This window comes from Ruditapes philippinarum, unplaced genomic scaffold (assembly GCF_026571515.1).
Source record: "Ruditapes philippinarum isolate M1 unplaced genomic scaffold, ASM2657151v2 ctg9591_1_1_1_1, whole genome shotgun sequence".
In the NCBI taxonomy this organism is placed as follows: Eukaryota; Metazoa; Mollusca; class Bivalvia; order Venerida; family Veneridae; genus Ruditapes; species Ruditapes philippinarum.
This window is the reverse complement of record NW_026856159.1, coordinates 1-67,890: the sequence shown is the minus strand read 5'-3', so window position 1 is coordinate 67,890 and position 67,890 is coordinate 1. Positions and strand designations below refer to the sequence as shown.

The following is a 67,890-nucleotide window of genomic DNA, read 5'->3' as shown; positions in this document are numbered from 1 at the left end:
TTCAACATTTAACATGAACTGGTAAATTTAGAATTTTGAAACATCCGAAGTTGACAACCTAACAGCCTAAAGAAAACTAAGGATAGTACAAACAATTAACCGTCGGAAATACATCAGTAGCACTTCCTTAGATCATTTCACGCCTTTTTTTTTCAATATCGTGATCTATGTTTATTTTAAATATTGAACTTTTTTTTCATTTTAAACGCTTCGAAATTTGTGAAGTTAGCAGCCTAGCAGCCTGGCAGCCTGGTAGGACAGCAGCCTTCAGTTGGCAGCCTGGCAGCCTAGCAACCTAAAGAATACTAAGAATAGTACAAACATGAAAACGGTTTGAAAAACATCAGTAGTACTTCCTTAGATCATTCTATATTTTTCAATATCGTGATCTTTATTTTTTAAGAATTTTTTTTAACCTTATCTTAACATAATTTTTTTCATTCTGACGCTTCGAAATTTGTGAAGTAAGCAGCCTAGCAGCCTAGCAGCCTAAAGAAAAACTAAGGATAGTACAAACATGAAAATAGTCGAAAATGAATCGGTAGCACATACTTAGACCATTCCATGTCTTATTTCAATATCGCGATCTTTATTTTCTTAAATATATTGAACTCTATTTTTTTCATTTTTGACGCTTCGAAACTTGTGAAGTGAGCAGCCTGACAGCCTAGCAGCCTGGCAGCCTGAAGTTGGCAGCCTAGCAGCCTGGCAGCCCAGCAGCCTGGTAGCCTAGCAGCCTAAAGAAATCTAAGGATAACAAATACATGAAAACCGTCGGAAATGAATCGGTAACACATACTTAGACCATTCCACGTCTTATTTCAGGATTTTTTTATATCCTTATTTTTTAAATAAAGATTGCGATATTGGAATAAGACGTGAAATGGTCTAAGTATTGCTAGGCTGCCAACGTCAGGGTGCTAGGTTGCCAGACTGCTAAGTAATAGTTATAGTATATGAAACGAGTTGGTTACGAGGATATAACACTGGCTTGGGCGACATCAAGGGATGTTTCTACTAAAAACAACGGCCTCCTGCTAAAAAACAATGGCGAGGCCGATAAGCCGAGACAATTTTTGCAGAAATATCCCGAAATGCCAGTGTTATATTTCCGTAACTAACGTGAAACTGTTTTATTGCAATGGCATGAAGTTTTCTTTTTTTTGTATACAACATATATAAATAAATAATAATAAATGAATGAATAAACAAATAAATCGTTAGCTACATTACAGCTATTTATGATAAGGCAGTTTTTTTTACCCCCCGCCGCCTTTTCGAAAAGGTGGCGGGGGATATAGAAATAGTCTCCGTCCGTCCGTCCTTCCGTCCGACATTTTTGTCCGGAGCATATCTTAAAAGTATTTGAGGTATCAACTTGAAACTTCATAGGTGGATAGACCTCATTGAAGAGGAGTGCAATGCACAAGAATGATAACTCTATCCTGCATATTTTTTGAGTTATTGCCCTTTGTTATTTTTCATACTTAATTTTTCACCTGAGTGGAGTATAACTCAAAAAGTGTTTGAGATATCAACATGAAATGCCATAGGTGGATAGATCTTATTGGGGAGGAATGCTGTGCGCAAGAATGATAACTCTTCCCTATATAATTTTTGAGTAATTGCCCTTTGTTCTTTTTTCATACCATTTTGTCGGAGCTTATCTCAAAAAGTATTTGAGGTATCAACTTGAAACTTCATAGGTGTATGGATCTCATTGAGGAGGAGTACAGTGCATAAGAATGATAACTGTACCCTGCATAATTTTTGAGTTATTGCCCTTTGTTATTTTTCAAAATTAATTTTTGTACAGAGCATAACTCAAAAGGCCTTTGAGATATCAACATGAAACTTGATAGGTGCATAGATCTCACTCAGGAGGTGTGCAGTGCACAAGAATGATGACTCTACCTTTCATAATTTTTGAGTTATTGACCTTTGTTCTTTTTCATACTATTTTTGTCGGGAGCTTATCTCAAAAAGTATTTGAGGTATCAACTTTAAAACTTCATAGCTGGATGAAATCTCTTTGAGGATGAACGCAGTGCACAAGAATGATAAGTCTACCCTGCACAATTTTTGAGTTATTGCCCTTTTTATTTTTCAAAATTAATTTTTGTCTAGAGCATAACTCAAAAGGCCTTTGAGATATCAACATGAAACTTCATAGGTGCATAGATCTAACTCAAGAGGTGGGCAGTGCATAAGAATGATAACTCTACCTTTTTATAATTTTTTAGTTAATGCCCTTTGTTATTTTTCATACTTAATTTTTCGCCTGAGTGGAGCATAACTCAAAAGTGTTTGAGATGTCAACATGAAATGTCATAGGTGGATAGATCTTATTCAAAAGGAATGCTGTGCACAAGAATGATAACTCTTCCCTATATAATTTTTGAGTTATTGCCCTTTGTTCTTTTTCATACTATTTTGTCCGGAGCTTATCTCAAAAAGTATTTGAGGTATCAACTTGAAACTTCATAGGTTGATAGATTTTACTGAGGAAGGGTGCAGCACACAAGAATGATAACCTACCCTGCAATTATTTTTCAGTTATTTGCCCTTTGTTATTTTCAGCCATCAATATTCACATATGTTTTGTAATCACTTCAGCCATCAGTTTTCATTACCAAAAGACCTCTTAAAATGGAATTTTTCTGCACTACTACATATACATTCTTCCAATGAGCAAACACATTCGGCGGGGGATGACCATGTTGACATGGCTCTTGTTCAAGTTGTTTTCGCTGCCGAAAAAAAAAAAATACACAAATGACATTCAATGCTAGAGGCGGATTGTAAACTGTTACCAATGTTGATTCAAGATTAAATGGCTTTTCTCAGTGGAAATAATTCATTCAACGGATGTACCTTTTCATTAAATTAGTGTAAATTTCATTTCATTAATTATCTTTGTTTATACTTTTCATTTTATTTATTCTATTTTATTTTATTGATACATTTTTTGTTCTGCTACTGTGAATGTTCGTTAACTCTACCCCATTGGATCCTCTGTGGAAATAAAACTACTACTGCTATAAAGCAGTCGAGTTTTTTCCTATATTAATCAATGAAAAAACTGTACTGTTATATATCAATACAGTTTTTTCAAATGCTCATTGAAGTGTACTGAGTATAGTGGGTTAGTTAGAACAAAGAAAACGTTCGAAGCCATGTGATAACTTCACAAATTACGAAGCGTCAAAATAAAAAATCAAAGCACTGAAAGTACTGTTGGAAGGAAATTTTCATAGAAATTCCCAATCAATGCGTGTGAATTAAAAACAAAGGAATATGTGCAAACTTCAATCTACAGCTAGCTGATTTGATGACGTGAAATTTGACGTCATTGTTTCCGTTTTTGCACTACTCATGTTCAGTTCTTGGCCCAGGGCCCCAAACCCATAAGTTGTGACACTCAAAATCAGTTGAAATCATAGGCAATTCTGTTACTTATATAGTAATAAGTGAATTAATAGATAATACTACTGCATTATGAACACAAAGAACCACTCAGTTTGACCTAAATCGGCCATGACTTATATAACTACTTCATAGTTAATGAAGAGACTTTTTATTTTTAACTCAAGGACAAGAAAAGCTCATCATGTGCTTACATTTGTAAGTTCAAACATAACTAATTGTGTTTTAGTATGAAATTGATGTACATGCTGCTAAAGTCATAGCAAAACAAAGAACAATGATTTAAAATAAACTTTTATTGTCAAAACTTGCATAAAAGTAAAAATATATGTAATATAAAAAATAAATGATTAAATATATGGAGATAATGAAATTTAGTTTGTCAGAAAAAATGTGTAAAAGGAACTCCACTGAGGTTTTTTGACATGATGAGACTGAAATTTATTTTTCTAGATTAATGTACCACTTGATGTATGTTTTGACCACTAATCTTTGAGAAAAATTTCAGATCATTTGCGCACTTCGTTTTTAAAGAATAATTATTCAAATTGTAAAAAAATGACCCAAAATGAAAGCGTTTAAACACTTATCACGCAGATCAGGCTGAGAAAAGCATAAAAAAAATGATTTTCAATTTATTTCAAAGTATATTTCTTCACTATCTGTGCATATATTTCTGTATCAAGTGCCCCGGCTCATTTCTGTAGAAATTCAAATGTTATGTTTTAGGCTTTTAAACCTCAATGGAGTGAGTCCCTTTAAATTATTGGTACATATTGAGGTGACACAAGTTATAACAATCTGAATGAAAGAAGCTTTAATGCAAACGGCCAGTAATATAGGAGGTGCTGTTTTAAGGATTTTTTATACAAGACTGACATTATACAACAAAATATAGTCAAAAGTAGAATTGTACCCATAGGACTTGAATGCCTGCGTTAAGAACAATGCTTATATTGAGTGGGTAATCAAAATATGTACATAATTAGACAAGCCCACTGGCAGCATATATCAAGCCTGTTGCCATTATTTAGAACTGAACCTTAAAGCTTCAGATTGGGGAGAAAGATGTATACATAAGTGAACATTTGTGATAAATGTTATGAAAATCCAGCCATGTATATAGAAATATACTCTCATGTTTTAAGTTATTATTTGACTTTTGATCCAAAGTAGTGACCTTGATCTTTGCAACAGACACCTGATTTTTCATACTACACTCCAACTCACTAAAGACTGTTAAATTTTGTCCAGAGTGAAAATATCTATATATGAAAAATCTTTATAGATTTCAAAAGCATTCAAATATTATCAGTTATAATCAATTTTTTGCATATGATTTGGTAAGGAAGGCATAATGTTGTATAAATTTTGTGGAATGTAACTGAAATCATACTTGACCTGTGTTTTGATATATTGTTGAATATACCAGTTATAAATTGAATCCTTAAAAGGTGTACAAATCTTATTAGTTGGAAACTAAAATTTCAGTGGAAATTTCACATACTGACCGGACTGACAGACAGGGTAACACTTAATGCCCTGTCACCATTCTTTAAATGGCATGGGCATATAAACATAGAACAGGTTAGCTTACAAGAACATTTCTGTTTTCATATTTTACTAGGTAAAGTACAAAGAAATGATATTGTTATAATTTTATGAGCCATCACATCAAACCGTGATCAATGTAATATGAAGTATGGGAAAATAATTAACAAGAAGTGCATGTTTAACTAAAACAGAATGTATGATTCAGAGGAACACTGTAAAAAATGTTAAAAAAAAACAACAAAAAAAACATAAAAAAAGTTGAACATCATTTGGACTTTCATGAGTTGGCCATGCTAATCTTAGAATAAGAACATAAATAAAATACAACATTATACAAAAGGTAGTACAAAAAATACAATGATCAAAAGTTTGAAAGTGAACACTTGTTGGTAAAATAAACAAGAATTTGTAACAGAGATACCAACGTCCCCCGCCAAAGAAATAAAATGAAATACTGAATTTCAAAATATATCATGTTAAGCTTTGCAGGGATTTTTTGGCTTATTTTATAGCCATTATTGGGACATATTCCCAATTGAAAATAGTATATTATTTTCCCAATCCAAAGGAAAATATTCCCAATTGAAAGTTACAAAAATATAAATATTGAATAAAGAATTCTAAAATCTATGAAAATAAGGGCTTCTTTACTGTAATAGTGTTTAAATATTTGAAGAAGCCATCCTAGGCAGTGATTGCTTGCATACATTTAATCACTGCAAACTTTCAATCATGCATTTTTTCCCAATTTTAACAAAATATCGCTGAAATTTCCAGTTGCATGGGTATGGGTTATGTTCCCAAAATCCTGAAAAAAATCCCTGCTTTGACCTCTAAGTGTGACCTTGACCTTGGAGGTAGGGGTGCAGGTGTTGTGCATGACATATCATCTTATCATTGTGACTATTTGTGCCAAGTATTTTCAAAATCCCTTCATCTATGAAGAAGTTATGGACGGGGCATTAAATATACCATATAACAGACTTTGTTACCTTTATACCTCTAAGTGTGACCTTGACCTTGGAGGCAGGGGTGCAGGTGTTGTAATTGACATATCGTCTTATTATTGTGACTATTTGTGCCAAGTTATTTCAAAATCCCTTGAACTATGAAGAAGTTCTACATTGGACACATTATATACCCTTTAAAAGACTATGTTAATTTTTTACCTCGAAATGTGACCCTGACCTTGGAGGTAGGGATGCAGGTGTTGCCCATGACACATTGCTTATTATAGTGAATATTTGTGCCAAGTGTTTTCAAAATCCTTTGATGTACAAAAAAGTTATGGACCGGACAAAAAAATACCCTATAACAGGCTATATTAATCTTAGACCTCCAAGTGTGACCTTGACCTTGTAGGTTGGTGACCGATTGTTGCGCATGACACATCATCTCATTGTTGTGAACAATTGTGGCAAGTATTTACAAAATCCCTCTTAAAGATAAGAAAGGTATAGACTGGACACGAGATATACCCTCAAATGGACAATGTTGACCTTGAATGAGCAAGTGTGACCTTGACCCTGAAGGTAGGGGTCTGGTTGTTGCACATCATCGTCTTATTATAACAAACATTTGTGCCAAGTTATTTCAAATTCCTTCAATAAATGACAAAGTTATGGACCAGACACGAAATATACCCTGTAACACACTATGCTAATATTTGACCTCCAAGTGTGACCTTGACCTTGGAGGCAGGTGACCTGTTGTTGAGCATGACACATCTTCTCATTATTGTGAGCAATTGTGGCAACTATTTACAAAATCCCTTTAGAGATAGGAAAGTTATAGACCGGACACGAGATATACTCTCAAATAGACAAGTTGACCTTGAATGAGCAAATGCGACCTTGACCCTGGAGGTAGAGGTCTGGTTGTTGACACGACTCATTGTCTTATTATAACAATCATTTGTGCCAAGTTATTTCAAATTCCTTCAATAAAAGCTTGAAGTTGATAAAGATTTGTTCATACATATTTCAACAAGAGGGCCATGTGAATATAGGCCCCTGGAGCGGGGCCACTTTAAACCCCAGGGCTTTTATTTGACAAAACTTGTAAGACACCCGTTAGAAGATGTTTCATGATGTTAAGTTTTTACTACACACATATAATGTAAAACAAAGACCTCTGCACCACCCCCCACCCCGGCATGGCCAATTTTTATACAAGGGCTTAAATTTGAACAAACTTGGTCGACACCATGAGATGTTTCATGCTAAACATCTAGGCTCTAGCTCATTGGGTTTTTTAAAAGAAGATTTTTTAAGTTTTTACTATACACAAATAGTTGGTTTATACAAATTTATTTTAGTTCGGTTGTGTTGGAAGCTATAAGCTTATTAAAACACTCTCGAATCCGTTCCTGGAACCAACCAGTAATGAATGTAAAGTCTCTTGCTCAAGGAAACAACCGCTGCCCCTGACAGGGTTTGAACCCACGCGGTCAGCAATCCTTAGATTACTTGTCCGACGCGTTAACCACTCGGCCATGCCGCCATCACACAAATAGTTAAAAACAATGAAACCCCTGGGGCGGGGCCAGTTTTGACCCCAGGGCTTTTATTTGAACAAACCTTGTACACACTTACCAGAACATGTTTCATGCTTAATATCTAAACTCTAGCTATTTTGGTTCTTTAAAAGAAGATTTTTAAGTTTTTACTATATGCATATATGGAAATTCAATGACCCCCTGGGGCGGGGCCAATTTTGACCCCCAGGGCTTTTATTTGAACAAACTTGGTAGACACTCACTAGAAGATGTTTCATACCTTTAAAAGAAGATACTTTGTCTAAGCTCTAGCTCTTTGGGTTCTTTAAAAGAAGATACTTTAATTTTTTTTCTTTTGGTTGCCTTGGCAACCAGCATTCTATGAACAATATTTAGAGGTGACCACCAAAGAAACATTCCTGTGAAGTTTGGATGAAATTGGCTTAGTGGTTTATGAGGAGATGTCATTTAAAGTGGACGCCAGACGAAAAGCCATCAAAAAAGCTCACCCTGTCACTTTGTGACAGGTGAGCTAAAAATAGTTAAGTGATCTTATTTTCCTGGTGAAAAACTGGTGGCTCAATAAAGTTCTATACATATTATGATATTTCAAATATTGGAAAGTTATCTCTAGTTCTTGGTGAAAGACTGGTGACTAGTTTTCTCCTCAATGTCATTTCTTTTTCTAATTAGATTAAGTCATGGTACTATATTCATGAGGCTTTCGACATCACATCTAAGAACTCATTATCCAACATTGCAAAGGGCAGGCAGTCTCCTGGTATTCCAATTTCTTTTAAGTTTTATAAAACCACAATATTTCTATTTCTTTAGTGTTTCCGACATGAAGACACATCTACATGTATCTTTCCTTATCACTCCTGCTTTTACTGTTCTATCATATAAGCGCCTCTGTTTCCTGAAATATTTGTTTAGAAAAAGTTAATTGCAAAGTTAAAATTCCACTTGTAAACCCTTGCCGAGCTCGAACTTACAGCAGTGAAAGGCTTAAAGGTTTAAAGTCAAGAAACTAAACCAATCAGTCACAGACACCCCAAGTATTTTATTTGCTAAGCAGCAATTTTTTTCAAAATTATTTAAATTCATAATACCTCAATCTATTAAAATAACCAGTTTTTTCCTTCGGAAAACCTGGTTAAAAGCTATTAGAATATAATAATTAAGAAATATCATATACAAATACTTCTAAATAATCATGTACCTCTTCCTTAAAAGCCCATGCTATTGAAAGAAACATTTTTTCCATTTGTTCACTTCAAGGTTAGTCAGATTGACAGTCTCACATTTTAGCCTTTATCTCTCGTGATTTCATTGTCATTGACCCTAAAGCATCCTTAAAATCGATATCCTGCTGTTCACATTCATAAATCTGACATGTAGGCCGAACTTCTGAAACATAAAATATAATTATTATTAGATATACATATAGTATCCCAATAATTATGTTAGTTGATATCAAATCAATAATTTAAGCAGTGTTTGAAATTAGAAGTAGTCCGAGAGCCCGACTACTAAATTTCTCCTCGGGCTATCAACTTTTCACAGTAACAAGCCCGACCATGCTACTGTATTTTCAGAGGCAATATAAACAAGTGTTTTGAACAAATGAATCGTGCTAGTGAAAAGTCTTTTGGACAAGTGAATATTCCAATCTAGTTGTCCGACCAGCCTAGTCGGTTCAAATCCTAATTTCTTACACTGTTTAAGAAACAATTTGTTCAAAATTATCCAAGCATAAAGATTTTTATAGTATACTATAGTAATTATAGTGTATATACAGTATGTATTAAATGTCTTTACTATCTACTAGTACTATACTGTCCTGAAATTTCAAGAAAACAACTATCTTTAAAATCCATATTCTAAGAAGTTGCAAAACCAAGTGAATGAAATTGCTCTGGGTTTGTATTATTCTGTACAACTTCTGATCACAAAAGCTTCAAGGACATTTATGAGTGAGTCAGGTCCTATCCTGAAAGATAGTTGTTCAAGTTTGAAGACAATCCATTCAAAAATAACAAAGTTATAGCCACTAATAGCAAAAATCAAGAAAATTTAGACATTTACCTTGAATGTTAATATGGTGGTCAAGTTAATTTAGTTTAGTCTGGTCTATTTGATGGGTTGTTGTGGCCAAGTATGAAGACAATACACCAAGATCTGAAAAAGTTATGAACAAGGTTAAAGTTTGATGACAGCAATTGGAAAGCCATCATGACTAAAAATATATTTAATAATTTTGGCCCTAATACAAACTGAAAATTCTAGCCTATAAACACTGTTGAGACTAGCTGTTCAGCATTTTTTCAATAATAAATAAATGCAATGATGAAGTCGGTAACTTGCAAGTCTTCTAACATTTTTACAAAGAATGAACATATATATATTTTTTCCTAATAATTCTACAATGATGTTCATTCATTTATATTATAACAAGATATAGGAAAGATTATAGATATATCCGAAATGAATTGGCCGGTGGACTTTAATGTCAATCATAGAGCTCTTATGCAAAATGTAATGGTAAGCAAACATCCAGCATGAAATTTTCAAGTAGCCACAAGTTAAATAAAATTATTAAAAATACTTTATCATGATTCAATTTCTGCTGGAAATTGACCCACATGTTTTATTACAAATTTATTACATCAATATTGTACATAGAAATAATAAATTAATTTTCCGTCTCTTTCTCTTTGCGCTTTCACACAGATTTGAATTATTCAAGTCCATGATTTTCAGAAGGAAAAAATCTTCTGATCATCAAACACTAAAAATTACTATACAAACTGCAAATTGTAGTCTGTGCGAAAGGCTGTCTGTCCTCGGACCTCGCCAAATAAAAAATCAAGAGGGCCAAGATAAATTTTGATACAGTTATCGAATATCAATTGTTCACAACAGTTAAATATATTATATTATAAACTTATTTCTATGTTAATAGATAGTCTATATACAATAGAAATGAAAAAGCAAAATCCTACAACACTGTCAACACTGTAAATTCGAATCAGGGTCAGCTCGGCCCATAAACGTACTTGGCCCTCGAGTCAGCTCGGCCCTATTCAAACTCAGCACGGGTCAACCCGGCCCATAATTATATATTACTGGAAATGATTACTTTTCTTACTTTTGATATGTTTTCATCATAACTTTCATGGTTTAACATTTTCACACTAACAGACATCTACTCAAGGATATTGAAAAGTATGTGAATTTGTAGAGAAAGAAAGAATTTACAATTTAAACGCATTTTATGCTACTCCAGATTTTTTGTAAAAAATATCGTTAAAAAGGCATTTGTCATATTAAAAAACAAACAGTATTAAATACAATAAAATTCATTGTCACAAAAATTCAATCTAAAAACTCTATTTATTGATTAATATTTAACATATATTGTCTTGATATCTCTTCTTAAGATAATTATTTATCTTAAAGATAATTTCAAACAATATGTTATTAACTAAACAATCTAAACAATCTATATCCTAATATATGGTTTTAATAGAGGACCGAGTTGACCTGTCCCGAGTTGGTATAGGGCCGAGTTTACCTGTAAAATCGCAAACTAGTCAAATCGGCCCCAAGTCAGATCGGCCCCAAGTCAGATTGGCCTCAAAATCAGTCAAATCGGCCACACAACAATTTTAAAAAGTCAAAACGGCCCCAAAACTAGTCAAATCGGCCTCACAACTAGTCAAATCGGCCCTAAAGATATTTTAATGAAAAATTCTATTTTGGTTAAAATAATGTTATTCGCCAAAAAATTACAAGGTTATTTACTGAGAATTGTACTAATTTTCTAAATTCATTTTTTAATAAAGTAGTTTTTAATTTAAATTAAAGTTTAATTTTTATTGATAATAATAAATAGAGATGCAATGCTACTGGATTAACGAATGATTGATGCAATTAACGATAAGAAAATGAATAATGAATTAAGAAAAGAAAAATGGGGCCGATCTGACTTGAGGCCGATTTCACTTGGGGCCGATTTGACTATTTTGTGGCCGATCTGACTTGGGGCCGATTTGACTGTAATTCGTAAATTCAATAATGTAAACAATCCTTGACCTAATTTCGTTTGTCTAACAAATTAACATCTGCAAACACAAAACGATTTTGAACAAAGAAATAAAAGCATTTCCACAAACCTTTACGATATTATTCATCAGCAAATCTATGTCTTGGATGGAGAAATCTGAAAAACACGAACGTTAACGGTTATTCCCCATTCCGTCGATGGTCCGAACAATGGCGGGTGTGCCCTACTTATTCGTCAAAACCAAGTTTTACCAAATTGCATCCGTTAATTCCAGAAAACTTTTGAAAGACTTGTATTGGAATCTTGTTTTTTATTATTTATATAATAATATTTTTGTTTCAAACGCTTTGATTCTGTGATAGTTTGCGCACAGTGTCTGTGAGTTTGCGAACCATTTTTTGCGAAAATAGTACGCCTTTTTATCGGTATGCCTAAAATACGAAAGTGAGATTTTTGACGAAAATGAGCGAAAGTGAGCGAAAGTGACTTTTAAAATAGTAATTATAACATTTTAATAGACTTTTTTAACAAACTTGCAGTTTGTAAACATATATTATTAGAAAATAATTATATTTATTAACAGAAATAATCATAATGATGATTTAATCGCCACTTAACGGTTCAACGAGCGGAATATTTTTATTACCAGCAAGCTTCTAAAACAGGGCTACCGCTATCATAAATTACGGAAATATTTTACTAAATTTTACAATCGTAACTTTGATTTAATTTCTAAATTCAATAGTGATTTAAAAACTCTTCTGCGACAAGGGATTAGCCAGCCTGGTTTTTATGGCGATGTGGTTTACAAACTTCGTAAGATTTTGGGTCATGGTAATTTTTCTGCTGTTTTTACTAAAATTATTAAACGTTTTATTAAAAGAGGTTATGACCCTACTATTTTAAGACATACTGCATGTTTAGTGTTCAACCCTTTTACAGTTGGACACTACGCTTTCCTCTTTTGATTGCATCTGACGGACCAAGTGGGAGACTCTATGATGGATAGTTCGTAAAGCCCTTTGGGACTGAATTGTCTTAATGTTCGTCTTCTGCCTTGCTTCGTCGGGCCCTTGTAGGTGATTTTCTTGTTGCTCTGTCTTCCTTTAGGACATTGAGTACTTTTGTTATGGTCATTGGGTTTACTTTTATATGTTTCTACATGATCATTTTAGTGTTTTACTTATTTAACCTTTTGTAACCATGACAACTGTTAGAATTTCACTTGGCGGGGATTCATTTTATTTACACTGTCTCGTTTATAGGAACATGGTGGGGTTAAGAGCGAGGTTTGGTGCACCATTAACCGGTTTAAACTCCCCAGCAGTCATTATTATGCTGCTGACCGTTCCAAGGCGGCGCCCCACTGTGTTCCTCAGATGTATGTCTATGTTGTTTCATACTGTTTTGGTGACACTTTTGCTTGTGTCCCTTGTTGTTTTCTCGTCTACGGTAAGTATCTTCCCCATTGCCTCTAGTTTTTATTTCTTTGATTAACCCCCCCCCCCCTTCCCCCGGTCTCCTGTCCCCTTCCCCTTTGTAGGCCTATTATTATTTTCTTTGAATTCCTAATCAGTTACAAATTATTTATCATTTAATGATTAACGTGTCGTTGCCCTGTCCTTTTTATGTTTGGGGTCCGCCTGGGCTCCTTGCCATTGGTTCTTGTTGCTGGGTCATATGGGGGTTGCGTTCATTGAACGCCGCCTTTCCTTGTTGATCTTGTTTTTCATATTGTAGACGTATAGTTTTGGAATTTGATAATATCTATTTTTAAAAATAATCATTATGATGATTTAATCGCTATTTATTTGAATAATTTCCATACACAACTCCATAGATCTTCCTTTCGCTCACATTGAAAAATACGAAAGTGACTTATGAAACATTAAATATGCCGTTTAATTTGAATGTATTTTAATATAACAGTTTGTAGACGCATAGTTTTAGAAATGAATAAAAATACTAAAAAATAATTTCAATTTAAACAGTATATTTTATAAGTCACTTTCGTATTTTTTCAATGTAAGCGAAAGGAATATATAAGAACTTGTGTAAAGAAATTATGCGAATAAAAAGCAATTAAATCATCGTTATGATTATTTCTGTTAATAAATATAGGCAATTTCTAGTAATATACGTCTACAAACTGCAATTTTACTGTAAAAGTCTGTTAAAACGTTATAATTAATATTTTAAAAGTCACTTTCGCTCACTTTCGCTCACTTTCGTCAAATAATCTCACTTTCGTATTTTAGGCAAACCCCCTTTTTAAGGCCACATATTGTATCCATTGTTTCCTCTAGAGTTATCGACGTAAAAAAAATCAGCGGTGGCATAAAATGCTATTCAATAAATTGCTAAATATATACAATAAATACTGTCATTTCTCTTCGGTTGACTTATATGTGAACTTTTCAGCATCTCTGCTACAAAATTACACCTTATTTATATTCAATTTATTGTACATAGGTACATGGACACAAACTTTTCTTTGGCCTAATGCGTAATAATACTGATGTTTTTTTCCGTACACGTTTAAGATTATGTTCCATTGATGTAAGCTAACATTGAATATCATCATTTCAAGTTTTTTTGAACATCAGCTTTTTCTTCAAGTCATCCACGTTTGAAAGTATACATATAGTTCTGCTGCACTACTTTCTTGGTCGCATTAACTACTTATTTTCTATTGAGCTTAAACAGAATTCAGTTAGATGTTGTTCGTTCTTTATAATATAGGCAGACCGATACTATAGAAAGGAAATTTTTTTTTGAAAAAATTTCCTTCCAAAAACTAAGTTCAATATGTAAAAAAAATAAAAATCGCGATACTGAAATAAGACGTGGAATGGTCTAAGTATGTGCTACCAATTCATTTCCGACGGTTTTCATGTTTGTATTATACTTGGTTTTCTTTAGGCTGTTAGACTGCCAGGCTACTAGGCTGCTAACTTCACAAATTTCAAAACGTCATAATAAAAAAAACAAAGTTCAATATTTAAACAAATAAAGATCGCGATATTGAAATAAGACGTGGAATGGTCAAAGTATGTGTTACCGATCATTTTCGGCGGTTTTCATGTTTTATTATCCTTGGTTTTCTTGAGGCAGGCTGTTAGGCTGCCAGGCTACTAGGCTGATAACTTCACAAATTTCGAAACGTCAAAAAAAAGCAAAGTTTAATATTTAAAAAACAAAAATCGCCATACTTAAATAAGACGAGGAATGTCTAAGTATGTGCTACCGATTCATTTCCAACGGTTTTCATGTTTGTATTATCCTTAGTTTTCTTGAGGCTGCTAGGCTGCCAACTTCAGGCTGCTAGGCTGCCAGGCTGCTAACTTCACAAATTTCGAAGCATCAAAATATAAAAAAAACAAAGTTCAATATTTAAAATACAGGTAATTAAGATCACGATACTGAAATAAGACGTGGAATGGTCTAAGTATGTGCTACCGATTCATTTCCGACAGTTTTCATGTTTGTATTATCCTTAGTTTTCTTTAGGCTGCTAGGCTGTTAGGCTGTTAACTTCACAATTCTCGAAACGTCAAAATGAAAAAAAAAGAAATATAATAAAAGAAAGTTCAATATTAAAAAAAAATAAAGTTCACGATATTGAAAAAAGGCGTGGAATGATCTAAGGAAGTGCTACTGATGTATTTCCGACGGTTTTCATGTTTGTACTATCCTTATTTTCTTTAGGCTGCCAGGCTGTTTGGCTGCCAACTTCAGGTTTCTAGGCTGCTAGGTTTTCACTTTCACGAACATTTTTTCAGACAGGCGGTTCTACTTTAGGCGTTTATTATCTTTACAGTTATTTGTACAAACACAATTTTATTTAAATTTAAAGAAAAAAGATAAGACAATTACATTTTTCGAAGTGAAGAAAATAAACTTCATTCAATAGCTAGTGGACTTTCTATACTGTACAATACAAACACAGCATTTCAAGTTCAGAAATATCAAATTACTGAAACAAAGCGCTTCTATAAGAATTAAAAAGTGTATTTAAAGACATAAATACACAACAAAGACGGCCCTTAATGTGCTTATCGTTCCGGAAATGAGCACTAACTGCAAAATCATTATTATTCACGGGGCACTTTATTTGGTGGCTTTCGTGGATATGTTAAACAATGCATTTAAGATCCAAATAAATTTCATTCGTCTACCATAAGATTATTTTCATCACATGATTAACATACTACTACTTTTTGGAAGAATAAGTAGTTCACGAATTTAAGATCCTAGGAAAGTTATGTTATGACAAAACCACGAAATGTCATGCCCAAGAAATTAGGTGAATTCACAGTAGTAAATAGACCGCAAGAAACACACATGATTGGCCAAACTAATTTATACATGTACTGTTTATCAAGTTACAATTATTGAAAAAAGTGCATGTTCTTCTATTTTCATTAATCTCAAATATAAACTGTGTTGAAATCTGGTTCTTTGTGATGAAAACGTGTGGCATAGATATATCTGGGAATTAGAACAGAACAGAGTTTATTTCATCACTTGTACACACATAGGTATATCGTTTCAATAGACATGTTAATATATCATTTTAGGTCACATAGAGGGGAAAAACATTAAAACTAGAACTCCGCGAGTCGAATGTGTCGCCCTGTGAACAATGTAGTTTAGGAGAAATGGCCAGGACAAAAATGAAATAGGAAAAATAACAAAGGGCAATAACTAAAAAAATTATAAGTGCAGAGCAGCAGTTTCTGTGCACTGCACTTCTTATCAATAAGATCTATCATTCTATGATGTTTCAAGTCCATAGCTTTCATACTTGAGGAGAAATGACCAGGACAAAAATAAAGTGAGAAAATCAACAAAGGGCAATAACTCAAAAAATAAGAATTGCAGAGTACCAGTTCTTATGCACTGCACTTTTTCTTAATCAGATCTATCATCCTATGAAGTTTCAAGTCCATAACTTTTATACTTAAGGAGAAATGGCCTGGACAAAAATTAAGTATGAAAATTAACAAAGGACCATAACTCAAAAATTAAGAAATGCAGAGTACCGGTCCTTGTGCACTGCACTTCTTCTAAATGAGATCTATCATCCTATGAAGTTTCAAGTCCATAGCTTTTATACTTAAGGGGAAATGGCCCGGACAAAAATAAAGTATGAAAATTAACAAAAGGCATTAACTCAAAAATTAGGAAGTGCAGAGTACCGGTTCTTGTGCACTGCACTTCTTCTTAATGAGATCTATCATCCTTTGAAGTTTCAAGTCCATAGCTTTTTTAGTTGAAGAGAAATGGCCCGGACAAAATTAAAGTATGAAAATTAACAAAGGGCAATAACTCAAAAAATAAGAACTGCAGAGTACCGGTCCTTGTGCACTGCACTTCGGGTTATTGAAAGAAGCATGCATACCAAGTTTGAAGTCAATCAGACTTATAGTGACTGAGTTATGCTCCGGACAAGCTTTAGGGGACGCCGACGACGACGCCGACAACGACACCGCCGACACAGACGCCGCCGACGCCGCCGACAAAAGTAACCCCTATATGTCACCTTTTCAAGGCGACTCAAAAAACCACACAAACAAATCAATACAATGCAGAGCAATTGGATATTTAAAGCTGCGGTCTCACTTACTCCAGGCAGAGCCCATGACCATCCCTATAAGTTACCGGGATAATACGGGACGATCCGGGTTAAAATTATTGTTGCAGTCACACTAACCCTGGCAGCACTACGGTAATTCCCAACTAACCACCCAGGATGCGCTCCGGATCATCAAGGCAGAGCCTAAGTGAAGCTACGGTTCATGCCGGTGCTTCGCCGGTCGTTCCCGGATGACGCCGGAAGAGCCGACAGAGCCCCGGTCGATCCAGACAGAGCCCCGGCAGAGCCCAGGACGATCCAGGGAGAGCCCCGGTAGAACCCCGGTGGATTGAAAACGCGCGAAAATGATAACATTGATACATAATTTTTAATTCAATATAATAGTAGTTCATTATGATTTTCTGAAAAATTCTTATGCAAGACTGGATAGGAGGGAAATGGGAAGGGTTTAGAGCAATCATTGCAAATTGTCGTGATTCTTTTGAAATGGACCGGGCTCTACCGGGATCAACCGTAGCAACATGGTCATCCTCCGGGGCTCTGCAGGCATTCACCGGGGCTCTGCCAGCACTCTGCCGTAGCTCTACCGGCTATATCATACCCCGGATCATCCCCGGTTTGTGCCGGCAGAGCTACGGTGCTTCCCGGTGTAACCCCGGTCGTTCCCGGCAGAGTTAAGGTTGAAGCCGGCAAAGCTATACTTCCCGGATCATCCCGGAACACCCCGGTAATATTAAATATTTTATTCCATCGGGGATCGAATGCCGGATGTTACCGGATAATCCTGGACGTTGCCGGCACAGTTACGGATGTACCACGGTTGTACCCCGATCGTTCCCGGATCACGCCGGACGTCTACCGGGGCTCAGTCGGGGCTCTGCCGGGATGTAATTGATACTGTAGCCTAATTCAATCAGAAAATGCAATACATCATAATAATAACAAAACTCCGTTAATCAATTATATATCTATATCAATAAATTCCGTCTGTAAATGAATAATGAAGAGTCTAAATCAGATCAAACCAACAATTCAAATGTTACCACTATTGAAACATTTCTGTCTGAGCAAGGTTAATTAGTCGTTTGTAAATACAGGATGAAACACAATAACATTGAGGTTTCGAACGGAATAGAGTTGGTCAACATGATATTTTTTGACATGGGTGGTGAATGAAAATAAATTTATTTCAATTATGCATACTTTATTGGTTTTAGTGAGTAAAATAATTTTGGAAATGTTCAAATAAACTAAGTATAATTGGCATAATGTTGTATTTATTTACTACCTTCCTATTTTTATTATCATAATTAAGATTTATAGAAACATATTATAAACATTTGCTTTTCATTATCTAATGGCGTGTAAGAATAAAAGAAAAAAATACAATTGCAAAAATTGAAGTGATACATATAAAATTGATCAGGCATACTGACAAATAATCATAATTTAGTTATTATATTTTTCCCAAATTTAATGGGATTTTCAGCAAATGTTATGAACAAATACTCTTTTTACGAATTAGTTTACCACTCAAATTATATATACATTGTACATATGTTTAAAGAGCCTCTTCTAACATTTTATTTATTACTTATCACATTTATTCATGTTAACATAAATTGTGTGTAATAAAGGAAGTTTGACTTGTATGTTGAAGTATCCTGTCAACACAAAATAGATTTGAATTGTAAAGAAATTATTGCCTTTTAAACCCATATATTTTGTCTCATATTCTAGGAGTTTACATAAGATGTACAAAACATGGACTTTTCAGTTGTATACGACATTGTATATAGTCAGATAACACTTAATAAATAAAGATTTGAGTAAACGCCAAAATAAATAGATAAAATATTTGTTTACACACGTTATCTCTTATCATCTAGAACAACTTCACAATCAGACAGTAATCAAACTTTATCGCATGGCTGTAAGCTTTTCCTTTGTTCTTTCTAACCCATTATACTCAGTACACTTCAATGAGCATTTCAAAACTGTATTGATATAATTATAATAGTACAGTTTTTTCATTGATTCATATAGGGGAAAAAACTCGACTGTTATATATCGGTCGAGTTTTTTTCGCACCTTGTATATATCAATACAGTTTTTTTCATAGAGGCTCCAATGGGGCAGTGGTAACGACCATTCCCAGTAGCAGAAAAAACAAACATAAAATAATAAAAAAATGAAATCAATGAAATAAAATAAAAATTTTATATAAATACAATGAAAAATATAAACAAAGATAATTAATGAAATGAAACTAGAAATGTGTCCATAGGACACGGGTGCCCCCACCGCGCCACTGTTCTGTCAATCTTTTTACTAAGTCAAGGGAAATAACTCTACAAATACTGGATAAATCCAAAAGCGAAACCCCAGGTGCAAATCTAAATATGTTGAGCAACCTGCCCATAAGGTTTAATGACTATGTCAAATCCTTCTTGAGTAACTTGCGACACAAGTTGAAAATTGCAAAAAAAATTCTAAGTGAAGGGCAATAACTCTAAAAATAAAAAAAAAATCCAGACGAAAATACCTGGTGCACAACTGCACATGCTTATCAATATTCCTGTAAAGTTACATGACTCTAGGTCAAAATACTTTTTGAGTTACGTGCGACGCATGTTGAAAATTGCAAAATTTTACTAAGTCAATGGCAATAACCCTGAAAATACTAAAAACATCCAGACGAAACTACCCAGGTGCACAACTACACATGCTGATCAACATTCCTGTACAGTTTCATGACTCTAGGTCAAATACTTTTTTGAGTTACGTGCGACACAAGTTGAAAATTGCAAAATTTTACTAAGTCAAGGGCAATAACTCTAAAAATACTCAAAATATCCAGACGAAAATACCCAGGTGCACAACAACACATGCTGATCAACATTCCTGTAAAGTTTCATGACTCTAGGTCAAATACTTTTTGAGTTACATGCGACACAATTTGAAAATTGCAAAATTTTACTAAGTCAAGGGCAATAACTCTGAAAATACTAAAATATCCAGACGAAAATACCCAGGTGCACACATACACATGCTGATCAATATTCCTGTTAAGTTTCATGACTCTAGGTCAATTCCTTTTTGAGTTACGTGCGACACAAAAGTGAACGGACGGACGGACGGAAGGACGGACGGACAAGGGTAAATCTAAATGCCTGCCACTAAAGTGGGGGCACAAAAAGCCCTTAAATCAATCTTGGTAACAGTTTACAATCCGCCTCTTATATTCGATATCTTTTGTATATTTTTTTTGGCGGCAGCGAAAACAATTGAAAAACTGCCTTATGATAAATAACTGTAATGTAGCTAACGATTAATTTATTTATTTGTTTCTATACAAAAAAGAAAACATTATGCCATTGCGATAAAACAGTTATAGTATATGAAACTCGTTAGTTACGGGGGTATAACACTGGCTGGGGCGACATCTCGGGATGTTTCTGCAAAAAAAATTGTCTCGGCCTAACGGCCTCCCCATTTTTTAGCAGAAACTCCCCTTGATGTCGCCCCAGCCAGTGTTATACCCTCGTAACTAACTCGTTTCATATACTATAACTATTACAAAACAAACAGTGACTGTGTTATCACATTAATACATGCTAGCTGGATACGATTATTTTTTAACTGATGCCCTAATGCGTGGTTTTCATAATCGTTGGGAGTGTTTTACAGTAACGCGCTTTCCGGATATAGTATTATAGATAGAAGACAGACGTAAAGTTTTTATTTGTTTGGGTCGTCAGACCAAACAAATAATGGTAGCGAAACAGACCCTGATGTGCTTATTTGCTAAAACCGGAAGTAGTCCAAACTCCTCGAAGCGGTTACTTCCCTTATGTGTTCACTAACATCGAAAAATTAAAGGGAGATCACTGCGTAAAGATTGTCATATGACAGGCGCATTAATTGTCAAGCTATCTCGGGGAAAAAATAGTTTTCAATTGGTCGAAGATTTCTTATATTGTGTTATTCTTTATAGATATACATGCTTATAATAAGTTCCATGATTATATACATCAGTGTTAAACAACAGGGTTACCGTGAACAAAATATATCGAAATTAATAAGGGTTACAAACCCTAATTTAGAATAATGTGGTTTTCTTCAAGCCTTATAACATTAATATTACTTCTTCATGCTCGAGGGGTTTACACGCTCGTTTAGGAAGCAAGAGGTCTGGAGTTCAAATCCAAGGCAACATATGTTTAGTTGTTTTTTTAAAATTGTTTAAGCCAAATAAACATTGAATTGAATATCAGTGTTGCAATTAGTCTTATAGCCAATTTACTACAGTTATAACTGGTGGCACTATACAAAAACAAATTGGTTTATAATCTCACAACCTTTACCTTTCTGACATTCTGAGACCCAAACAAATTCAGCGCCTTCTGTGCTTTGATTTAATTCGGTCCATAGTACACATAATTTTGTTTCTTAAAAACGTTTTGTGCTTCGCTTGAAAGGAACTGGATCCGACCACTTGTCATATATTTCCTCATGCTCAATTTCTGTAAACATGCTTAAGAGTGTCATAATGGGAGAAAAATGTGTTTGTCTCTCTATGAAAATTATCAAAATGTCAAATCTGCATATTAATGAGCCAATATAAAGATGTTATTCTGGTACCGGGTATGAGGTAATATATGACTTGATACCGGTTCCAGTGTCTTACAAGCGAAACACAAAAATATCTTTTAGAAACTAAACTACTCGTAAGTATGGACCGAAATTAAATTCAGCTACGTGTCTTCCGGCAAATGATCCTCCATCTTGAAAAATCTACAGTCACCTGAAAGCGTAAAGATCGTCACACGTAGAAAATAATGTTTGTATCAAGTCAATCAAAAGTTTTGTAAGCTTTCTCAATTGTAAATTTGTATCTACAAGATGTATTTCTGAGGGACAAAAACGAATGTCGAGCTGAATATTGCGATAAATGTCCAGCTAGCTTTACATCCCGGCTCGACAGTCGCAAAGGAGACAAACATAAATGAGACAAACACGAATGTTGTGCTGAATGTCTAGCCAGCTTCACAATCCAGACCGACATTTGAAAAGGAGACAAAAGAAAACGAATGCCATGATGATTGTTGTGCTGAGTGTCTAGCCATTTTCATATTCCAGTTTGACATCCGAAAAGGAAACGAAAACACGAATGTTGACCTTGTTGTGCTGAATGTCTAGCCAGCTTCACACCTCAGCTCGACATTCGACAAGGAGACAGAAAACGAATATCGAGCTGAATGTTGTGCTGAATGTCTAGCCAGCTTCAAAATCCGGATCGTTATTCGAAAAGAACACAAAAATCGAATAACATGCATAAAGTTGTGCTTAATGTCTAGCCAGTTTCACATTCCAGCTCGACATTCGGAAAGGAAAGGAAAAATAATTGTCAATATGATTGATGTGCTGAAAGTCTAGCAAGCTTAACATCCCATCTCGACATTCGAAAAGGACACAAAACACAAATGTCGTGCTGAATGTTGTGCTGAATGTCTAGCAATATTCACATCCCAGCTCGATATTCGGAAAGGAGACAAAAACGAATGTCGTGTTGAATGTTTCGTGAATGTTTAGCCTGATTCACATTAAAAATGTGACAAACATGTATGACGAGCTGAATATTGCGATGAATGTGCAGCTTGCTTTACATCCCAGCTCGACATTCAAAAAGGAGCCAAACATGAATTTTGACATGACTATTGTGCTGAATGTCTTGCCAACTTCACAATCCAGCTCGACATTCGAAAAGGAATAAAAGAAAAAATGTCGACATGGATGTTGTGCCACTTGTCTAGCCAGCATTGCTGAATGATGTCCTGAATGGCTAGGCATCTTCATATTCCAGCCCGACATTTGATAAGGAAATAAAAAAACAAATGTCGACTTGAATATTTTGCAGAATATCTAGCCAACTCAGTATTCAAAAATAAAGTAAAACGAATACAACCCTGAATGTTGTGCTGAATGTCTAGCCAGCTTCACATCCGAGCTTAACAGTGATAATTCGAATGTCGAGTTATATGTTTAATATCGATCTCTGTGCCAACTTCTTGGACTTCGCCATTCAACGTTTAATTTGCTGTAAGATGATTACCTTTATTCTCTCTTGTTTTTTATTAGAACTATCGTTTTTACAGTACCTATGACTAAAGTAAAATTTCTTCGAAAGGGAATATTAAATTTTGCAACTTATCTATTTATAGGAACAGTCCGGACAGCGTGCCTGACTACTCTCAGTGCTTGATAGTAAAACAAGAGCCTGGATAATGTAGATTTTCAAAAAGAGCCATAGCTCTGTCAAAATCGATTAAGTGTTATGGGTTTCTGAAATCGACTCCCTATTATGCTTTTAAACAAGAACCCATTATCTAAAGTATTGTTGGAGATATAAGCTTGCATGCAAATACGTATACAAAATATGTGACCGACGCCGATGCCGACGACTGGTTTTTTCCTTTTCTTCGGGAAGTCGAGATTACCTAAAAAAACAAAACAAAAAAAAAAACAAAGAAAAAAACAACAACAAAACGCCAAACAAACAACAGCAACACAAACATTATCATGACTCATTTTCCACCCCATAATACCAAAATAAATTGATATTTTATTATTCACCCAGCTTAAAGTATAATAATTATTTATGTTATAAAATAGAATACAAATAATCTGTGTGTTCAAACAATTCCAGAAAGAATTATGACATTATTATCTGGAAATATGTATTCTTAAGTAATACAAATCTTATGTTCAAATTCAAATCATTTTTTTAAGTAATAGTTTGTTTGAAACAAAACAGCTGACAGCTGTCATACTTTTTAATGACTGGTTTTGCTGCAAAGCAAATGTTGAGGTTTTGGAGGATGTATTACAAGGCGGCATTCCGGTAGCACGTGGCGAGCGCGGCGTTCCGATTGCACGTGTAGAAAGATGCTTCTCATAAACCGAGCGTTTTTGCGGAATGATGTTAAGCACTTGATTTCTTGCCATCACCAGTGTTCTAGATCCAGTTTCATTAAGATGAATCCCATCACGGTGGAAGAACAGCTTAACGACCCCTCCATCTCCGTACACGAACGATTTGTACACATCAATAAGAGTCGCGTTGGTTGACGTACATATTGCACGGATTTCATCATTTAGTTGTGTGACGTCATCGTCAGATCTTGGACAAATTGTACACAAATGTACACGGATTTCTTGTTTCTGTAGACTTGTAACAGTTTCTATAATATCATCACATGTTGTGGAAAGTGAAGCTTTGGAAGAGACGTCATTTCCGCCTACATGAATCACAACGTTTTTACATTCATTAATATTCCAGTGACGGACCCGTGAAAGCGCATCACTGACTCTAGCTCCGCGAATGCACGCAGTTCTTATATCTGAACGGAGGCCTTTCTCTTTTATTCCTTTCAGTATTGAATCTCCGAGAATGACAGTATCAGATTTTTGATTGTACGGAGTCCTAGCATTTATGGAAGTTTGTTCATTACCGTCATGGAGTTCTGGATTCCGAGATGTGTGAACAGGGGGGGGGGGATAATATTAGGTGTTTCAGTTTCTGTGCGTGAAAAATTGTGTCCCTTGTCGTGGAAGTGTTTAAGAATGTCATGAACAGACTGTACTTTCTTCAGCAGTGTTTCTGAATATTTGGCAATGTCGTTATCTAATTTCAAAGTGCTATCGCACAACGATTCAACTCGATCATTAGCATTAGAATTTATTTGCGATACTTGCCGTTTTATGCTGATTATTTCATCTCGTAATTGGCCTACTTGATTTTGGTAGCTCAACGCTTGATCAGTAAGAGAAGCCTTCACTATTTTCAATTCAATTTTTATTTCGCGTAACAAATCAACGATGTAAATACTGTTTATATCACACTGTGTTTCAGTCTGTACCGAAATATCAGATCTACTGTTGGTGTTATCAGTATTAGGATTGTCACTGTCTGATTTAGAAATAACATCGACATCAGTTGAATTATTACACTCTATAGACAAAGGTGAGCATTGGCTTGGTTCTGACTCACACTTTTTATTATTAAGGTGCTTTAAAATCAACTGTCTAATGTTGTTATTTAGATTCCCTACGGTACATGTTCCTTTTTGAACTTCGTACTCTATGCAGTGTAGAAGAATATCGTAAAGATCATTGCTCATAAAATGTCCTGTATCCCGGCCATTGATAAGAGCAGACGATGTTGTGTGGTACATATTTAAAGTAAACATACTTGCACGCCCGTTTGACATTTTATATATAGTTTCAACGAGGTTCCCTTTGTTGTCACAAACTGGTATGATTTTCTTTGTATAGTTCACTTTATCAGAGGAATAATAGCATTCAGTTGCGTATTTGAAAAATTCATACATACCAGTGCTCATTTTTATTCTCACTCCTCCTCCGGTTTCTGTCACCAAAAAATCTTCCTGGTCAGTCGCAGCAAGCTTTTTCCTCAAATTGTTATCTCTATTTAGTGAATAATCCTTAATCTCAGTGGAAATGTCATGAGTTTTCACATCATTTGTATCCGGTGAGTCCACTTCCGGTTCAGAATTTTCCAGCGCAAGTTCATTTTTGGCTGACATTGTCCAAATTACTTTCAAAATTAGAATAATTTTGATATATTCTAGAAGATCGTGAAAATCTGCATCGAATCACATCATTCCCGGTGAATATTGACGTTTTATGGCGTTTAGATAATTTATTTTCAAAAATTTAAACGTCCGCTTTCTGAAAAGTTGTTTTGACGTCACGTGCGTTTCCCGACTTATATAGCAATATTGGTACAGTGCTAAAACTAGGACTGTTTCTACTCAACATTCTTCCCCTGAATTTGTAGTAGAAAGCATCACGACAGACAGTGATGCACGATTTTATACGGGATTAAGCCTTTCTGTGTTCATGACCCTAATGCCGGCTCGCCACGGCGAGCCGGTATTACGTTAGGATTTTACTTAGAAACAACCTAAAACTCCGAATCCATCCAAAAATTTAATCTAAGCTTGGCTTCCAGCTTTCTACAAAATTTATCTGTCTGGGCTGGAATCCAAAATAATTAAGCCAATCAAATTTGATCTTACATAGCGCCAAAAAACCTTCAATTTTCACGCCATTTTTAAAAAGGAACAAGTATTGCTTTGAGTGCAAAGATGATAAAATATTTGTTTTCATGAATTCTTTTCAATAAATCATATTTACACTGACTTTTGATTTAGCGATTTCACCTGTTTTCTCTGTAGTAAGTTAAATAATTAATAATTAATTGGTTAATTAACATAAGTGTACATCTGGTTTTGTGCATATTTTCTTTTTCTTTTTTTTTCCGGTAATTTTATCCTGTCCGGTATTTTGTGTATGTATTTACTGGGATATACTATTCTCCGGTCCGGTCGCTTCCGGTCTCTCCCGGTCTATTTTGACCGGGATTTACGAGACTTGAGAACTTGTACAAATCAAATAATCATGCCACATGAATCTAAATTCGCCCACACCCAAGAGAGTTCTTCAGTAATATATTCCTGTTTAGGACTTGTGTCTGTCACTCATTCCAATACTAAATAACATATTACAACTTAACTTTGTATAAAGAGACATCTTTATGAATTCTACCTATCAAACATTTTTGGTCAAGGTCAACAGGCCATATAGTAAATGTGCATAGACATAGGGACTTCATTCTATCTGTTTACATGCATCTTCATATATGCTCATATTCCCCTTTGTTAAACTGAGAGAACTGGCTTCCGTAACTTTATATGTCGCTTTTATTTTGATGTTCGCTGAAGTCTCTTCAGGTACAGAACTGTCATTTTTACATTTAGACACACCCCTGGAATAAAATAACGAAGCGAGTCGCTACTAGCTTTTTTAAAAGCTAACCTTGTTGTGACATTAAAGCAATTTATCGGCTAATTCACACAGTCTGATCCATTAGTGGTTAAATTTTAACTACAGGTACATTCATAAAACATATTCTAATAATTTTACTTACGAAACTGCTTGTTGGTAGCCATGTGTGTCGGATATTTTTAAGTTAATAATGGTAGATTTTCTTTACTCTCAGACTATCAGGAATTTTTCACTCCCGTAATGGCGGACAGTCACGTGATAACAAAATGGCGGCGGTCAAATTATCTTAATTAGCATTGTCTATAGGGGTTTAATATATGATTAAGGAAACCAACTATGGGGTGTTCAGTATTGCAATGACACAAAATATTCAGTGTCAGTTTCAATGTTGAACAAATTTAATCTATCATAATCGACCTAGGTAAGATGACTCTCTGTAAATTGCAGCCAATTTTACATTGTTTGTAATGAATGAAAGTATATTATGCCCGATTGGAATAAGAGTTCTATAATTCCGTGCGAATAGTGTTTGCCTAGTACACTTTTTACTGCCTAAAAGCCATTCAAATGTTTTTATATAGTTTTCTATTTTCAAACAGAAAGCATATATATTTTCAATTAAGTATTTTAATTGCAAATGTGTTTATCTTTTTATCTGTTTAATTGTTGTATAAGTCAGATACAATAACTCGTATTTTCTTCAAAGGGCCTGATTACATACATAAAGAAGACAATAATTGTGCGCTAGGATAAACAACAATTTATCATCGACTCCGCCTTGGATAATTTGCTGCTTATGCTAGCAATCTTATTTAAGAAGAAAACTTTCGAAGACTAATTCGTACTGTATCCATTACTTAATTCACAGGCAATGAACATTATTGTTAAGGTTAAATTAGCGTAATGATCAGTAATGACTATTAATTTAATCATTATTATTTGGTAAACCGTATTTATTTTGTGGATTTTGTATTTCCGGCAATTTTCAGAAGAAAAAGGTAATATAGTGGATATGTAACTGTAGCAAAGAAAGCCGTTCGTTGAAATGATTTGCCCCATCAGGTGAACAAAGCACTTGATTTTAGTGTAATGTACCTCAGATTTTTATCATGTTACAATGCATACAAAAAATAGCAGTGTCAGGGACACCATTTTAATATGCAATGTCATTTGATATCATTTTGTTTTATATGTCCTTTGTCAATCATTTAAAATATGTCCACATATATAGTGGTTAACCAAAAAGTCTTCTATACGTCAATTTATGCGTTCTCTTGCTTCTATACTGTCCATTAATGCGTTATCCTACTTCTTCACCGATTTCATTACAAAATAGAGCAAACGAGAATCCGTAAAAAAAAACCCAAGCGATAAAATTAATAAGAAGTATCTCACTCGGCCGAAGTAAAACTATATTACTTGGATATGTTAGTTTTTAGTTTTCCATGCGGTAATATAAAAATGTAAGCATAGCTGGCATAACGATGAAATAATAATTTCGTGTAGGGTTATTAATCTTGTAACATTTAACACCAAAAGATGTAAACGTGTTTCTGAACGAACTTGTCATGCTTCGGTAAGAAATCTCAATTTATAACACCAACATCTATGCAGTCGGTAGGGAATGATTTTTAAAAATACTTGGTTGATATGCGAAAAAATATATGAAAATTAAAACATTACAGCAACTGAACACATCAATAAATTTAATCATATAATATATTAGACACTTATTGAACATAATAAACTAAGGGTATCTGATAAGTTCTGATATTATTCCCGTTATTTTGGAAACAAATTAAAACTCAGATAATTTGTAAAATTCTTACGTAAAATAAACTGTTCACTAAGTTTCAAGTTTATTACATATTTGAATCTGAACTGAAAACTGTTTGCTAGTAAATGTTATGAAAACTGAATGCACAAAGTATTGTAAACAGAACTTAAATATTAATAAATTAACTTGAAAGTTAAGAACTATCGTGTAATTTTATTTTAAAACTAACCTTTACATTTTATTTCATGATGGCAAGAATTATCCTTAGGTATCTTAGAATATTAACAAGAACTTTCCTTTTAATTGTACTTTAGAATGACCAATGAGATTCCCAGATTTTATTTTTGTAATTATTTTAAAATGACCAATCAAATCTATTCGTATATTCAATACTTCCCTGCACATTTTAAAGGAAGTCAAACTTAAACCTACGGTGGCACAAAGGTGGCATGTGTGTGTTTTTATTTATTTCGTGCGCTAGAGTTACTAAGTCATGGGAACGCGATACTATGTCGTGGCCACGAGATAATTAGGTCGTGGCCTCGAGTTACTATGTCGTGACCACGAGTTACTAAGTTTACAGGCAGGTGAAGTAGGGACATGCTTGTACTAAAGCACATGTCTCGTTATTATCTATAAAAGTATACAGAAAATGCACATCTTTTTTATAGCTATATGCATGTTGTTTGTTTGTTTATTAGTTTATCTACTTATATTTTATTATGAAACTATTGAATACGTAAAATGTGATATCCAGATTTTGTTTGTAAATTTTCATGCAGCTAAAATATATGTGAATATAATGTATTGTAGATGATGTACTTTGTACAAGTCTTAATAAAATTTCTGTTCTGTTCTGTTCTGTTCTGTTATTAAGGAAAATTCATGTAAATAATGTAATCTTATTCATCTCGTGCGCACGACGTAACTACAGTAAACTCCGCTTATAACGAACTCACTGGGACATTCAAAACCTGTTCCTTATATCCGGATAGCGAATTAGTTTCTTGTATCAGGAGTTTTTATAGCGATAAGATTTACATATAACGAACTGATTGTTTACCATTGTCCGCCATTTTTGAAGAGCATTTGATTAAGAAATAGAAATATTAGTCATTAATTTATAGTTTAGAAACAATACCCGAGAGCGTACTTTTTGGAATTTGAAAAACATTGCTATTTCAGTTTTAGTTTTACTCCCTATCTCAATTTCACATAAAATATAATATTTTGTTTCTAAACTCTTTTCGTTTTCTTTCCATGATTGAGAATAAACAAGATTTTCGATTTTTCCTTCCTTTAATATTGAATATCTTCTATTATAATATAAGGGTGACTTTTTAATGTAAGATATAGATTTCTTTTCAGTTAAATCAAGCATATTTTGCAGTTTGCAATGGATCATGCTTGCAAGCATGCTTGATTATGTTGAAAACCGATTATAAATTATTATAATTATTTTACTCGAGCAAAACTATTGAAGAAAATAAATAAATAACCGTTTTATCTTGGTGAAAAGAGCTCATGCTACAAATATCCTAAATAGAAAACTATACAAATTCATTTGAATAGATGTATTGAAGTACATACAACGATAAACGGTAAATTCGCCCGAGTTTTCATCCGTGCGAATGAAAACGAAAGTTGAAAATGCGGGATCTATATACGAATAGCCAATATTTTGGAGTTCGTTATAAAAGTGTAATTTTCTGTTGTATTAACTAAATTGGGACTTAGAAATGAGTTCCTTATAAGCGATAATTCCTTATAACCGTGTTCGCTATAACCATATATTTTTATATTAAATAAAAAGGGCAAAATTCGGGTCAAAATAAATTGTTCCCTAAAACCGGAAGGTCGCTGTAACCGTGTTCGCTATAAGTGAAGTTTACTGTATCTCGTTGTCACGACTTAGTAATTCGTGGCCACAACATAGTTTCTCGTTCCAACGACTTAACTATCTCGTGGCCACGACTTAGTAACTCGTGGCAACGACTAAGTAACTCGTGGCAACGACATAGTATTTCGTTCCCACGACTTAACTATCTCGTGCCCACGACTTAGTCACTCGTGGCCACGACATAATATTTCGTAGCCACGACTTAATTATCTCGTTGTCACGACTTAGTGACTCGTGGCCACGGCACAGTATCTCGTGCGAAAGAGATGAATAAAAACACACACACATGTCGCCTTTGTGTCACCGTAGAAGTCAAACTGGAAACAGACCTTCCTTCTTTTAGCCTCGGTTTACACTTACCTTACACAGTGAGACATTGATTATAATCAAGCCATTACCAAACCCTTGCTTCGGAGTGTTGCTAGAGATATCAGCCTTTTTTCTTTTTTTAAAGGCAAATAATTTGTGTGATAGTTTTAGATTTGATTTTTTTGGCACAATTTGTATGTTACTGGGTGAATAAAATGTGCAGCCTGACCGGGACTCGAATCCGGGACCTTAAGAAAACTGTACCGCTGCTCTACCAACTGAACTATCCGGCCGCTTACTCATATTAGCAATATGGAATAAACTGTTAGCTATATCCAGTCACGCTCATTACACCCATGCTTATTTTCTCGATTAGTGCACGCATATCTTTCTATACTTGGGGACCATATGCCGCTTTTCATTGAATGGCAGTAACGTGTCACATTGAAGGGTTCATGATAACCGCCATATGAAGACTTTACCGGTTTATGTTAAATGTTGAATTCTGCTTAAGCGATGCTAGTGGGCGTGGACCGTAGTTTTTTAATTACCACTACCGTCCATGAACATGCTAAATCAAACCGAGCATGTAACATTTCAATTTTACCATGTTGGGCTCTCTTTAGAGATTCTGTTATTTTCCTTTTTAAATACATATCGAAGACAAAAACTGAATACATAAATTGACAAAGTCTAATAACTAGTATATAAAATATAAAAGAAAATATTGATCTCTTTTCATAAAATTATATGCTAGAACGAGCACCTCTCGATTCATGCAATCAATACCTGAAGACAATTTGTAAAACTTGATTTAAATCTTCGTAAAGGTAGTTTGGTCGATATTAGATTACAGATGTGTCTAAAAATAGAAACAAATAAGCATGGTTTCCAAGTTTACATGTCACTGTTCTATTAAAGCTACATGCCTCCCGATAAGTCAAAACATTTCAATAAAATCAAACTTAAGAAATGTAAAGAAAAGTAAAAACTTTCAAGATTCAAGTAATATTTTACATATAATGTGCGATTAATGACTAATTTTTCAGTATTTACAACTATATTTCTACTGCGTTACGAACGCAGTAAAGGCTATTTATGTATATTTTAACCACTTTGTGGTAATTTACGTCAATAAGTGCCTTGTATGTGTGTAAATTGCTTCCCTTTAGCTCATTCAAATATTACACACTCAAATACATTTTCAAAATTTTCATGAAAATTAGCATGAATCTGGAGGCGTGCTGCTTTAAACTGAGGTGAAGGTTATGAAAAACGGCACGTAATGTTTATTTACGGTTAAAAAAATTTATCGACAGTTTTTAAGAAAGGAGAAGTTTAAATTGCTAGTGTGTTTATATAATGCTGTTTAATTGGAAAATATAGGAAATAAGGATTGTAACCGCCGAAACAAAAACGGTCATGTTTGATTATATTGTGCAGTGTTACAGCCGAATCTAAGGCGATCCGAATCACATTATTTAATTTCTTTTTATTCATCAATAAAAACCAAATGTTACATTCCTAATGTTTCCATGGACAAAAGAATCAGTTGATATACGTAAGTTTTAAAAAATCAGCCTTTTTGTGTAAGGAAATATATGTTTTGAATGATCCAGAAGTACTAAAATGACAAGTTGTTTTTTAAACAAAGCCTTTAATATTTTCAAATGACGTTTTCTGTAGTTTCTCTAATGTTTTGAATCAATTTAATATATTTTTTATGTTGATTTCTATTTTTTCTTCATGTCAAGATTTCAAGAAAACTTTAGTAAGCAGTGCGACAATTCTGCGATGTTTAGAAAAGGAATGACACACCTGTTATTATTAGATTATGCATGTTACAACCTAAATCACTAAAGATAACGATTTTCATAATGTGATCCCGATTACCTACTGACTGTATTGTTGGTAAATGTTTCCTTAATTATATGCCCACCTTCGAAAAAGAGGGGGTATATTGTTTTGCTAATATCGATCCGTCTGTCTGTCTGGTCGCCCGTAGACCAGATGGTTTCCGCTTATTATCTTGAAAAGCCTTCATATTTCACATAGTGATTGGTCATAACTAGGAGATGACCCTTTTGATTTTGGGGTCACTAGGTCAAAGGTCAAGGTCATAGGGATCTTAAATGTCAAAATAGTTTCCGCTGATTATCTTGAAAATTATTCATCACAAAGTCGTCATATTTCACAAAGTGATTGGTCAAAACTAGTAAATGACTCCTTTTAATTTTGGAATTACTAGGTCAAATGTCACAAGGGCCTAAAATGTCAGAATGGTTTCCGCTGATTATGTTGTAATGTATTCATCTCAAAGTCTTCATATTTCAAATGTTATTTGGTCATAACCAGTAAATGACCCCTATTGATTTGGGAGTCACTAGATAAAAGGTCAAGTTCACAGGGACAGTAACATGAATTCCGCTTATTATCTTGGTTAATTTTTGTCACAATTCAACGTCTTCATATTTCACCTATTGATTGGTCATAACTAGTAAATGACCCCTATTGATTTGAGGTTCACTAGGTTGAAGGTCAAGATCGCAGGGGCCTTAAATGTGTGAATGGTTTCCGCTGATTATCTTGAAAATTATTCATCACAAAGTCTACGTATTTCACACATTGATTGGTCATAGAAAGTAGATGAACCCTAATGATTTTTGGGTTACTAGGTCAAAGGTCAAGGTCATAGAGGCCTTGAATGGTAATATGATTTCTGCTTATTTTCTTGGTTACTATTTATCACAATGTCTTCATATTTAACATTTTGATTGGTCATAACTAGTAGATGACCCTTATTGATTTTCGTGTCACCAGGTCAAAGGTCAAGGTCACAGGGTCTATGAATGGTAGTATGATTTCAGCTCATTATCGTGAAAGATAATTATCACAGTCTTCATATTTTATAGTGATTGGTCATAACTATTAGCTGACCCCTATTGATTTTGGGTCACTAGTTCAAAGGTCTAGGTCACAGGGGCATGAAAAAAAGTTATGTTTATAAAAGTTCAATGTTTTTATCAAAATAATAAAACTGATCATTAATGTGTGTTTTTGAAAAGTATTAAATAAACGGATATAAATATAAACGCATTGTTTTATTTATTGCTATTGAAAGTACGTTAAAAATATATTAATATTGATATTGAAAGAAAAACACGTTTCCTGAAATTTAAATCTGTTCACTTGAAGTGTAGTGTAGACTGATCAATATATACATGTCATCACAGGTTAAAAAAGGTTACTTTTAGAACACAATACTCTTTTTATATTGTTAACCTAAATAAGGGTTTAAGTGTTCCCTATCCATCTATTAAAGGCCCATAAACTTCCCAATACAGGCCCATAAGTTTCTGGAAGTACATAGTATTCACTATCTTGAAAAGTGGGCCATAAGTTTCCGAAAGTAACAGCCATCTCATAGTGTCCGGCTCATAAGTTTCCGAAAGTAAAATCCATCCCATAGTGCCCCCTTTCACTACTGACCTTAGCACTGACATAATGCATTTTATATTTCATTCTTGATACAAGTAACGATTAATATTAAAATTACATCTAATTGATTTTTCCTAGTATAAGTGATGTGCAAAATACATTTTCAGTTGAATTCAGCTTAAAATCTAATTGTTGAAGTATGCAGTAAGTAATAAGTATTTAGTAATTATAAAGATTACAGTAAATTCAGAAACTATTTAAACAAGGCGAATTGTTCTTTTTTTTCCTGGGGGGGGGGGGGGTGGGGGTGGGGGTGGTGTGTGGTAAAAAATGCACAAGATAAGAATATAAGTTGTAGATACATATACTACATACTACTTGAATCAATAGAGTACTCCACTCAGCCATATGGCCATGTATTTCTCTTATTATAACATCTTTCGAGGGTGATCATTGTTGACAGGCCAATGTCAACGGTCAATATTCACAGTGACATAGAAATCCATTAATTAACCATTTAAGGTCATATACTGAGAGCACCGTACTTTCTCAATTTAGCTACGGCTTTGGGCATTATCGTATCACTGTATAGTTTGTATATTGTTTCTCATATTATAATTAATATGTTTTTGTTGTTAATTTTAGATATTTTAACCGAGCTTTGCTGACATGGAACGTTCATTACAATGGAATGGAAATGTACTTAAATATAAACGCCAAATATTTATTATATAACTTATTGCACTTATGAAAAGAACACTTGACGGAGGAGATATGTATTTTTTCCCAGATTTTTCTGAGTTAGCAACCTGTAGTACGGGGCTAATAAAACAAGTGCAACATTCTTTTTTTAACAAATAAAAACAATATTTGTAAGCATAACTTAAATTGACTCGCTATCGCCATGGCTTTTCATCGTTCGGGAAACGAATTTCCACATCAGGTTTCCTCTGACCAAGCGAGTAAAGGCAGGAGTAAAATTGCCTTTTCAAACGGTGCCTCGTTTCCGACTCCTAGAACCGAATATTCCATGAACTCTGATACTGATTTTGTCAGAGATAGATTTTTAAACACGTCTGAAAGAGACCCAGCTAGGTTACCATCTCCACATTATGGTGTGACTGGAGCTACCGTAAGACTTACGCACCAAGCCAGACATCCTATGTTTGCTGAGTACGGTGAAATACTAAGATCATTTGCTAGATGGACTCGTTCAAATCCTGACCCAGTTTCTCTTTGCGACGCAGGATTCTTCTTTACAAGTATGTTTAACACATAAACGAAACACAGAATTTGTTTTAATAAAACAATAACTGGTAGTGGACATACCATTTCTTATCTGAATCATAACACATATTCCTGTTTAATATTTCTGTTAAATATTCCTTTTCGTGATTGTGTTTATATTTCTTTATGATATCTATATAGATATTGCTACTGTTATAAGTATTGCTGATACTTATACATTATCAATATATATTTGAAACATACTGCTCCAAAAGCACTGTACTGAATGTCTCATTTTTCTAGTGAGCTTGCCATATGTGCAATAATTTTCATTATGTAATGATATAACTGCCACTGTATGTATTATTTCAATACAATTTAGGTCTAAACTATCTTTACTGTAATAGCTTGTCAAGACCCATCAGTTCACATAAAGCTTTTTATTTTGTCTTATTATATGTCATCTGAAGACGAAGAGGTTCCAATATTAATAGTTGATGATTCTTAGATTTATGACAGTCTATGTAGGATAAATGCAGGATTTAATTCATTATTCATTTTTATTTCAGACAATTGGGATCTTGTGCGATGTTTCAGTTGTGGCATAGGCTTAAAAGACTTTACATATGGCGACGATCCTTTGCGGGAACATGTCAGACATTCAGGAAATTGCCTGTACCTCCTTGACCATCTTGGAACAGCAACATTAGCTTTCATAGAGGTACAATGTGAACATATTAATAAGAAATAATGACAAAATTTCAACAACCTGTACGCTAAGGAAGATATGTTAACATACTAGTTATTTATTCTACCGCTGGAAACTAAATAAAAATGATATTTTATCTGTTTGATGGTAATATATGATGTCTCAATTTTAGTTCTTTAACAAATATGTAATGTTCAAAGGTCTAAGATGTCCGATATTAGACATGATTTACGAAATGAGTAATCATTTTTTTTTGGAATATCAATAATATATTTATGGTCATATTGTTTTTATTGAATATTCATTGTACGTCTAAAGTCACATGCCATAATCCTGACAATGAAATAAACAAAGAACATGTAATTGAATCCTTAATTGTCAATAACTATGTTATTTGTACATTTTAATTTTTAAGGCTAGCTGCCAGGAAGAACAAAGAACCCACAGGAGTAAGTAATATCTGTTTAAGTTGTTTTGTTTTGTTGTTATTTAAGTCAGACCGACATTGTAGTCATTTGGCGACTTTCTAGCTGTACTGGTGAAGGAATACCTCGGATGCCCACTTCTTGCATTATTTCAGGCGCGAGCAGGCACCTCGGTAGAACTACCAACGTTCCGTAAGCTAGCTGGATAGCTTGCTAAGATGAAAGAATCTAAAGCTCCTGGTGCTCCTGATGGAACAGAAACTCAATGCGGTGAGGAGCAAGTGATGTTTAGTCGGCGACCGTAACGACTCCAAAATATTGAACTTGTGTCCAAAAGGACAAACTTGTATTGCATGTTTTAGGAGCTTATACAGTATAACAATATTCCAAAGAGTCTAAGTCCATTATGTGATTCGACAAAACAGCGGTGGGGGAACTTTAACCACTCGGCCGTGGATGCCCACTTTCTTATATTATTAAAGCAGTTTTTTAAGTGCATGCAACATTAAAGCGAGTTTGTGTAAAATAATAGAATAAAACAAACGAAATACATAAACGAGCATGTGTAAAAATATCAAAACAATTGTTATAATCTTCCTTCTCCGACATTAAAAGAAATTAACACAATATAAGTATAAACTAGTTGAGTATTACACGTTTGAAACAAAACATTAGGATGTTTTATGCATAAATTCAAAGTTTAGAAAAATAAGTTTAAAAGCTACTTTCCACTAAATATCGAAAAGTAGAAAGTAGAACATTTATTCAGATGAGATCGAAAAAAACATTACATACACTTAATTGTGATATTTTGATATTCCTCTAGATTCCGCTACTCAGGAGGCATTACACAGTTTCGGTCATTTAGTTTCGAATTGGCCAGGGTGGAATTTACAAATAAGAGACAGTTTTGAAAACGAAGTGGATATTTGAGGTTCTAAATATTTATAGTTACTATATTTCAAGTTTCAGTGACTAGTATTGTGTTTCAGTTATTTAGTAAAATTGAATTTAGTGGCGTTGACCCTTGCATTTTGAGAGAGTACCTGTCGGATGCGAATGTGTGGTTTTTGGAGCTCTGCAATGAATCAGCTCTTCAATATAAAGGGTATGCAAAAAACTTGGAATAGTGAAAAAAGTAGGTGCATGACTCCCCGTTTGGATGTTATTTTCAGATTGTACATTGTTTTAGAAGGAAGAAACACTATAGCTAGTGAATAAATCTTTTGACGTAAATTTTTTATGTTATTTTGCAAATAGGGGTAATCGAGTCTTTTTGTCGTTAATTTTCGCGACCAAAACAATATAAAAAATAGGACTGTCTACTAGAAATGTAGAAGCTGGACATGTATTATTAATTGTTTGTAGTGAGATACATATACATATGTTAAATATAAAATGCATTTGTTTCAGGTTTGTGATTAGCTACTTGTGGGTTTGGTTTTAGTGTTGGTGGCGTGGGAGGTTAGCCGAGAAGCCTTGAAAACTGTGTATTGCCTCCTTAAGGGTAAGTTGATGAATTTCAAACTTTATAAAACAGGGTTGAAATAGGATTTGCCATACTTTGACATCAATTTACATTCCTAAACTGGATGTTTGGCATTGAAATGATGCTAATATTTTTTTTTACAGCTGTTTTACCAAGGGAGGTAATCGAAAAATGAAAATAAGCAAAAATGTCATGTTTTCAAGTATAGATTTTATTTTTACATATATACACATGCCAATGATTTTTTTTTATCCTGCTATCTAGTAGTAGTCCTTTTACATGTAATTACATGAAAATAAGTGTATAAATTCACATTTATTGCACGAAAACTGTGTCTTTTCAGATATTTATTATGGCTACTAAGTTCTATTTAGGTACGCATGACTCAAAATTGATTAATAGCTTAAAATCACAAGTTTTACAGAATACTTGTTTTGATTTTTAATTTGCTAGACCATAATTGTGTTCAGATGAAACTTCTGAGGCTGACCGGTTGTCGCTATAAAGGGAATTTTGATATTGAAGCCTGCTTGCCACACGTTTTCGCAAGAAATATCTAGAGGTTTTGTACTTAGTGGATGCTTTTCGGAGAGTGTGGTATTTTCTTAATTTGTCTTGTTGTTTCAACTGAACATACATTTGGCTGCTACTTTTCATTTTAATTCCAGCAGCCTTTGCAAGGAGAAGAGTTGCAACTCCTTGTCCTACAGTCCTAGAATGTGTGGCAGAGTGGCAAAGGCCGGCAAAGTTGCGACTCCAGCATGTAGACTTTGGAGCTAAGTTGTACACAGAGGCATGCAAACTTTCACACATGTTTGTGTTGAACAGTTCAGACAGGTTCTGCAGGCCTTCCACACTAAAAATTTTGTTGATCTCTGCCTGTACAGTGTTCAAATCACAGTTATTTAATTTGGAGATGAACACCATAAGGCAATGATTTAGTGCTATAGTGCTTCAGGTGATGGATGCATACTGTTGAATGCTCTCTGCAGAACCTGTGGTAACCGCTTAGACACCGAGTGATGTATTTAAGTGCTAAGCAGCCTCTGTGTACAAAATTGTGGCCTTTTTGTTTTGTAGCCTTTAAATTCTGCAATTCTAGCCTGACTCTTGCCCTGATACTAGCACCCAGTTTCTGCATGTAAATTGATTTTAAATATTTTCTTGGTATACTGGTGAGTTTCAGAACCCTGATATTTTTTTCCAGGGTCCTGAGTCGGTGAACAAAGCATTTGAAATGACTAAACTCCACATTCTTTTCACTGCGATAATCCCGTAGAGCTTTCGCTAACTGCGAACTTGCATCAGTTGTCACTGATCGAATTTTCAATATTCCCGGACCTCTGATGTTGTCCAGACTTTGGTGGAGCAGGGTTCTTTCACTGGACGCAATTGATAAATCGGAGTTGTACGTCTTCTTGCAGTTTGACACTGTATGACTGCACTTAGGTTTATGACAGTGCTTGTTTGCTATGGCTGTTGCAATAGGCAGTGGTCTGGTGGTTGAATGGTCTATTGCAACACCAAAGCTTTGTTGTGCTGCCTCGAAACCACCTCTCGGTCGCCGAGAAAACGATACATCAAATTGTATGTCTGCCACACTTTCTTTTCCTGCCAGGGTAGTTACGTGTTTGATATGTTGTTGGTTTTCAATCATAGATTTCTGGTTGAGTGTAGTTGCTCTGTCACTTAAACTGTTAAGATGTTTTTGAATACATGTGTGACTTGGTGGTTTGATGTTTAAGCAAGATAAGACAAGACCTACATCATCTATGCCCACTTTAGACTTCATAATTGGTAACACCAACATTTTATTGAGTGCTCCTGTCGGTGGTCCTCTTGTATTTGTCATGGTGTCGGACAGGCTGATGTTTGGCGTGACCATTTTGCAACCTTTGCACTTTGCTGACATTGTGATGTGTAGGCCTTGTCTCTTTTTGATATTCATTTTCAGCGTTGGTGATTTGCAATGGTGAACACTTTGTAGAAGCAGCTGTAGTTGCGTGACATTTACAATAATATTTTCATCCACTTCATTGTTTATGGTTTCATTTTTCTTTTCAGGTCTAGGCCTCAGTTTGTACGGCATTGTATTGTTATCGTTATCGTGGCACAAGTGATAAACATCTGTAGCATCTTCCTTAGTTAGACGTTGAAAAGTTCTGTTTCCGGAGGGTTGATTCTGTAAGTTTTCACTTCTTTCACTAATATAAGGTACATGTCCCTTTTTAAATCTGTTTGAACGCATCACCTGAGACCGCTTGTAGCTATGCCCTCTCAGTGATGAGCGATGTTTCCTCATTTCTACAAATTCTTAGAAAATCTCTTAAAAAATATCCAGCTATTTTATTCACACATAAAATCACAAGTTTTCTCTTTGTATATAATTTCCTTAATGATACTCTAGGTAAATACAAATTTTGCATCTGGCTAACATCTCTGGTTATCTATTGGCATGAATTTTTATCTTGGACATGTCATTCTAAGGCCAGAGTATCATATTACATCCTAATTAGATACATGCTGGGGGTATTTTTTTGGTAATTGGCTCAGAACTTTTACAGGACTATTTGGATTGTCTCCCTTGCATCAGATGGCTTAATACTGGCATTTCACATTACCTCTTTGGATCATGTTGGTGAATTCTAATGCAAAAGTTTTTGCCCTCTTCTCATTCAGAACATTAGTATGTATTATTTAGTGCAAGTTTTAAAGGGAAATAAGGCTGTTCTGGCTCTGAGTAATTGTTTTAAGTGTGAAAATGACAAAAAAATAAGGGACGCCAGCTACAAATCAAAGTCTGATAAGAGATTTGAAGGTATATTTCAGGTTAATGCATCATTATTAGATTCTTTGTATGCCTGAAAGAAATTATTTAGGGGTTTTCTACCAATACAGCTATCTAAACTTGGTTGTAACTATGTTAAATGTGTGTACTGTCAGTAGCCGTCAGATAAGAAAAAATGCCAAAAAATGACCGAAATCAGCATGTTGGTAAAATGGCTTCTAAGCAAAGAAGACTGAACAAATGTTTGGTTTTAATGCTGAGTTTTATTACATATTTACCACTTTACTAGGAAATAATGCATATATCGAAATCAGAAAGCGGTTAAGGTCTCTTTAAGGAGGCAGTACACAGTTTCGGTCATTTAGTTTCGAATTGGCCAGGGTGGAATTTACAAATAAGAGACAGTTTTGAAAATGAAGTGGATATTTGAGGTTCTAAATATTTATAGTTACTATATTTCAAGTTTCAGTGACTAGTATTGTGTTTCAGTTATTTAGTAAAATTGAATTTAGTGGCGTTGACCCTTGCATTTTGAGAGAGTACCTGTCGGATGCGAATGTGTGGTTTTTGGAGCTCTGCAATGAATCAGCTCTTCAATATAAAGGGTATGCAAAAAACTTGGAATAGTGAAAAAAGTAGGTGCATGACTCCCCGTTTGGATGTTATTTTCAGATTGTGCATTGTTTAAGAAGGAAGAAACACTATAGCTAGTGAATAAATCTTTTGACGTTAATTTTTTATGTTATTTTGCAAATAGGGGTAATCGGCTCTTTTTGTCGTTAATTTTCGCGACCAAAACAATATAAAAAATAGGACTGTCTACTAGAAATGTAGAAGCTGGACATGTATTATTAATTGTTTGTAGTGAGATACATATACATATGTTAAATATAAAATGCATTTGTTTCAGGTTTGTGATTAGCTACTTGTGGGTTTGGTTTTAGTGTTGGTGGCGTGGGAGGTTAGCCGAGAAGCCTTGGAAACTGTGTATTGCCTCCTCAGTGTCGACATCCAGAGTATCAGTCTTATGAATCCCGTCTCTCTTCATTTACTGGCTGGCCGAGTTATCTATCTCAAACACCAGAAAGTTTAGCAGATGCTGGATTTTATTGTACAGGTAAAATATTTCAATATTTTTTTTTATTTGTTTAATGTCCGTGTTTGCTGTGTTGATGATGATAACATTAAATTTCTTAAAATGCTAAAATATGTTTTAACATTGACGTCATTGTTCTTAGTACAAATTTAACGTCACAAACTTGAACGATTAATGATGATATATATATGTCACATTTAGAGAAACTTGTTTAATAGAAACCAGTGCCTGTATTTAAAAGAAATGTTATTAACCTTTATCCTATCATCTGATCAAAACATAATAATTAGTAAAGGTATGGAACGTATCACGATCGGATACCATTGCTCTAAAGTGTGATCAAATCTTGAACCAACCTGTAATAAAGTTCTATCCCTGTGGCTTCAAGCATCCAGTATTCAAGGGAGTAGATATGTCGAACAAGCCAGTTATAACATCCATCTAAATAACAGTACTTAAATAAGTAGATATCAACTTTGCTTTGGTTTGCTGTATTTAACTATTTTTGTAAGTACGTAATTGCATTTGAATGCACATCACACATTTCCTTTTGTATTCTCTATGTTTTGGTACCAACAGGTGTTGAAGATCATGTACGTTGCTTCAGTTGTGATGGAGGGTTAAGGCGCTGGGATCCTGAAGATATCCCGTGGACTGAGCATTGCCGTTGGTTCCCAACATGCCCTTACGCAAGGGAAAGAAAAGGCGAGGACTTTATAGCTCTTGTCTTAGCTTCTTCGGCGTATAATCAGGAGGTCCGTTTTTGATTTTATTACTTTTTCAAAGTGCTTTAGAGGGTTTATCATTTTATGTACAGTAAACTTCACTTATAGCGAACACGGTTACAGCGAACTTCCGGTTATAGGGAACAATTTATTTTGACCCGAATTTTGCCCTTTTTATTTAATATAAAAATATATGGTTATAGCGAACATGGTTATAAGGAATTATCGCTTATAAGGAACTCATTTCTAAGTCCCAATTTAGTTAATACAACAGAAAATTACACTTTTATAACGAACTCCAAAATATTGGCTATTCGTATATAGATCCCGCATTTTCAACTTTCGTTTTCATTCGCACGGATGAAAACTCGGGCGAATTTACCGTTTATCGTTGTATGTACTTCAATACATCTATTCAAATGAATTTGTATAGTTTTCTATTTAGGATATTTGTAGCATGATCTCTTTTCACCAAGATAAAACGGTCATTTATTTATTTTCTTCAATAGTTTTGCTCGAGTAAAATAATTAAAATAATTTATAATCGGTTTTCAACATAAGCATGCATGCTTGCAAGCATGATCCATTGCAAACTGCAAAGTACGCTTGATTTAACTGAAAAGAAATCTATTTCTTACATTAAAAAGTCACCCTTATATTATAATAGAAGATATTCAATATTAAAGGAAGGAAAAATCGAAAATCTTGTTTATTCTCAATCATGGAAAGAAAACGAAAAGAGTTTAGAAACAAAACATTATATTTTATGTGAAATTGAGATAGGGAGTAAAACTAAAACTGAAATAGCAATGTTTTTCAAATTCCAAAAAGTACGCTCTCGGGTATTGTTTCTAAACTATAAATTAATGACTAATATTTCTATTTCTTAATCAAATGCTCTTCAAAAATGGCGGACAATGGTAAACAATCAGTTCGTTATATGTAAATCTGTTCGCTATAAAAACTCCTGATACAAGAAACTAATTCGCTATATTGGATATAAGGAACAGGTTTTGAATGTGAGTTCGTTATTTATAAGCGGAGTTTACTGTATCATGGTTTATTGTTTTTCAAAGATTTAATGCTTCATTTCTTTATTGTGATTCTAATAAAACATTATCTATAGTCATGAACAACCATTTGTGCTTTCATTCTGCGCTGTATAAGTAACTTTATAATGCCATATTTGAGCCTTTCAAATTTTGTTCCTAATGACTTTTTTCATGCAAGTCAATCAGAATATGCAATATAAACTTATTATAATGTAGTTACCGTCAACATTATTTTCAAATAAAGAAACAACAAACAATGATTTTATATAAATGGTCTTAATGTGTTAAGATGTTCACATTAAAGAGACCAACAAATATTGAAGAAAATGTTGGTAGTGAGGACCTGCAGGGAGCAATGGATCAGATGACACTTAGAGATCCAGAATTAAGAGCTGCATTAGAGGAACATAAAACTACATGTCTAGAAATGGGATATGACATTGCTGATGTAAATGTAGCTGTATATGATTTAAGGAATATGGGTAAATTTGTTAAAGTTATCAAAGAGCACATTTGATTATATGCATGGGATCACATATAATGTGTTAAGATAAAACATGCTTTAGATAATGTAAATAAAGTCTATAACATTTAGATCACTTAATTGTACTATGTAGCACGAAAATGTTTTGTTTTTGTGTACCTCTTGAAATTAAAGAATGCAAACATAAGTAATATCTATACATATTAGATAGTCAAGATTATACTATATGAAAATCCTTTGTTCACGTACATTCATTACTTAAAATGAATCTGTACACCCCAATAATCTTATTGTCGAGGGATGACATTCAAACTTAACAGTAGTACTTATAACCTTTGAGAAGTTTAACAAGCTTCAAGAGAAGAAAGGTGTCTTGTATAAATAAGATAAGTGACAGTCGTGTTAATAACCATATTTTATTATATTCGCGAAACTTAATCAAAATGTTCACATTTGACAACGTTATATACCTTTACTTGAGATGTTACATACATTGTAGCTTGATTTTGAAAGTTTAGAGTATTGTAGACGGGTGATGCAGATATATAAATTGCTCTTGATAAATATAAATTTTAAAAATAATATATGCCTATTATGTATTCAGGTACATCACAAGAGGAGAGTTATAAGCCCATTTATAATAATTTATGCCAAGTGTTAGGCAATCATAAATATTAGAAGATTGTAATTTATGAATGAGTATGATTATGATGGAATATAAGCTTACATGTGATTACTTTATAACATTTAAATGTATATATTGTATTTACAAATTTGTTGATGCGTTAATTACTCTTAAAAATCGTTTGAATCGTTCTTACTGCTATTTGTTACGCTTTGTATAACATTCAATCATTATGCATCCTTTTTATTAAAATTAATTCGTTTAAAATCACAGGAACTTTTACACCGAATATTGAACAGTTAATTGACCGGATAGAAGTTGTCAAAGAAAGAAAACAAAGTAAGGAGATGACTCGACAATTGGAGAAGCGTCATCAAGGTATGTATGATATGAATCCAATAAATTAAGTGATGTTATTCTTTTTTTTACAAAATAAATTTTACCAAAATGAAAATTATTTTAACACCTCATATGTTGGAAAGTCTTGACGCTTCAAATATTGCTAACATCAAGTAATGAAGACTTCAAATATTGCTAACTTCATATATTGAAGACTTCAAATATTGATCATTTCAGATATTGATTGCTTTTAATATTGATCTCTTCAAATATTGAACACTTCAAATGTTGAACTTTTCAAATGTTAATCTCTTCAAATATTGAACACTTCAAATGCTGAACTTTTCAAATGTTAACCTCTTCAAATATTGAGAACACTTCAAAATGTTGAACTTTTCAAATGTTAATCTATTCAAATATTGAACACTTCAAATGTTGAACTTTTCAAATGTTAATCTCTTCAAATATTGAACACTTCAAATGTTGAAAACTTCAAATGTTGAACACTTCAGAAACCCCTCGTGAAGAAAATCAACGTCTTAAAAGCCAAGTCACCTGCATAGCGTGTGGAAAGAAAAATGTGAATACTCCCATAAATACTATTGTTATGAACTACGGAAATAACCCAGGTACTACATGTACTAGTATATCGAGTGAAAAAATACGAGTTGTTTCCCTTATCTTCGAGTAAACTCGATATCTTTTACGCTATAACAATACAGATTAAGCCGTTTTTAAACCGCTAGTTTGTTGTGATTAAAAGTCCGAATTATTACATTAATTGAAAGCTTTGGTTCTTAGCTTTGTCACGGTATATAATTCAACACATCTTTTGACATCAAAGTATTTAAATTAGCTATTAAACCTACCATATGTCAGACCATTTTACATACGATTTATACAGTGAGATACGCAACCGGTTATCTTTACCCGAAAAACTACTGATAAGAATAGCCTGTCGAAAGTGTTTATTTGTGTATTGTTCATTCCTCCCTGCACTCATTACCAAGTATGCATGGAGTGCGCTACGCTTTTCACTCAGTGCCCTGTGTGCGATAGACAGATTCGACAGAAGATAAGAAAATATTTAGTGTAAGACAAATATTGTGTCAGAACAGTTTCTAGTGGAAGACAAATACTGTTAGACAATGCATTATAATAATTGCACAATCTGTGTCAGAACAATGATTACTTTACTTCAAGAGTATATAAAATGTATAATAGTTTCTATTTACAACTTCAAAACCTTCACATTTGAAGGAAATAAATAAATGGTGCAATATTGGACCATGGATGGCGTCAACCGTCAAGCATTGTTTCTGGAAGATCTCATGCGTAAATCATAATTGTTGGGACTTTTGCTTTTATACATGCATTTATAGATTTTTCACAACTATAAACATCTGATTTCATGTAAAGATACATAATGTTTATTTTAGTTTTTATTTTACTGAGTGTAATTTATAATAAAAAAGCATGGTGTCCTCTATTTTCAGCTAATTATTTCATTACAACATCATAATTATGTTTTTCAAACGTTAATTATTGAAGTTGTTGCTTTAAGATAATTTTATACAGATACAAAATAACATGTGCCAGAAGAACAGCGTCTGTTTCCGATTTGTAAACTTGAAGTGGAAAATGAAGTTCATGTTTTATTTCATTGCTCATTGTATCAGAGTCTCAGAAATAATATTGTTCAAAAAGCTATTGAGATTGATGCCTCATTTAACAATTTATGTGATCAGGATAAATTAAACTTTGTACTCTCAAATGAACATATGTTAAAAGTAAGTTCTAAAATGTGCTTTTTGATTTTAAAAGCCAGAAACAACCATTTATATAAATAGCTAAACAAACTACATTTCAGGATTAGTCATATATCCTTTTTATTATTTAGTATTATTAGCGTAACTAGTGTAACTAGTGTAAAGCAAAGTTATAATATCTCATTCTATGTGTGAGATGGGGTATATATACAGATACTGACCGTTTAAAGAATGTTTGTTTCTCTGATAATTCAAATGTGTTTGTTTTTTGTCTGCAAATAAAATGTATTTTAATAAGTGTTAGTCTTAATTCATAAACAAGAGTGTCTGCAATGTCTGTTTCTCACCTCCTGCCTGGAGTGAACGGTTAATACAACTTTAAATACATAGTAATTTTATTGTAGAAATATGATATATTTTAAATTACGCCTCGGGTAACAGTATTTTCCTCGAGATGATAGTTTTACTGTTACCCACAAAACCATGTGTTATTTATATAATGGCAGTTTTTAAGTCAAAGTCAGTAGAGGCTATCAAACTTTTAGAATGCAAAATGTTTATTATAATTGTACAATTAAATGTCTCAGATAACTTTTTAAATAATGACAATGTGCAATTATGTAATCCTATTGCAATTGATTTATATGATTTAAATGTTGTGACAAAATTAATGTAAATGTGAATACGTAAATAAGGGAGGTAAATATTACACATTTCTATTATATGGACTGTGGAGTTATCCCTCTTAGTATTAGCTATAACAAGTCTCTTGTAATTCTTTCGAGAATTGCTATATACAATTTCAATGTTTTAAATGTTTTTTATGTATACATGTGTATAGATGAGACTATAATTAAGAATAAAATAATGTACAAGTAAAAGCAGGTTTACTTCGACCGAATATCTTTTTAAAGATATTTCTAGTTTGAATTTTTAGTTTTATAAACGTTTTAAATTGTTTGTTACGAGTTTACTATGGTATTGTTGAGAGCATTGTTTAATAAACAATTTGCCACTGTTTTTTATTTTCATTTTTTTTCTTTTTTTTGTGTGGCTTAAACAGTTTTAAATGAAAAAGTAAACTTACTTAACTTTAACAGCATTTGACAGCATACATTATGAAAAATAAAATGTGTAGCTGTTCTGTTCAGGTTATCTTACATATTTTGTCATTTTAGTGATAAACATAACATTTATGTATCTATTTTACTTTATTTCGTCATCATAAGCAATTATAAACATGTTCAGGGCTGTTTACCTGAGAAAAGCTGTATTTATCGAGAACCATAATCGACGTTACAGACATACCATATTACAAATGAATATATAATTGTTGCTAACAATTCCTTTATGTATGGCCAATGCATATAACATTTGATTGTGTTTTGTTGTTTTTTGTTGTTTTTTGTTTTTTGTGTTACCTCTACTAACTTATGTGAATATTTCACAATTATTCTTTCATTTAGCCAAAGAGCAAAGAGCCATATAATCAAAAGTTGTGTCCAAATTTGAAACTTTTACCAGAGCAAGTATATAGTCTCTTCTTTACAAAAATCGTAATCTTACAACATTTTGCTTTCACAACGCTTCAGAATCCAAGATGGCGTCCAACATGGCCGCCGATTTTATGCAAACGAGTATATATCTCATTATTGTAAAATTTACAACAAAGATTATGCCGTTTTCCATAAAAAATGTGTGCAAATATTTCAGTAATAATTGAGATACAGTTAGTTGTGTCATAAACGTTTCGCAAGTTAATGCAGCGAGATTGTTTGGACAAGATGTGAATAAGTCAGTTGTTTCTGCTAGATATGCATAATCACAAAAAATAACAATTAGCCGGTTTTAAATTCATCATCTTCATCATCATCTTTATCATCATCATCATCACTATAATCATCACTATAATCATCACTATCGTCGTCATCATCATCATCATCTTTATCATCATCATTTTCGCGGGCCACTTTTAAGAATAAAGTCTAGCTTTGCTTGAATGTTCGCTTGTATTTACTTCTTCAGGAAGCTAAACGTACTCTTACATTTTAATGAATTAAGTATTGCTTTACTAGATTGTTACAACAATATCAATAGTCATGTTATAGTGCACGAAATCATTGAAAGAAATAATGATAAAGTTTCGAAAATATTATAATTTCCTTCAGTTACAACAATTCAGAAAGAAACGAGGATTATCTCCCGTCGACCATTTTTAAAGCATCGAACAATAAAAGAGTTATTACGTCTCTTTAGGGCTTTGCTTTCTCAACAATAGCGCATTTAAGTGTAGATGTAAGTCCTTTGCTGTTATTTTTTGTTGGAAATAAAGAATGGAAACGTTACGTCCATCGAAACGAAGAAAAAAATAAACGTTTGAAATAATAACAAACATAATGCACATGTTAAATTAACACGAAATACGGCCCCTTGTTCAGTAATGATCTGCTAACCAACATGCAGATCTCAAACATATATATTTCAGTAGTAGCAGAGGGCGAAGGGGGAGGGGCTTCCGTGGCCGAGTGGTTAAGGTCGCTGACTTGAGATCACTGGTCCCTCAACGATGTAGGTTCGATCCTCACTTGGGTCGAAATCTTTCATGTGAGGAAGCCATCCAGCTGGCTTACGGAAGGTCGGTGGTTCTACCCGGGTGCCCGCTCGAGCCTGAAATAATGCCCGGAGGGGCACCTGGGGTCTTCCTCCACCAGTAAAAGCTGGGGAAAAAATCTCGGCGGGACGCTCTAGGATGGCCCGACTTGAGTGTACGGTCGCCCATATGGGCTTTCCGGCGGCGACCTTAAATAAACGCATTAAAAAAAGGGGGCGTAGGGAGTGTATATACCGAATACTTTCCTCAAGTAACTTTTTATTGTTACTGCAATACAGGGGCTTTTATTTTATGTAAAAGCACTTGTTAGGTATTTTCTTTTATATAAAAGGGATACGCATGTTTATTTTCATTTTCTGTCTATTACATCTCATAAATCCAACACGATTCCTTTTTTTTTTCTCTAAATATCTTACGGTTTAATTTCATCGAAACTGTATTGAAATGGCCCTTGAATTATGCTACATTGGCCGTGTCCGTTTGCAGAATTTTGCATTTGTTCTGAAAGCTGACAATCTAAGTTTTCAGATGATACTATTCATTCAATCACCGGCGCGTTACTATAGTAACAGTGGCATTTGTTGCACTAGTAAAAAAGAGCCAGTTTTCGGACAAGCGTACATAGAAAATAAGTAAAGATAATCACGACCCGTATGCATTCTAGACTTAATGCTGTTTGAGGGCAAACGTATATGGGTGGTGTCGTATCTGAACAATAAGTGAACGGCACAAGAAAGAACAGTGCATGGCACTATTTCAGGTGCAGCAATTTTGCAGACGACACATTTGTGTCATATGTGTTTCGCGAGTTTAAGTCATGCAAATGCTATGTGAGATCAAAATGTGAATTATACGTATATTTCTGAGAGTTATGTTAATAACAGCAGAGTGAGTGAAACTTGAATAGCACTCTTTCAGGAATTTGCAGACGGCACATTTAAGTTATATACGAGTTTCGCGAGTTTAAGTTGTTCAATTGTTATTTTAGATCAAGATATGAAAGATTCGTCTGTTTCTGCGAGATATGTGAATAACAGAAGAATGAAAATTGAATGGTACAATTACAGGAATTTTTGCAGACGACACATTTGTGTCATATATGTTTCGCGAGTTCACGCAGCGAGATTATTTAAACAAGATGTGAATAAGTCAGTTGTTTCTGCAAGATATGCATAATCACAAGAAATAACAATTAGCGGGTTTTAAATTCATCATCTTCATCATCCTCATCATCACTATAGTCATCATCACTATAGTCATCATCATCTTTTTCATCATCATCATCTTTATCATCATCATTTTCAGGGTATTCCGCGGGCCACTTTTAAGAATAAAGTCTAGCTCTGCTTGAATGGTCGCTTGTATTTACTTCTTCAGGATCTTACATTTTAATGAATTAAGTATTGCTTTACTAAATTTTTACAACAATATCAATAGTCATGTTATAGTGCACGAAATCATTGAAAGAAATAATGATAAAGTTTCGAAAATATTATAATTTCCTTCAGTTACAACAGTTCAGAAAGAAACGGGATTATCTCCCGTCGACCATTTTTATAGCATCGAACAATAAAAGAGTTATTACGTCCCTTTAGGGCTTTGCTTTCTCAACAATAGCTCATTTAAGTGTAGATGTAAGTCCTTTGCAGTTATTTTTTGTTGGAAATAAAGAATGGAAACGTAACGTCTATCGAAGCGACGAAAAAATTAAACGTTTGAAATGTTAACAAACATAATGCACACGTTAAATTAACACGAAATACGGCCCCTTGTTCAGTAATGATCTGCTAACCAACATGCATCTTAGATCTCAAACATATATATTCAGTAGTAGCAGAGGGCGTAGGGGCACTTCCGACTTCCTTTCGTGGCGTGCACGTCGCTCGGAAGGCATAGGTCACACCAGATGGGTGACCTAGTTAGGTCACTTAGCTGGTGTGACCTAACCAACGACGAAGGGTGTGGCCCTAAAGAGAGCTGCTGCTCCCGGAAGAGGTGCCTTTCCTCTATTGTCATTTGTTCATGAAGCGAGGAATTTGGTCCTAGAGAAGGTCTACGACGATCGACAGGTTGAAAAGACCTCCGTCGCGGCTCTACGACATCGACGACGTTGCAGGCGAATAAGTCCTCCGTTGCAGGCTCTACGTTACCAGCAATCGTAATAGAGGCCGACTAGTCTGGGACATATGGGAAACCGGCGCCCAGTATAAATGAAACCAAAAAACACACACATGGGCGTAGGGGGTGTATATACCGAATACTTTCCTCAAGTAACTTTTTATTGTTACTTGTGACTGGGGCTTTTATTTAATGTTAAAGCACTTGTTTAAGTATTTTCTTTTAAATAAAAGAGATACGCATGTTTTATTTTCAATTTCTGTCTATTACATCTCATATAATCCAACACGATTCCTTTAAGTTTTCTCTAAATATCTTACGGTTTAATTTCATCGAAACTGTATTGAAATAGCCCCGTGAATTATGCTTCATTGACCGTGTCCGATTGCAGAATTTTGCAATTGTTCTGAAAGCTGACAATCTAAGTTTTCAGATTGATACTATTCATTCAATCACCGGTGCATTTACTTTAGTGACAGTGGCATTTGTTGCACTAGTAAAAACGAGGCAGTTTTCGCACAAGCGTACATAGAAAATAAGTAAAGATCATCACGACCCGTATGCATTCTAAGCTTAATGCTGTTTGAGTGCAAACGTATATGGGTTGTGTCGTATCTGAACAATAAGTGAACGGTACAAGAAAGAACAGTGTATGGCACTATTTCAGGTGCAGCAATTTTGCAGACGACACATTTTGTGTCATATGTGTTTCGCGAGTTTAAGTCATGCAAATGCTATGTGAGATAAAAATGTGAATTATACGTCTATTTCTGAGAGTTATGTTAATAACAGCAGAGTGAAACTTGAATAGCACTCTTTCAGGAATTTGCAGACGTACATTTGAGTTATACGAGTTTCGCGAGTTTAAGTTATTCGGTTGTTATTTTAGATCAAGATATGAAAGATTCGTCTGTTTCTGCGAGATATGTGAATAGCAGAAGAATGAAAATTGAATGGTACAATTACAGGAAATTATGCAGACGACACATTTGTGTCATATATGTTTCGCGCGAGTTCATGCGGACAAGATGTGAAATAAGTCAGTTGTTTCTTCAAGATATGCATAATCACAAGTAATAACAATTAGCGGGTTTTAAATTCATCATCTTCATGCATCCTCATCATCACTATTATCACCACTATAATCATCACTATCGTCATTATCATCATCATCATCTTTATCATTATCATTTTTCAGGGTATTTCGCGGGCCACTTTTAAGAATAAAGTCTAGCTCTGCTTGAATGTCGCTTGTATTTACTTCTTCAGGAAGCTAAACGTACTCTTACATTTTAATGAATTAAGCATTGCTTTGCTAGATTGTTAAAACAATGTCAATAGTCATGTTATAGTGCACGAAATCATTGAAAGAAATAATGATAAAGTTTCGAAAATATTATAATTTCTTTCAGTTACAACAATTCAGAAAGAAACGAGGATTATCTCCCGTCGACCATTTTCATAGCATCGAACAATAAGAGTTATTACGTCCCTTTAGGGCTTTACTTTCTCAACAATAGCGCATTTAAGTGTAGATGTAAGTCCTTTGCTGTTATTTTTTGTTGGAAATAAATAATAGAAACGTTACGTCTATCGAAACGACGAAAAAGTTAAACATTTAAAATGGTTACAAACATAATGCACACGTTAATGTCACACGAAAATACGGCCCCTGATCAGTAATGATCTGCTTACCAACATGCATCTTAGATCTCAAACATATATATTTCAGTAGTAGCAGAGGGGGCCCCGGGGGGGTAATATCCGAATACTTTCCCCAATTAAATTTTTTTTGTAAATGTTTTAAAGGGGGGTTTTTATTTTTTTGTAAAAAATTGTTAATTTTTTTCTTTTTATTAAAGAGATCCATGGGTTTTTTTTTCACTTTTTGTCTATTACATGTCATTTAAAAAACCCAACAGTTTCCTTTTTTGTTTTTCTAAATTTTTACTGTTTAAAAATTTACCGGAAAAAATGATTTTGCAATGACCCGGGGGGAAAAACCCAATTTGGCCCCCTGTGTTGGGAGAAATTTTGGGGGAAATTTTTTTGAAAAAAACCCCACAAAAAGTGACAATTTAAAATTTTCAGATGTACCTTCAAAATTCCAATTCGCGGTGATTTAACCAAAGGCCAGGGCAAGTTTTTGGGATTAGTAAAGAAAAGGGGGCCAGGGGTTTTTGTCCCCAAACGGGGACCTAGAAAAAAAGTAAAGTAAACACTTGGGGGCCCGTTAAAGCATTCTTAAAAAAAAAAGCCTTTTTGAAAGGGGGAAACGTATATTTGGGGGGTGGGCGTTTTGAAAATAATAAAGCGCAACAAAAGAAATTTTAAAGGATTTTCCGGTGGGGAGGGGAACTTTGTTGGAGACGACACATTTTTGTCAATGTGTTTCGCGAAATTTTTAATATGCAATGCTAAAGTGAGATAAAAAACGGAATTAACCCCTTTTTTTTTTCTGAGGAATTTTTTTAAATTAAAAACAGAGTTGGGGAACCTTTAATAGACTTTTTTCGGAAATTTTGCAGAGGCAAAATTTGTTTTTTAATTTAAAAACAAGGGGGAGGTTTGTTTTTCAGTTTTTATTTAAGGGTTAAGGAAAATTAAAGATCTCGTTCGGGGAGATAAAGTGAAAAACAGAAGAATAAAATTGAAAGGTAAAATTACGGAATTTTTGGGAAGTTAAATCATTTTTTTTCATATATTTTCCCCCGAGGGTTAAAGGGAAACGATAATTCTTTTTTAAAATGATGGTTTTTTAAGTCGTTGTTTCTTTCCCGAATTTAAAAAAGAGAAAAACCAATTTGGGGGTTTTTAAAAATTTCCCTCCTTTTCCCCCCCTTATCCAAAACACTACAAAATCACTAAAAAAACACCCCTATAACCCATCAAACACATCATCAAATCATCTTTTTCCCCATCATTTTTAGGGTATTCCCGGGGCCCCTTTTTTAAAAAAAAAGTCTAGCTTTCTTTAATTGGGCGCTTTTAATTTTCTTTTCAGGGAAACTAAACGTACTCTTACTTTTTAAGAACTAAGTTTGCTTTCCGGGCCCCCGGGGTGAGGGGGTTAAGTCGATGATTCTAATCCAGTTCCCCCTCGGGCGTGGTTGTTCCCGGAATAGCTTTGGTAGTTAAGCGCGGAGGAAGGTAGTCTAGTACTGGTGTAACTCTCCAGGAAAAATTGTTGGGAAACTACCCGCCTATATGACTGAAATACTGTTGGGAAAAGGCGTAAAATGAAACAAACAAACAACCAAACTAAATTGTTACAACAATATCAATAGTCATGTTATAGTGCACAAAATCATTGAAAGAAATAATGGTAAGGTTTAACATTATTTGTTTAAAATTTGATTTTATTATATAATGACATAAATACATTAAGCGAAAGAATGGAAGCCACTGAATCATTTTTTTTAGTTATCTGTCTTAGATTTTCCCCCCAGATCTGTTTAAGAGCCTTATACGTAAGTATGATAAACCTTAATTTTACTACTGGTTTATGAAAACCTCAATGAAAACTTATTGGTAGTCCATAAACATTAAAAATGCTTGAGAATTAATACGGTTATTTTTTGGGTAGTCAGTTTCCTGAATAGCAGAAAAAAAAAACATATTTAGGCTTGTTAATTTTGGTTGTGAATTTTCTGCTTTTGAAATAGTTGACATCTTTTAAAACCAAGGGCAGACAAAACTCGAGTGTATCTTTTTTTGTTATTTTAAAATCATGCAATGTGTAAATTAACATGCGTACAAACTGAAACATTCGGTTTAAAAAAATCAAACAATTATATTTACTTGACCCTAGACTTGTGTTATATATTGCTAATGCTTGAGTCCAAAATATGTTATATTTTAAACCAGAAAAAAGAACTAATATTTGGTCGGTATTCAATAACATGTAACGTACAAGATTGGAATTGTCTTGATTTTATCTTTCTTAGAAGCAGTTATTATTTCTTTTAAAGAATATAAGTGCTACATGTATTTCTATAATTGTAAATAGTAAAATTTAATCCGAATAACATATTTGTAATGAAGGTAAATATTCCATTATACTAGTAAGAAACACATATATTTATAGTTTTTAAGCTGTTTTTTATGTTTGTATCTAACATTCTTGCTAAAAACTGCGCACAGAAGTATACATTAATGGAGAAGAAAACGTGAATTACCGGATAAAATCACGCGAGCAAGCGACATTGCTTCACGTTTGTTCAAGGTGCCATGTAGAAATAACTTACAGCTCTTATCATAAAGGTCAAATGCTTTCCTTAATGGTTAATTTAACGTGAAATTACTGAATTAAATGGAAATATTCATGCAAGAATGGCGGTAATGCATGTTTTTCGTAATGTGAAACAGAAAAAGTTTTTAGTAATAAATATTTTATTTGACAAAGTCAAACTGTAAAATATAATGACTTGTACATTTTAAGACGGATATACAACATAGATTGACATAGACCATAGATTGACAGGGACAGAAACTTATAAACAGTATAAAAACCTTAACTTATTTTCACTCAAAATTTATTTTATAGACAAGTATATAGAAGAAAAAAAGTTAATTAAAGGCAATCACATAGCGATACAAATGTTAGTTCATTCTGGCTTTTTCTTTGAAAATATAAAATAAAATCATACTAAAAATTATCAGTATAGTATAAATTAAAGTACTATATTACAATTGTCACTGCTTATGTACTCTTTAACACTGACTTTAATTTTCAATGCCGATTGTGTGTGAATTTACATTACGCCGCCTGTCAATCAAACGGTAAACGGTAAAAGGGGCCGAGTAAGAGTACACTTTGCATATTTAGCCCCGCCTATAAATAAAGCACGAATTTCTTATAAAGCGTTATCATCATGATTAAAATAGACTATAAATCTGTGGAAATGATCAGTGTTACTGTATGTAAGTGCATATGCTTAATCCTCCCAATAAATTTATGCATATGTCTAGAAAATGGAAACAGGCTTTAAACTTCAGGACATACAACTGTAGAATAATGGTTTTTCATTCATATGCCTAATAATTTAATCAGCAGATGAACCTATGTTAGGATATCAAGTAAGATTATTATAGGACCATCTGAATGCACTTGTACACAATGTATACTTATGTTCATTAAAGATATATGAGTAATCACATTATAACAGGACCAAGAGATCATCTGCATGAACATATACTAGTTTTTATAGAAGATGCATGAGAGGTTAATGTAAGATGAGCGGGGAATCATCTAGATGTAAATATACATTAGTAAGTGATGGAATATATATAAGAAAAGAGTCGCTATCTGGGTCTTTAAGGTGTATAAACACTGTAGTTCTTAAAGAACATATGTGAGGGAAATACATATAAAACATTTTATTATGGAACAGATATAAGGGTAACTCGTAAGATGCCCAGGGGATTTATCTAGATGTACATATACTATAGTTTCATGGAACAGAAATAAGGGGATCACGTAAGATTACAAGATCATCTGGATGTACATAAACTTTTTTTCATTACATATCAGATGTAAGGGGATCAAATAAAATGACCAAGGGATCATCTAGATGTACATATACTATAGTTTTTCATTGAACAGAAATAAGGGGATCACGTAAGATGACCAGGTGACATTTAGATGTATATACTTTTTTTCATTCTGGAACATATATGAGGGGATCAAATAAATGACAAGGGGATCATCTATATGTACATAAACTCTTTTTTTTATTATGGAACAGATGTAAGGAGATCATGTAAGAATACAAGGGGAATATCTAGATGTACATATACTATAGTATTCATTGAAAATAAATAAAGGTATCACGTAAGATGATAAGGGGATCACGTAGATGACAAGGGGATCATGTAGATGTACATTTAATATATAGTTTTTATTGAACAGAAAGAAATAAGGGGCTCACTTACGATGACCAGGAGTCATATAGATGTACATACTCTTTTTCATTATGGAACAGCTATGAGGGTATTTCGTAAAATAACAAGGGGATCATCTAGATGTACATATAACTATAGTATTCATTGAAAAGAAATAAAGGGATCACGTAAGATGACAATGGTATCATCTAGATGTACATATACTATAGTATTTCATTGAACAGAAATAAGGGGATCACGTAAGGTGAGAAGGGGATCATCTAGATGTATAATATACTATAGTATTCATTGAAAAGAAATAAGGGGATCACGTAAGGTGACAAGGGGATCATCTACATGTACATTTACTACCAGGAGATCATATAGATGTACATACTCTTTTTCATTATAGAACATATATGAGGGGATCGCGTAAAATGACAAGGGGATCATGTAGATGTACATATACCATAGACATCATTGAACAGAAATAAAGGGATCACGTAAGATGACAATGGTATCATCTAGATGTACATATACTATAGTATTCATTGAACAGAAATAAGGGGACCATGTAAGGTGACAAGGGGATCATCTAGATGTACATATACTATAGTATTCATTGAACAGAAATAAGGGGATCACGTAAGATGACAATGGTATCATCTAGATGTACATACTGTATGTGTATTTAAATTCGCGGAAGCAAATTTTCGCGGAAAGGTCCACTTTTGGGGTCTATACAAATATTCGCGCTATTTTGAATTCGCGGAGGTGACTGCCAAAAAACATAAATTTGCGTAGACCACTCAGGTTAAAAAAAAGAACATTACTGTAATCATCGTGGGAGTTCACAGTTATGTTTAATACCAGGTGTCAAACAATACTCTATTGTACAGAAAAGACATTGTCTAGCGGACAGATTATAGAAAACAAAAGAATGCCCGTTAACGTGCATAATTTTTCACAGTTTGCGTCATAAACGTCTTGATATCTGATCAGAGCATGTTTTGGTTTTTCTGAACAAACAATTAAAAAAACACAAACATAAACGATTATTATTTTAAATGATCAATTAATTGGAAAACAAAACACAATTACACAGTAAAGATTTAAATAAAAAGTGTGAAAGCATATCACATACTGATATACATTGTTCTATAGAAGCGCGAAAATATGACTATTAAGAAATTATTGGTGTAGAAATGTTTGCGCTAAACATGAATTCGCGTATCGAATGTCACCGCGAAGATCGCGAAAATTTGAAGCCCGCGAATATTTCTACACATACAGTATACTATAGTATTCATTGAACAGAAATGAGGGGATCACGTAAGGTGACAAGGGGATCATCTAGATGTACATATACTATAGTATTCATTGAACAGAAATAAGGGGATCACGTAAGGTGACAAGGGGATCATCTAGATGTACATATACTATAGTATTCATTGAAAAGAAATAAGGGGATCACGTAAGATGACAATAGTATCATCTAGATGTACATATACAATAGTATCCATACCGTAGTACATCAAGTGGACACCCTTTACACGTTGACTAGTATGTTCTCTTTTATATATCCATTTGATTCCCTTTTAAATGTTTGAAGGTAAATTCTGTGTTGTACATCTGTATACTATGATCCCCTCGTCCATCCTTTGATCCCCTCTTATATTTTATAGTATATTCTCCTTTGTACATCTGTCTGATCCATTCGTCCATCCATTCGATCCCCTTTTATATTTTTTGATAGTATATTCTCAGTTGTACATCTATTTGATCCCCAAGTACATCAATTTTTATCCTCTCTTGTATGCTTTATATAATGTTTTCTGTTGTAAATTCATATGATCCCCTACTCTATCTAATTGATCTCCTCTTAAATTTTTGATAGAATATTCTCCGTTGTACATCTGTATGATCTCCTTGTACACCCATTTGATTCCCTGTTATATGTTTGATAGTATGTTCTCTGTTGTACATCTATTTGATCCCTTAGTACTTCCATTTGATCCCCTATCATTTGCTTGAAGTATATTATCCTCATCTATATCACACCTGGTCTTACGTGATCCCCTGATATCTGTTCAATGAAAACTAAAGAATATGTACATCTAAATGGCCCACTGGTCATCTTACGTGATCCCCTTATATCTTTTCAATGAATAGTATAGTTTATGTACATCAAGATGTTTCCCTGGTCAACTTACGTGATCACCTTATATCTGTTCAATGAATACTATAGAATGTGTACATCTAGATGATCCCCTGGTCAGCTTCCATTATCCCCATATATTTTGTTCCAACATTGAAAGAATATATGTACAAGTAAATGACCCCCTTGTCATCTTCCGTGATCCCTTTATTTCTATTCAATGGATACTATAGTACATGTAAATATAGTTGATCCCTTTGTCATCTTTCGTGATCTCCATGTATCCGTTTAATAATTAGAAAGAGTATATGTACATCTTGATGACCACTTGCCATATTACGTGATCTCCTTTTATCTGTTCAATGAATACTATAGAATGTGTACATCTAAATATGATCCCCTGGTCCGATTACATGGTACTCACATATCTGTTCCATAATAAGAAACAATAAATGTACATGTAGATGATCCCCTGCTCATCTCACGTGATCCCTTTATTTCTGTTCAATGAAAACATAGTATATGTACATATAGACGATCCCTTTGTCATCTTACGTGATCTCCTTAGATCTGTTCAATGAATACTATAGTATATGTAAATCTGAATGATCCCCTGGTCAGCTTACATTATCCCCATTTATCTGCTCTAAAATATGAAAGCATATCAGTACATTCTAAATGACCCCCTGGTCATCTAACGTGATCCCTTTAGTTCTGTTCAATGGATACTTTAGTAAATGTAAATATACTTGATCACCTTGTCATCTTTCGTGATCTCCATATATCCGTTCCATAAATAGAAAGAGTATATGTACATTTAGATGATCCTCTGGTCATCTTATGTGATCCCCTTTTATCTGTTCAATGAATGTTATAGAATATGCACATCTAGATGACCCCCTTGTCATCTTAACGAGATCCCCGATATATGTTCAATGAATCTTATAGTGTATGCACATCTAGACGATCCCCTGGTCATCTTACGTGATCCCCTGATATCTGTTTTCAATGAATATTATACTGTATGCACATCTAGACGATCCCCTGGTCATCTTACGTGATCCCTTAATTATTTATGTTCAATAAAAACTATAACATATGTAAAATAGATGATCCCTGGTCATCATACGTTTTCCCCTTATATCCCTTCCATAATAAGAAAGTAGACATGTATATCTAGACGATCCCCTTGTCATTTAACGTGATCGGTATCCCTTTATTTCTGTTCAATGAATATTATAGTATGTGCACATCTAGATGATCCCCTGGTCTGCTTACATAATACCCATATATCTGTTCCATAATAAGAAAGAATAAATGTACATGTAGATGATCCCCTGCTCATCTCACGTGATCCTTTATTTCTGTTCAATGAATGCTATAGTATATGTAATATAGAGGATCCCTTTGTCATCTAACGTGATCTCCTTAGATCTTTTTTAATGAATACTATAGTATATGTAAATCTGAATGATCCCCTGGTCAGCTAAAAATTATATCCATTTATCTGCTCCAAAATATGAAAGCATATAAGTACATCTAAATGACCCCCCTGGTCATCTAACGTGATCCCTTTAGTTCTGTTCAATGGATACTATAGTAAATTTTGATATAGTTTAACCCGTTGTCATCTTTCGTGATTTCTATATATCCGTTCAATAATTAGAAAGAGTATATGTACATGTAGATGATACCCTGGTTCATCTTATGTGATCCCTTTATATCTGTTCAATGATTTCTTACAGTATATGCACATCTAGATGATCCCTTGTCATCTTACAAGATCCCCCTTATTTCTATTCAATGAAATATAGCATATGTAAAATTAGATGATCCCCTGGTCATCTTACGTTATCCCCTTATATCCCTTCCATAATAAGAAAGAGTTCATGTACATTTAGATGATCCCTGACAGCTTACATGATAACCATATATGTGTTCCATAATAAGAAAGAATAAATGTACATGTAGATGATCCCCTGCTCATTTTCGTTATCCCTTTTATTTCTGTTCAATGGATACTATAGTAAATGTAAATATAGTTGATCCCTTGTCATCTTTCGTGATCTCCATATATCCTTTCCATAATTAGAAAGAGTAGATACATGTAGATAATCCCCTGGTCATCTTACGTGATCCCCTGATATCTGTTCAATGAATCTTATACTATATGCACATATAGAGGATCCCCTGGTCATCTTACGTGATCCCCCTTTTTTTGTTTTGGTCAGTAAAATTTTCCCCATTTATTCTCCAAAAAATGAAAACATTAAGTACATTTAAAAACCCCCCGGGCATCTAACTGATCCTTTTTAAATTTGTTAAGGAAAAAAATTTTAAATTGAACCCGTTGTCACTTTCCCCTTCTCCATATATCCGTTCCCCAAGAAAGAGATAGTACTGTAGAGATCCCCCGGCTCTTATTATCCCCCTTTTTCAAGAAATATAGCATATGTAAAATTTTAAAGATCCCTGGTCATCTTACGTTATCCCCTTATTCCTTCCTAATAAGAAAAAGCATCATTTGAACCCCCTTGACCTTACAGATAACATAAATGTTCCCTAATAAAAAGAAAAAAAATTACAGTAGATATCCGCTTCATTTTCGGACCCCTTTATTTCGTTCAAAGGAACTAAAAAATGTAAAAAATTGATCCCCTTGTCTCTTTTTTTCCATTATATTTATCTTTGAAAGAGTGAACATGTAATAATCCCCCGGTCATCTAACGTATCCCCCTAAAAGATCAAAAGAAAACTATAATATACAATTAAAAAGATCCCCCGGTTTTTAGTGACCCCCCTTTAAATTTTTGGTTTTAAAAAATTAGGAATATGAAAATTTGAAACCCCGGTCATCTTAAGATCACTTATTAAAGTTAATGCAAAATTAAATAATTTCATATAGAAAAGGCCCCCTGTCACTTAGGGGGTCCCCCTTTTATCTTTCAATGAAAAGACAAGATTTAAGATATTCCCCGTCAACTTAAGTATCAACCCATATCTGTTCAATAAAACTATAGTTTAAAATTTAAAGACCCCCTTTTTTTTTAACGTTTTTCCTTAAAACTGTTAAGAAAACCAAAAGTTGTGAATAAGAATCCCTGGTCAGCTTACATGATACCCATATATCTGTTCCGTAATAAGAAGAATAAAATTTCATGTAGATGATACCCCCTTGTCATCTAACGTGATCCGGTATCCTTTTATTTCTGTTCAAATGAATATTATAGTAATGTGCACATCTTAGATGATCCCCTTGTCTGCTTTTACATGATACCCTAATCTGTTCATAATAAGAAAGATAAATGTACATGTAGATGATCCCTGCTCATCTCACGTGATCACTTTATTTCTGTTTCAATGAATGCTATACTAATTAACATATAGACGATTCCTTTTTCATTTTACGTGATACCTTTATTTCTATTCAATGGATACTATTAGTAAATGTAAATATGGTTTGATCCCCTTGTCATCTTTCGTGATCTCCATATATTCCGCTCCATAATTAGAAAGAATATAATGTACATGTAATGATCCCTGGGTCATCTTATGTGATCCCCTTATATCTGCTCAATGAATACTATAGTATATGTACATCTAAATGATCCCCTGGTCATCTTACGTGAATCCCCTGATATCTGTTCAATGAATCTTATACTGTATGCACATCTAGACGATCCCTGGTCATCTTACGTGATCCCCTTATTTCTGAATCAATAAAAACTATAATCATATGTAAAATTAGATGATCCCCTGGTCATCTTACGTTATCCCCTTATATCCCTTCCATAATAAGAAAGAGGACGTGTATATCTAGATTATCGCCTGGTTACCTACGTGATCCAATGATATCAGTTTCAATGAAAATTATTTTATGTGTACAAGTAGATGATCCCCTGGTCATCAAGTACGTGACCCGCGCTGATATCTGTTCAAGTGAAAAGTATAGTATATGTACATGGTCATCTTACGTGATCGCGTTGTATCTGTTCAATGAAAAATATATAGTATAAACTTGGTCCTCTTATAATGTGATTCCTAATATATTTTCATATGAACAAAACTATACATTGTATGTATAGGCTTCAGATGATCCTTTAGTCATCTAACTTGATATCCTCACATAGGTTTCATATGCTGATTAAATCATTTGGCATATGAATGAAAGCACCCCATTATTGCACGACTTAACACTTTTAAGCCTTTTTCCATTTTTTATAAGACATTCGTGTATATTTATTAGGGGGGATTAAGCATATGCACTTACATACAGTAACACTGATCATTTTCCACAGATTTAATAGTCTATTTTAATCATGATGATAACGCTTTATAAGAAATTCGTGCTTTATTTATAGGCGGGCTAAATATGCAAAGTGTACGCTTACTCGATCCGCTTTTTTTTCCGTTTACCCAATCAAAACTGGCATGGGTCACAGAGATAAGCCAATCAGCAATCGTTACCAGTTCCACGTTGAGATGCCTGCGAAGTCCACCATTTTCCTTAGACAAAAGCTACTTGTCCAGACAATGGTACAGAAGTATTTTAGATTTAATTAAAAATTTTTTGTCAATTTTTAAAATTTTTTTTTTCTATAAATTTTTAAATATACTGCATATTGACAGATCGATAAGTAGTTTTCAAAAATAATTTTAAAAGTCAATAATTTCTAATATGGAAATAATTAGACGAAACTTTTTTTGGCTAATAACCCCTGCATTGGGGGAAAAAAAAAGGGAAAGGTTTAAAAAATCCATTTTTTATTTCCCCTAAAACTATTATTTAAAATCACAGTATAAGGGCCAGAAATAACATATTTTTTTTTATAAAGATAGCGTCAAAAAAAGGGCCGTAAAGCAAATATAAAGTTAATAATAAAAATTGGGTGAAATTTCTTACCCGAATATTCTATTGTTAAAAAATTAATATTAAACATTTATACTGATTTCTTAAACGAAAAATAATACCGAAACTCATGTCTAATGTATGTGAAGCTAAATTTTAAAGAGAATAACGTTGTGCTTTGTCGTGAATCATATCAAATGTATTTTAACAATACATAATCACATACCATAAAAAGATAACAAGGGCATGCACTATTCTTAATTAATTTAGCAATTCATGAACAAATTAATTTATTATCTAAATTGAATTTCGCACATAAAACCCGAAAAATGACTTTGAATTTTATTTGTGTCACTAATATAATTCTACTGTACAGTTTTTGTTTCGCTACTTCAATTTCGAAATAAAACAACCATAACATAATCATATACTTTTCTACATATAGTCCCTCTTTGAATTTTAAAGATATTATGATACATGTCAGTTTTAATTTTTCATTGACGTAAACAAGAAAAAAGACGATCTTTGTAAAACGCTTCATGCGTTATTAATAAGTGAATGCAGATACTTTATTTTACTTTTTTAAAATACCATTATCACTGTTGTACAGCGTCCACCGGGTATAGCCCCTAAAAACATCGAAAACGAAAGTAGAAAGCTGCACACCGAGTACACCCAAGGTAATGTTTTAACTTATTTCTTCATCATATCTTCATCGAGTGTTCCAAACTAAACAAAATTATGAAGCTAAATGTTTCTAGTTTTAGATCAATATTTGCTTTTGTTTGCAAATTGAATACTTTTTGTTAACTTGGCGATAAAGGTAGCGTATTTGATAACATGTGCGAACAATGTTGATAATTATCACTAAATCAAGCCCAAACGTTAATACAAACTATAGTCATCCCTCTACTTATATTAGAGTTTTCATCCTTCAACTCTAGCTGCTTTTAACAAAATTTGCAAAAAAAAAGGCCTTGCCTTGTGTACAGAGTCTAGCAAAGGAAACAATTTCAAGTGAACGGGTTGTAGTAGTTTTATGTACAGGGTTTAGTAGATGTATACGGTGTCTAGCAGTCACATATTTTTGAAAGTATAGTCTTAATTATTATTTTTAATTGGAAATAATCTCATTTCAGACAAAACATGGATAAATTAGAGGACGTTACAGAGTTATTTATTAAATAATTTAACTTTTTTAGTGTTTTTGAGCCTAAAAGTACGACTACGTTTAATTTTTATTGTCACACCATGACAATCATAAGCTGAATAGTGTCTGTCGGTATATATAAGACATGTTTAGGAGTTTTCTAACCAACTCGCTGAATGGAAATGGTTCGAATGGGGATATATTCATATATATACATGTATAACTAACCTACACATAAGAAAGGAGGTCGATAATTGATCAGACACTTAAAATTATGCACGAGTGTCATTTTCTACAAAACTGCATTAGAACTGTCTTCTATAAAACAGTTTTAGCCGCCTTATATGAACTATTAGCAGGTCGGCTTAGAATTGAGATACCGTTTCCCTGCTACAATTTGTTGTACAGTACATATTCCTCTAGCTGACCACTGTTTTAAATGAATAAATAACAGCTGGTAGAATCTGCACTTACTCTGCAAATGTGTTATCTTCTTGAGATATATCGAATACATGTCAGCATTTGTGAAAGAAACATCATATGAATTCATTAAGATTGCCAAATTTTACTTGAATGGACTATCCTTTTGTACATTGTTCCTTTTAGAAAAGTGAATTTTCTTATTTTTGTCATCAATAGTTATTGTTCGACCTCGTTCTGAACATAACTCTGAGGTCACTTTTTAATAATGATTTTAACACTTTGCCCATCTAACTCTTTATGTCGAATTTCCAAATTGGAATGATATTCTATAATATGCCGAACAGACTCTTTAAATGTTTCATATCTCTCTGCACACTCTGTACATTGTATGGCATTGTTGAATTGAAAACTTAAATACTATCATCATCGTCATTATCATTGAATAGTCATCATTATCATTTTCAGAAAAGCAGCAACAAAAGCGGCAGCATTGTATTTATTAAATAATATCGAAATCATAAGTGATATAGTAATAGTATTTGCCCAAAAGATAAATCAGATGAATAACCTAACTAATGAAGGCAGATATCTTACCAAATATGGATTGAAATGGTGGTCTTTGTGTTTTATATTTTCTCTATTAACTTATAGTGACGCAAAAAAGTGGTCTAGCAGGACTGCAATTAATGTACATGTTGCTTAACATGTTTATAATTTAATTAAACATTTTCATCCTTTATAAAATAAAAATCATTCATTTTACAATCCCTGCCCCCGACATCGATCGTTATCTTCATCAGCGTACGTGTATATGCTCTGGTACTGAATTTATTTTGCAAAAAATTAACATTTGTTAACCTACTACACCCATACATTCGCTAACACTTTTCAATCTACACCCCGTACACATCCGTGCTAGACTTTGTACACATCGTCGCCCTATTCTAAAATTGTTGTATCTACATTTTTTTCTTTTTTGGAAAATAGAGTTAAAGATTTTAGACTTCGTAACTTTTATTTGATAACTCCAAACTGTATGTACTTCTGGTTTGTAATTATTTATGTCAACATGTGATTAACGCACATTGTTATATATCTTTATAATCCGTAGTTATTAATAAAATAGATTTTTTTATTTGGAGATAGACCAAAAATGTTTAATTTTCAATAAAAAAAATATTCTAAAAGTGTGTTTAGGGAGATATGACAAAGTAAGGCTAGAATTTGAACACACTTTTGAGTTAGCATGTTTTAAGACTAATAATTTTACAATAAAATACTAGTAATGTTTTTACTGATATAAAGAACATTCTCTGGCCGAGTGGTTAAGGCTGCTTGCATTGATTCACTTGCTCTCCAAACTATATAGTTAGAAACATTGCCTGAAGCGTAAATTAACTGACGTGATCTTCATCCAGGGCATTTCTCGACAATGACAATATAGAAGTATCTTCTAATTTTTATTTATTTTTACTTTCTGCAACATCATTCGATGCAAAACATTTAAATACAAACTACAAACATTTCA

General features: G+C 33.7%; 2 protein-coding genes and 2 long non-coding RNA genes across 5 annotated transcripts; 3 read left to right on the top strand and 1 right to left on the bottom strand.

The window, feature by feature from the left end:
* Positions 1-7,351: 7,351 nt before the first annotated feature.
* On the bottom strand, positions 7,352-9,699 carry LOC132745621 (uncharacterized). The gene is made up of 3 exons (XR_009627878.1): positions 9,566-9,699; positions 8,700-8,887; positions 7,352-8,396 (listed from the first exon to the last, which is right to left on the bottom strand). It is a non-coding gene; the product is annotated as an uncharacterized LOC132745621 (long non-coding RNA).
* A 22,515-nt stretch (positions 9,700-32,214) lies between these two features.
* On the top strand, positions 32,215-37,040 carry LOC132745619 (baculoviral IAP repeat-containing protein 7-A-like). Of its 2 annotated transcripts, none has more exons than XM_060734570.1 (4): positions 32,215-32,423; positions 35,088-35,704; positions 36,239-36,390; positions 36,794-37,040. In XM_060734570.1, the coding sequence occupies exons 2-4, from the start codon at positions 35,347-35,349 to the stop codon at positions 36,833-36,835; spliced, it is 552 nt and encodes a 183-aa protein (XP_060590553.1). In that variant the 5' UTR covers positions 32,215-32,423; positions 35,088-35,346; the 3' UTR covers positions 36,836-37,040. The 2 variants fall into 2 exon arrangements, with proteins under 2 accessions (XP_060590553.1, XP_060590552.1); XM_060734569.1 differs by having other exon boundaries at positions 32,215-32,565.
* Positions 37,041-37,885: 845 nt separating this feature from the next.
* On the top strand, positions 37,886-42,083 carry LOC132745620 (uncharacterized). The gene is made up of 4 exons (XR_009627877.1): positions 37,886-37,941; positions 38,217-38,310; positions 40,357-40,476; positions 41,991-42,083. It is a non-coding gene; the product is annotated as an uncharacterized LOC132745620 (long non-coding RNA).
* Positions 41,266-46,885, top strand: LOC132745622 (E3 ubiquitin-protein ligase XIAP-like). Its single transcript, XM_060734571.1, has 6 exons — positions 41,266-41,286; positions 42,047-42,197; positions 42,756-42,931; positions 44,258-44,435; positions 45,336-45,440; positions 45,914-46,885. Exons 1-6 carry the CDS (start codon positions 41,266-41,268, stop codon positions 46,090-46,092), a joined length of 810 nt encoding a protein of 269 aa, XP_060590554.1. The 3' UTR covers positions 46,093-46,885.
* Positions 46,886-67,890: the final 21,005 nt, after the last annotated feature.

Coding starts and splice junctions, on each gene's coding strand:
- LOC132745619 (XM_060734570.1), top strand. CDS start 35,347: ATGGCTTTTCATCGTTCGGGAAACGAATTTCCACATCAGGTTTCCTCT. Junction 35,705..36,238: donor CGCAGGATTCTTCTTTACAA/GTATGTTTAACA, acceptor TTTTTATTTCAG/ACAATTGGGATCTTGTGCGA. Junction 36,391..36,793: donor CAACATTAGCTTTCATAGAG/GTACAATGTGAA, acceptor TTAATTTTTAAG/GCTAGCTGCCAGGAAGAACA.
- LOC132745622 (XM_060734571.1), top strand. CDS start 41,266: ATGACCGAAATCAGCATGTTG. Junction 41,287..42,046: donor TGACCGAAATCAGCATGTTG/GTAAAATGGCTT, acceptor GTGGGAGGTTAG/CCGAGAAGCCTTGGAAACTG. Junction 42,932..44,257: donor CTTCGGCGTATAATCAGGAG/GTCCGTTTTTGA, acceptor TTCACATTAAAG/AGACCAACAAATATTGAAGA.